The 72,089-nt window shown below is 36.6% G+C and overlaps 1 non-coding gene across 1 annotated transcript; it reads left to right on the forward strand.

Annotated features, from left to right (window-relative positions):
• Positions 1-38,140: 38,140 nt before the first annotated feature.
• Positions 38,141-38,233, forward strand: LOC111756056 (small nucleolar RNA SNORD46). The gene has a single exon (XR_002790558.1). It is a non-coding gene; the product is annotated as a small nucleolar RNA SNORD46 (small nucleolar RNA).
• The last annotated feature ends 33,856 nt before the right edge of the window (positions 38,234-72,089 follow it).

Raw genomic sequence — 72,089 nt, forward strand, 5'->3', positions numbered from 1 at the left:
CTACTTTGCAGTTCATAAAATTTATTTGAGGTTTGTGCGTTATGGAAAACTTTTTCAGATGCCCTACATTATAAAATAAAATTACTTGGAGGAAGAAGGCTAGAGTCAAAGTTACATTAGAAAACCAGAACATTTGTATTTCTCTCACTTGTATTTTTCAAATCAGATTAAAATGGGTACTAGTTTATTCTGTTATATCGTGAAGTCTAGGTTCAGAAGAAATTTTAGGGAGGAAAGCAAGGGAAAGTTTTTGACTTCTAAAACAATAATGCGGTTTACTAGAAGGCACACACTGACTAGAACTCGAGCAGTTGGGAAGAAAGCAAGACCAGACTTGGAAATCTATGTCCAGAAGATGTGGAGACCACGTTAGGAGTAACAGGTCACAAGGAACGATATTCCAGCATCTCGGAGCCCTTCTTTTCTCCTTGCACAACATCGAGGACAATCTCATGTGTTTCATATGATCTCAACATTCTTTTCTTCTACCGTTTATTTTATTTATACCTCTCCGTCTAATTTCTGGGTAAGTTTGGTGTCTCTACTCCAGTTTCTGAGTCCAAGAGATTCAGCTAAAGCCAAAAAGGCATAAACACTATCATCCATACTTTATTTAACAGACCAACAAGACACTATGTCTTTACAGAGGTAAAGTTATTTACTTTACACACCTCCATAAACAACCCATTGGCCACCAGCCATGTTCCAGATATCTGTGTACATCAACTGATGTGACCAATATCCAGTATCACTTGTCCTCTGAAGCCTTCTCTGTTTCATGAGATTCCTTCCAATACTGCAATTTGTGGCCATATATTTGTTTTCCTATCACACACTTAATTATCAATTGTGTGTCTTGCAGCCAGACGTGTAAGGCAATTCTCACAGCAATTGATTACCTGATTCTAGAGTACAGCTGCATTGTCATGTAAAACTCAGGACAGCACTTACTAAGTGTGGAGACATTTATTAAACATGTACTGTACCGTACTGTGATTAAGTACTGCATATGAAAAGTGACAAGACTTTTAAAGAGCTAATATTTTAGTAGGCATACCAGACTTATAAAGAAAGAAATTATTTTCTAATGATGTGATATCCTGGAGTATGGCTTATATATACCCAATGCCTAGGATGCACACAACAAATAAGATTTCTATGCTCAGTTTAAAAAGAACTGGTATCTAGACTCAATTGCAGATTAGCACTTTGGCTTTAGACTTGAAGAATAACAGGACATTTGTTGTATAATTTTAAGTAGAAAAGAAAAAGAAAAAAAAACACTTAGTGTATAACTGAAAACATATGCAATCTCAGTTATGATTCAAATCTAAAAGGTCTCCCTGAAGTCCCATGCACTCATAAGGGAGGTTTTCAGAAAGCAGTTGGGTTATGAGGGCACTAACCACATCACGTACTAATACACTGATGAGTTCCTTATAGAATGGGCTCTTAGAGGCTGGGGCTGCACTGGAGAAGGTAGACCACTGGAAGAATGCCTTTGACAGGTCCTAGGTGAGGAGTGAAAATCCTCAGCTCTTTTTGTCTCTTTGGCTTTTCCTTGCTTGCTCTGCTTTTGGGGACCAAAAGATGCACAGTTTTTCTCTGCCACACCTCTATGCCATTAAGTTTCTGACTTACAGCAAGTTGACCAGGGACTGTAACTTCTGAAACCTTGAGCTGGAATACATCTTTCCTCCTTTATATTATGTATGACAGGTACTTTGTTCCAGAGCTGGACAACTTACTGATGCAAACCTATTGTGTTTTGAAGGTATTGAGGCTTCTGAACTGCCAGAAGAGAATTGCAGAGAATGGCAGTTCTGGGGAGGGGGGAGGTAAAAACAAAACTAGGAGATAAAACTGAGTAAACAAGTCAGAGACACAATCGTGAAAGACTTGGAATGTCCTGCAAGGAGAAGCGTTAGGTTTTGTTTGCATCGCCATGATGAGGGCAGCAAGGATGGCGTTTAGCAGAGAGGAAGAGTGCAGCACTGGACACCGCATAGGTGGGACAGGAGGACCTTAGAAGCCCTGGGCCTGGAGCCACTTAGTATGCAGGCAGATGGATTCCCACTTCATGAAAGAGATTGAAATGCAAAGTGATGATCCAAGTAAGTCATCAAAGGAAGGAAAAATTATACATAATAACCCATCTTTGTAAAGTCAGGAGTGTGGAATGCAGTTTAGAATGACATCAAACATTGAATATTAGAAAAATATTTGGGGTGCTTACAGATGTGTCAATTTATGAACGTATGAATCCTCTTATTCTCCGACATGACTATGCAGGCACTACTATGGTTTATACCATCTTGTCATGTCTATATGGCTAGTTTCACATGTTAGAATTTAAGCTCACTTTTGACAAATAACTCTTCTCATAGCTCCCTATATCACTGAAGCTAAGCTGGAAATACTTGAGATATTTAATATTGTTTTGGTGATTTTCTTCCAGACATTTGGTACTGCCTATTACTTCTTTGTTGGATAATTTATATGATGTCTAAACTCAGTCACCAAAGTCTTCTATGGATTACCCTATAATGAAAAATTGTTAACTATTCTATTTTATAGAACACTTATTTTGTGGGAAGTTATCTGGGGGAAGATGACAGCAATAACGATTTAGGACCCAAAGAACTTCCAGATTTAATGCTGGCTATCACTCCCTGGGGGAGTGGCCTCAGTCGAAACACAATCTCCACAAGCCCCAGGTTTTCTTCATGTAAAAAGGTGATAGATATAGAGATGCTGAAAAACACGTAGAGATTATAGAGGTTGTTTTGATAAAGTACAGAGCATAGAGTCTACTACAAAGTAAGCACTCAATAAATAATAACTACTAACAATTTAAACCCACACTTAACATTAGGTTTTTAGCAACACATAAAGTGTACATAAAACATATGCAAATCCTTTTGAGAAAATACGGATAAAAGTGAAAGTGGATTCCTAAACTGGAAATCAGATAACACACATTGTATCCTTTTTGTCCCTGAAATTAGTACCGTGTCCTCTACCTTGCCCTGCATCGAAAGTCCTCCATACTACTCTGAAATAAGATAGCGTAGCATGCATTTTTATTTTGTTTGGAGTACCTTTAGATATTTAAATAGTAGAAGCCTGAAATAAAGAGAAAAAAGGAAAGATAGAAATGGCAGAATAACAAGTTAAAAAATATGAATGGAAACCGTGGAGAAGTAGGTATCTTAGAAAACAGAAGAGGCTGACAGGTATAAACGGGAAGGTACTGAGCTCATAACTATAGAAGCAGTTTTTACAGTGTGCATTCTCTAGTAACAAACTTATTATAACCATATTTAATATTTTTATTTTTAATTTTTACTACAGATTCAACATTTCATAAACTGGATCATTCTCTTGTTATAAATTTCCATTTTCCTGTAAAACACAAGGCACCGTTTGCAGGAAAGATTTGTCACTTTTTTTTTTTTTTTTTCATTTTTGCTGATCTCTGTAGTATAAACGCATTTGTATGTCTGCATTTCCAGAAGTGGAATTTTCTTGACGTTGATGATTAAGCAGTGGCAAAATGACACCTGGGCTTCTTTTTCCTGGTCAAAAAGAGCAAAGTACATATTAGTAGTGACTGCCGATTTTAAAATCCCCTTTTTCTTTGTCTGTTCAGCTGTCTGTAATCATCAGAGTGGAAAATAACTTTGAAAGCTTCAGCTCTGGGAGAAAAAGGGAGCTTTAGTGCCTCAATATGGCAAAAGGACTGTTAGTCAGGAGAACTGCTTTTCTGAAATATAAGTTTTTGCTCAGTGTAGTAAAGTTCTATAAAATATACAGCCACGCAGTTTGACTTGTGGCTTTTCGGGTAAATTTTGTCACATGTGTGCTAAAGAGAAGGTGGTTAGTTTGCAGGGAAAAAGCGAAAAAGGAAAGGAGAGAGGAAAGAAAGGAAGGAGGAGGAAGAGGGAGGGAGAGGAGGGAGGAGAAAGAGCAGAGGAAAGAAAATGAGAGCCAGAGGAAGGAGAGACTTCTGTAGCCTGAGAGTAAACACAGACGTGCTTCTGGCTTGGGCTGGATTCAATTTCATTAATGACCCCAGTGTGTTTGCCTCACAAATTGACCCTGTATGTTTTGTGCATGAAAGAACTGATCCTGCATATTTTCCCCAGCTTGCTTCTCTTCAGTTTTCTTTCATGGTGTTCCCTGTCATCGGTACCAGACACTGTGCAAATATCCTAACATTGTTCACTGGCTTTGAAGATTTTTTTTTATTATGTTGAATTTAATCTTTCCCAACTTCTTTTCTATTAAGCTTACATGGAGGTTTCTTTCTTTTCTCTAGATGCTGCATCTGTAGACTGCCTCTTGGCCTCTAAGATGTGATGTTAGTGGATTTGGGTAGGTAGAGTGAGAAAGACATAGCAGGCCAGGCAAGGTCGCTTGCTCTAAGCACCGCCCACTGGTGAACACTGACCACCCACAGCAGCGGATGGTCCGTGAGGGCTGACAGGGGCAGAATTCAGGAAAGAACATTCATTTCCTTTCCTCCAGGAGCCTGAATAAAGAGCAATCTTTTTGTTTGTTACAGTGATGGGTAATTTAGAGCATTTCCCTTTGCATGAAGAAATTTGCTATTCTAATCAAAATTTTGTCCCTTTCTACAAACCATTATGAGATACTTATGAAAATAGGCAGATTCAGATTTCCTGTTTGAATTTTTGTCAGCTTTCACTTTTATGCTCATTTGCAGAATCACATAACTATGAAAGGCCAATTAGCTCTAAGTCCCCAGAAAGTGACAGAATAAATTGCTTTCTTCCTAGCAATTCAAGAATAATATTGTGGGTGCAGTGCAAAAGTGTCCACCCAGAGATTTCAGAACATTTGATCAATCTGATAGAGTATTTTGGCCTGTCTTATATGACTCACACTTCCGGTATCCACTTTCTATCAGAGCTCTTATATAATAACCTTCTCTATTTCTGCATGAAGACAGGATAAATCTGTAAATGTGAGCAATGCACTGGTCAAGATGCTCAGAGTGGAATAGATATTTCACTCCAGTCAAAATTTATTACCTCAAATAAAGGAATTCATAGAATTCTCTTTACCAGAGTTGACTGTTGTCAAATTAATGTCCTTAATTTAGCATAGTGGGCACTTGAATATTTTTCTATAGAGGTTGGCTGGGATGATAACATTACTACTCATAATAAGTATGAAAATATGACTGGACACCACAGAACAATTGCAGTTTCTGAAACCAAGCGATTTGAAAGGATAGTGGATTATGGTTCTTTCAAAGGTATTGCTGTCTTGGATGTGCATAAGTGAAAGTTACTTCCTTTTGCTAGATATGTCTGTGTTATTCTTCTACATTTCTTATATACTTTGCACCCAGCTAGCCTGGAGCAACTGCACCATACCCAGGACTCTCAGAATGCCCCAAGGAAAGAAACACAATGTTTCCAGCTGTGAGACAACCACTGGTCCATAGCCACTGAAAGGAAGCCATGCTCAGCAGCAGCAGCTCTAGGACTCAAGGTAAGTGCTCTCCAAGGAGTAATGCATCCTAAGATTTTTCTCTAAAGGAATTGTGGCTGAGTGAGTGGTCCTCACTGCTGGAAATGTTATTCTTGGTGGTGGTGTAGGATGGAGGACAGAATAGCAAAGCATTTGATTTAGTGCCAAATTATTTCTTTTGCTTAGATCCATTAGCTCTGATTGAAACACAGTAAATTTCTAGTTATTTCTTGTTCACCTACAGCGCTACATTGTTTAAATAAATTGTATTCAACTCTATCAGTACTATTGGAATGAATTATTCCTGATTATCAAGTACTTAGGCTGCAACCAGAGTTTTGCTGTTTAGGAGAGTGGATACAAGATGTTTGAGGAGTTTTGTTCTGGATTCCCATGGAGTTGCATGCAACATTTATATAAATACCCAATGAGTCTGACATGATTAATGCCATTACAATGAATTTCAAAGGGATTAATAAGGATTTGGTACTTGTGGGGAACTGTCACTGTGCAGAAACTGCCACCAGACAACTCCAATTGGCCTCATTTTGTTGAAACTTTTGGATTAGAGACTCAATAAAGACATCTGTAAACTGTTATAAGATTTATGTCCTTCCCCTTGTTAGAGAGGACATTGCTAACTCCGCCACACTACTGGGCTCATTTTTCCTAGCAGTCACTTCAGCAAGCACTTCATAAAAAGCAATTATTGGATTAATGGTGGTTTTCTGGTCCAGTATTCATTTGTGATATTCCCCTCCACCTGTAAACTCTACTTCCAGTTACCTTGTAGAGGTAAAACCGAATATTTCATAGTGTATAAAATATATGTTCATTTGTTTTTATAAACTCCATAACAAGAAGTCCACTGGTAGAAAGTGTAGTGTTCAAGAGTCATTGTGCCTTGCTTCAGGGAAAACTAATCCTTGTCAGTTTAGCAATACATAAGCTTGTTCACACTCTTCCTAAGTTTCAGGTGTCCTTGTTTGCAAGACTCCTTCATACACCCTCTCACATCAACTCAAAAGTTTACTGAGTGTGTTCTTCTGTGAGAGATTCTTTTTTAACAGTAAGCCCAAAACAAAACAAAAACCTAGAAATTCTTCTCAAACTCGAGCATATTTATACATAAAAGTGTTTAATCTTTCTAAAGTCTCATACTATTTTTTGACTGGTAGATTTTGTCTGGATAGTATGAGTCATTTCTCAAAACTTTAGAAGGCTCAACTGGGCATCTCATTTCTAGAGTTTCTATTTAAACAATTTTCTAGGTTGTACACTGTGTTAGGTGAGAAAAGAGCCCCAAAGAAGAACTCATTGGTCAAGAGAGAAACTTGATAACTGAAGCATTTGAGACTACATGGAAACTTCAGCGATACATGAGTGAGGGCCTTTTTTTGACTTCTAGATGATGAGAAAGCCAGGGCAGCTAGGCACAGAACCTGGCAACTTCATATTTTAGGTGTAAATTTTCTTCTCTTACCTGCAGACCCACCGAGCAATCAAGCTCATTTTTGTAGCTGCAGTATAGTTAGCATTTATCCTACTTGCCTGATTAAACCTGGATTTTGTGAAAGAGTTGGTTACTTGTTTTGATAGCACGGGTTAAACTTAAAGCAACTGCTCCATTGTAGAGATCATGTCTGAGAGTATATCATGTATCTATATGCAAGTGTTGGGAGAACTTATGTGTAGACAAACCAAGAAACTCTAGGGATTATATAAAATTCCATCTGAATAGAATTGCATTTATATTTTGAAGAAGATATTGGAAGAAAGAAATTCAGTTGAGGTTAACCTTCCAGAAACAGATGGTCTAGTGGGCAGCAAATTCTAGGAAATGGTCTCACCAAAAATAAAAGAGCAGTGAGGAGATGCATCTCGCCAACAACAGCAGTTCTAGTCAGGATCTCTCAGCATTTTTCTGTATTATGGAAGGAAGCAAAGAATCTATAATGTGGCTGCATCACATGATTTCCAATGATGCATAATTTAAAATATAGCCCTAGTCAAACAGTTTTGTTTGTCTGTAATCCCAGCACTTCAGAGGCTGAGGCAGAAGGATCGTGCATTAGAGGCCAGCCTGGGCTACATAGTGAGACTGAGGCCAGTTTGTATTACATAGTGAGATCATTTTTCAACTGCCAGTCACTCTAAAAAACTCAACCAAATGACAACAGCATCCACAGCAATAACATGGAGGCATATGGGGATGATAGAGTTATTTGGTTGCTCCTGTGGTAGTAATTATGCCAAATTTTACATGTTGCACATACATATAAAAATGTAAGGTACAAAGACACAATTTTACTATACAAAATTAAAAATAATGAAACAAAGAATTATACAGCTTTGGATAGTTCCAGTGCACAAGAGAATAAGAAGAGAACATGGGCCGATGAGTTAACACATTAACGTAAAAGGTAAGAGTGAAAACTCATGTAATGGTACAGTGGAAATCACAATGGTATTATCAAAAGAAGATATCAGAGTAACTAAAAATTGTATGGGCAACATTGTTAGTAAAGATGTTCCGTCAATATATGAATGAAAGGTGATTCCTAAGCCAGCTGCTCAGACTATTTATGATATCTTCCAAATCACTTTTCAATACTGGGTTTTTTTTTTTTTTTCACTAGACAAGATATTTTATCCACAGTTTAGAAAGCTCAAAATTTTGAATACTGAACGCTTTTCTATATCTCATTTGGTTGGCAAAGTCTGATCTGAACTGACATGGTGCGTTTTTATGTATGTAACTTTGTGTGAATATTTACATGTTTGCTGCAGAAATACTACTGTGTTTGATTACTACGTGCTGCTTAGAGCCCTCCGGGTGTGTTTTAATATACAGCATGTGAACTGAATTCGCTTTCTGAAATCTGAAAACTCAGAATTTTAAAACATATCTGACTCTAAGATCTTTGGTAAAAAGTAAGGAGCTATGCTTTTGAAAGACCATTTCTGAATAAAACAGATGGTCCTATCTACTTTTCCTGACACGTATCATGTGTTTATGCTTTGACACCTTCATTAATATCACAACCTATGTTTGGAGGCAGAGTTCGCTCAACTCAGCCATGGGAAAGCCAAGTGTTGAGACCTTTTCCTCCATGAAGTCTTCTTTATAAACAACAGATGGGCTTACTAACTCATTCCTTTTGTTTTTAACTATTTTATGTCTTCTTCCAAATTTTATATCTCTTGGTAATTTCACAAGAGCACAGACTTCTCTGATTACCTGTGATTACGATGGGAATCAGAATATCTCTGCAGCAAAGATTATAATCATGGACACAAAGGCAAGGATAGAGGCTTAAAATCCTGGGTTAGAGCTACATATAAAACACTGATTGAGATTTTGGCAGGAATAATTTGGCATGAGCATAAGAACACGTAGAAACAGAAAGCTAGCTACCATGAGTTCTAGAGCCTGAGCAGATACTTCAGCACCATTGTGTCATTTGTCCCTCAGTTTTTTGAATGGTTCCTATTTCCACTGTAACTATAAGCGACTAATGCTTACAAAGGGAAAGTTGATGACAAGTACCACATACTTAGTAAAAAACAAAGCCAAAGGATTTGGACTAAACGTAATTTCCTGATCTTTGTTTATAACTACCTGATGATACTTGTTTTTCCATAGGAGTGAACACAGATGACAGTGAGGAATTACATATAAGTTAAATAGACCCTGGAGTTGTGAGTTCAGGACACTATGTAGTATAGTTTTCAGTGGATGACCTTTTGCCAGTGGTATTTATGACTACCTGCAATCTCCCATTAAGCAGCACTTGAGTTTCCTTTGGAAACTCTAATCTTCACATTTCTCTAAACTTCATAGTTGTCTTAGAGCAGGCTCCCATCCCTAACTGGTGCTACAAGTACATCTGGGACTCTTTAGGTGACATCACAGAAAGAGGAATGAGAGGTAGGAGGCCACATTTGGAAGAGCACATGGAGACAGAGTACTCCAGTTCTAGAGTTTTGTATGCATTGTGTTTTGGAGTTTAACTGCCTTTTGGGTTATCCACCCTAATGAGAGCCTTATCGTATTCATTCTTGTTCTCATGAGTCAGTAACATAGTATCTGGAATATAACAGGAAATAAGAAAATGTTTATTTTATGAATTCATGTTAGCAGAGATTAGTAGGCCTGGGCAGCTTACAAGAAGGTATTGTTTTTGACACATTTCATAGTATTAAGCAATTTCTTTGTTCTAAGCTTTGGGTATGACACAAAAAAGCTTAGGTATTAACAAATATTCAGAGAAGTAATAACCAATTTTATCTTTCTTCAGGTGGAAAATGTTAGAAATACATTAATTTCTCCCAATTTATGTTATAATTTCTGTAAATCAAAGAATTTTTTTTTGTTAAAATGAACCCAATGGGAGAATATCCCAATAGTGCCAATAAAAAACTGACATTGTACTTTCTGCTCAGTTTATCCTTCAGTCTGAATCTTATCCATGCAATCGGCAATTCTCACTCCAGGAAAGGACACTGTAGATGATTAATGAGAATAGAGTTAGCATAGGTCCCTCTCAACAATTTACAGCAAATAAATTAAAATCACCAGTTGATCCATCACATTCGTATTTATGACTCTTTGCTCAAACTCTTTATAATTTAAACTCAAAGGGATAAATAGGCATAAATAAAAATGCATTTCCCACCTCTTATTTTACAAAGAAAAAATATAGAAATACTTAAGAACTTTTCGTCTGCTGTTTTGCCTAGCTTCTATTGTTCTTGACACAGAGAAAAGTAAAATGTAAGTTAAGAGGCTATGAAACTCTCAATGCTTTTACTTTATAGTGTATACATATGTTTAAAATGGACCATCATTTTATTAATCAATGAAAACTATCAAAGGAAGTATTTTATTAGTCTACTGTTCATACATTCTATTCTGTTTAGGAAGTTGACTTTGTGTCTCCTCTGATTTCTACTTTGGGAGCCAGCTGGAAAAATCCTATATTCAACACATTGATATACCAGTAAGTGTAGCAAAGGCATTTTAGTGAGCTCTGAGAAGGGATGGGGACAGTTGATATCTCAGACTGTCTTGGAAACATTATTAGTTACACCGAAGCATCTCCATACTCTTGTGTATGAACAGATTTCTAGTCAATGATGTATTGCCTCAGGAATGAAAGATTCTTAAATTGGGACTTGGGCCAGACATTCCCAAATATATGCACTGAGTTAGACATGTTTCGTATTCTTTTTAAAAGTATAAAAGTATGTCACTGTATTTAAGTCAATCTATTTATAATTTAAGTCAATCTACTTATTTTTCATACATGTTTTCTAAATAAGTTTGATAAGTAGCTAACATTAGTAACCAATTGTCTGATTCATACCAAAACTATTTATGCTACAAATATTTACAAAGTCTCCATGGCTAATGATCCATTTATACATGGTTGGTCATCCAGTCTTCATAGTGCAAAGTGATCACCTGCCTGATACTCTACTTGTTCAAGAAAGTTTAGTATTTAATATTTTATTAGAATACATTCAAAGCCATATTTTGCACGTGTTGAGAAATCCAGTGTCTCCTACAATATTGTTAAGGGTGATGGAGAATTTCCATTTAATCAAGATTTCTATGCTCTAGTTTTCTGTTTTTATAATTTATACTCTGCATTTCCTTTCTCCTTTCCCCACATTATATGTTTATACATCATGTCACCCCAGAGAAGCTACTGTCCAAATATATCACTGCCCACTTATCACTGACAAATGCTTTTGATACAGTCACTCACTTCTTTTTACCCTGCAACATCCCACCTTTCTCAATTAAATTATTTTTACTTTGTTCATTGAGAAATTAAGTTCTCACATCTGACTTTTCCGAGGGCTATGGTTACAGATGTAGAAGTTGTGTGTTGCAAAACTCTCAGAGATGCCATTTGTACTCGTGTCCACATGAGTGGAAGGCCTTGGTGTTGAGCCATTGCTAACCTACTTTGCATACATGGAAACTCTAACTTTTAAGAATCTTCCCAATGCCCCCAGGCTAATTTGATTTCTCTAATTCTATGATTTTTAAAACTTAACCATACATTCCAGTTTGTCTATGTCCCAAGTAAAACTTCAGTTCTTCAGTTTATAGGAGACTTACTTGAATTTAATCTTTAGAGTCTTCTGTAATCATACTCCTGTCATCAACTTTACAATTTTGCTACAGTTCCTCTTTAGGTTCTGTTCTTTGCCTATATGGTTGATACTTTTTTCCTTTAGGACTGTATTCACTTCCATACCAGGATGTAATAATAACTATCTTTAAGAGAATATTCTAGAAATGGGCTCCCACACAGAATACGAATATCAGGGAGCACGATTTGGCAAGTGATCTGACATTATAAGGGTTTGTTCAGGGGCACAGAAGGCTATGAATGGACACAGCAGTGGATTATGGTTCAGCTTCACTGCCTTCTGCTGTGTAAGCCGTGTATTCCTGGGTGTCTGACTTGGCATCCTTAGCAAAAGAACTGGGGACAGGGTAGTGCTAGTTTAACAGGAAGGTTGCTATATTACTTCAGATGTTTAACCTGGGATTCCAGGTTCCTCTGTGTAAGGACAGGCTTGATTGTCCTTGAATGTCCAGAGACAATATGTGTGCTATTACTATGATAGCTACTTGCACTTTGAGGACTTGAAATGTAGGCAGTCTGAGTTGAGGTGTGATCTGTGTACAAAATACACAGTAGTTGTTTTTCAAAAATGTAAAATATTTCCTAAGAATTTTTATATTGATTATGTTAACCTAATATTTTAGGTTAAACCCAATTCTTACTCTTCATCTGTATTGAGCTATATAATTAATTAACTTATTTCTGTTTTCTTTTATTTTTTTCATTTCTATTTTTAATGTCACCATACTTCTACTGACAACAGCATTCTGTACTATGGAAGAGTGGACTCACAGGGCATCAGATGGGGTGTTCAATTTCCCTAAATCATTCTTTCAGTCTTTCTCTCTTCCATCCCAAAGTACGAGTGTGTGGAATGTGTTAGTCATCAATTGTATTCTAGATATTTTATAATATTACTTCAAATTTTCATCAAATGTTTCATGATAGGTAGTATACTCACTTTTCTGAGGAGAAAACTACTACCTATAACAGCACAAGAGTTACTATCTATGCAAGGCTTGGTATGTCAGAAATTCAATTTAACATCTAAAAATATTTATGTATTGTGCAAACTTTATACTGTTATACATTTTTAGAAAATGAGATTCAAAAGGCTCAAGCTATTTGTCCACGGTCACCCATTAAATATAACAGAACCAGTCTCCAACTCTGAGTACCTGGAGACCCAAATTTTTTTACAGTGAGCCACTCCATGATTTTTTCTGAACTATAAAGATTCCTTGGTGGAAGCAAATGAATTTATTGTGTTAAATATCTGGTTATCACCGGCTTGATATTGTCTGAGATGCAATTCATATTTTCTACTTCCACTACTCACAGTGTAGAATATTTGAGACCCAAAACAGTGTCTTGGTCTTAGCAGTTCCTTTGGTTGAATTAAATTTTGATGAAAGGCTTGTTCTCATCTGACCCTCACTTTTCACCCCAAAGCAGCTGTCGCAGGTGTTCAGCCTTGCTGGATCATGGTGCCACGCCATGGCGGGTAGCAGCAGCCATGAGAAAAATGCACCTATTGCTAATTTAGCAGCATGAACTAGCCTCCTCAGATCATGAGCAATCCAGGGCCAAATTCGTGGATGAATAATCTACTCTGGGGACCTCTGGGTAATGGAAGCAGGTTGTATGCCTAACATGGGGTAGAAGCATTGAAAAGCCTGGGTTCCTACTAATCTCAACAGGCCGGTCAAGGATTCATATAAAATTAAGCAGCAAAAGAAATGTCTTTATGATTAACCCAGTCTGGTATAGCAGGGAAATTTTATAGATAACTATTTCTCATTCTTCCTGCAGCCTTAAAATGAAAATTGTACCATATCTCAGGAAGCAAAGGCAAGTAGCATTTCTAGAATGAAGACACTGAGAGAGACTTAAAATGATGCTTGCAGCTTATTTGGCCTTGCAAACTTTTTGTTTGTTTGTTTTACAGGGCAATTAATCTTAGTAAAAAGAGAGAATTTGGAAAAGTAGCGATTTTAATGAATGTTTAATTGTTTTTACCTTCACTTTTGGAAGTGTAAGACATTGTTATAATTATCTGAAATTCAGAGTGCAAGCTACCTGAGTTGTTCTAAAGGTATTAATGAGACTCAAAGAAAATCTAGTTTATCTTTCCTATTGAAGTATGATATCTTTATTTTATGATTCTTAATTGTGTAAGAGGCAATAATAATCTCAGTTCTCTATTCCCACCCACCTTAGTCATTATGTCTGAAAGTGTATCCTACTAAAAGGATTTTGACTTGCATTAAGTTCTGAATTTTTATTTCTAAATAGAAGGAAGTTGGCAAGTAGAAGAAAAACTCAAGGACACTGTTTATAATAAAACAGATGTAAGAACTTATCTAATAACATTATAAAATAGCATCGATAGGAAACCAAATGATAAAATTGAAGACAGATTGGTTTGTTTCAAAATGTAAAGCTATTTAACATGTAGCTTTAAACTGAGCAATTTAAAAGTAGGTGAAACTCACAAGTGAGGAAATAGTGTGGTAAAATTACTTTTCAGAATCCAAAATAAGTCCTTTGCTAGACAGCTAAGCTTCAAAAGTGAAAATGGTAACATATGAAGAACAATGTGGGCATTATTATGTTATAATATATCATGAATTAAATTATTTCTAATGTGGTTGTATAATACCATAAAACTCACAGTTCCTAAGGGCTGGGAAACGTCATTAGCATCACACATATGGGCTATAATTTATTACAGAAGAGGAGCCTCAGAGCCGAGTTGTTAAAGTTTCTCATATTAGTTGATGTTGCATCAGTCAGATTTAAATCAAGTTCCTATTTGTCAGCACTGAGAAGACTGGTGTAGCAGCTAGAGAATGGGTTGGGAATCAGCTTGATTTGGGAGTCTGGTACTTTCCAGCTGTTTCATCAATGACAATGCAACTAATGACTGAATCTCAATTTTTAAAATAAAAATGGGTACATTGTATCTGATATATTACCATGAGGATTAAGTTAGATAACTGAAATGAAACTCCAGATGAATACAAACGTGAAAATAAAAGATTTATTTGGTTGATACCTTTAGTTAGGAAAATAAATTAAAATAGAAAGTAAATTAAAAGTTAATTAGTTTTGTAGTTCTCATAATGTGGAGATTGTTGAAAATATTATATATATATATATGAAGCATGAAGAGGACTAATTACCACTTTAAGTCTTTGTAAAAGATTTCTTGGAACTGGGTGCGGTGGTGCATGCCTGTAATGCCAGCACTCAAGAGACTAAGGCAGGAGATTGCTTATGAGTTCAAGGCCAGCCTGTGTCACAAACTGAAACCTTCTCAAAATGACAAAAAAAAAAAAAAAAATCTGTTGTAAAAATAATATTTAGATACACTTCCTGTCCTCACCAGTTAACTGTAATTTGTGTTTGTGTAAAATGCCTTACATTTCTCATTCTTGTTCTCTAATTAGTTATGTTTATATTGTCTGTCTAACTAAATTGTCAAATACTTGGAAGTCAGGTAGTTTCTTGTATAACATTTGCTTTAGTTCTTGATTTGCAAGGAAACTCATTAGTTGTCTACTAGAGCTGATCTGAAATGGTCCTGAAAGCTGCCTGTGTTTGGAAATTGGTCTCACCATGGGGCTGCTACAGCTGACTTGCTGTTAAGAGGCGAGTCTGGCAGGAGGTGGGTCACTGAGGCCTGACCTGGAAGGGTGTGTCCCCCTCTCTCTGCTCTCCTCACTCCCTGGGTACCACCCCACTCTTCCCCAGGAGCCCGTGACTGTGGACCGTAACCGTGAGCCAGATTAAACTCCTGCTTTACATTGTTGATGCCCCAGAAATGAGGAGACTGAAAAAGACATTATCTCCATAAGGAAAATAAAGGTATTCAGTTTGGTTATGTAAGTTTTTATGTAAGGTTTTACAAGAAAACCTGTGATTCCTATTTAATAAATCTCTACTGTCCATGACATTCAATCCAAACCAGGCTTAAGCCCTTCTGGCATGTAGTTCTCTAAGTGTCTTTTCATGCATCCTCTTCAGCAACTCTACAAATGTATTTGCTCACGGAAAGGACTGTGCACCTACTGAGTGTATACTACACTCCATCTTTAAATGCTTCGCTCAGAGTGTTACATTTTAGGAAGTATGTTATCCCATTTCTGTCTTTTGAGATCCTAGCTGCTTCTTCCATGTACAACCCAAATTTGGATGCTGGTTTTGTTTTAACTTCTCTTTTTAAATTTCATTGCACTTTAGTTTAATCTCTCCTATAAAACTCCCAAATCATATAAACATTTAATAGACTCATAATTATTTCTCAGCCTTTAATTATAGCCTATTGACTATATCAGAAAAGACAATCTATTTTGCCACTTATTTGACACATTACACTTTTTTTTTTTTTAATGGCTACCGGGTATCAAATTCACGACCACCTGCTTGCATGCAGGTGCTTATGCCGCTGAGCTAAATCCCCAGTCCCTACACACATTTCACTTAATTCTGAAATCAGGACTCTTCCAAGCTTGGCTCTGAATTATTCTCCACTTCTTCAAGCCTGAATATAGACATTTTAAACTGTCTGTAAAGGTGTCTGTTGCAAAACTAGTAGATGGCAATCTCCTTTGTAGTTTTTCCAGTGTTTCTAGTAGAGTCTCCTGGAAGCATTTTGTTCTTATACTAAAAGGGATTGAACCCAGGACTTTCATACTGAACTACACCTCCACACTTTAAAGAAATATAGATAGAAATAGATATAGGTATAGGTATAGGTGTAGGTATTGGTATAGGTATATGTGACACAGAATATCACTGTCACTAAGTTGCGCAGGATGTGCTTGAGTTTGTGACCCTTTGCCCTCGTCTCCTGAATTATGGGGTTACAGAAGTGAGCCAGCACACTGCTTACTTGGAGATCTCTTATTGCTTTGAATGTGTAACATTGTACAGTGCTCTACAAATACAATACATTGAGTAAAAGTCTGTGAAATAAATTAATGCATTGACAGTTGAATCACTCTCCAAATCAACTTCTCACCAAAAGGATCTTCAGTTTCTTTGCTGCGTTTTATTTCTCTTGAAGATACAAAAAAAAAAAAATTTAGTTAATTATCCTATTACCTATCTGTCTTTCTTACTGGTTTTACTTGTGTATCTGTGCATGGATGACAAAAGCAAGTGTTGGGTGAATGGAAAGGTAAGATTTAACTTTAACAGCATCGTGATCAAACAGTAAAATATTACCACACATGCCTAGAAAAATAAGGTGGAAGAATACTCTTTGAATTCTTGGAGTTCTAGTTTTTTTGTCTATAGAAATAAAACAATGTTGATGTGTATGTTCTAAATTTTATACAATAATAAGAATCTATTTTTATGGTAAGAACACACTCTCAATGCTTTGTTTTAGCTTAAGGATGATTGGTAGGAATAACTAAAAATTCACAGTGGACTGGATAACAGGAGACAATGCAGTACACAGAAGAATCTAAAGTGAATTTTAGTAATTGTTGTTTGACTAAGTAAAAATATAGATTTATTTTTTCCATATAGAATCAGCTCTGATATTTGAAATTAAGTTCATTATAAATTTTGTTTTTTGTCATTGTTTATTCTGATTTTATTAGCAATCACCATTTGGAGTCTGACAAACATTGTTATCAAAAATTCCAAATTTTTAGGCTTTATATTAGGCGTTGCATTTAATATAATTTCCTGGCTATCTAAGAAGAAATTCTTTTTGTATTTCTGGATAATATTTTATTAATATGAATAATTTTCTTTCCATGATAATCATTATAAGTTTAATATCATATAATAGGTATGTTGCTGTGTTAAAATATGAGCAAAATTATTTTAACTGAAGTGATTTCTGTCTTTAACTCTGGGAAGGAAAATATCAAGTAAATTGTAATATTAATAATCAACAGATATCCTCTTTGAGCAAATTAAGCTTTCTACTGAATGTAATTTGTACCAGAAGGAAATCTCAAGTGTTAGAAAATTAAATTCCATTTAGAATTACTTTATTTTCCTGATATAATTCATTATGAAAAGCAGATATTTCTTTCTACAATCAACTCAACTTTAATGGCTGAATTTTCTGTTTTGTGTCTTAGTATTGATCTGTTAATTTTTTCTTCTAGTAAATTTTCAGTTTATTCCTTGTGACTATTGTAGTTTCTTTTTCCTCTTCTCAATATCCATAAAATGTAAAGTTGTAAATTGTGAAATTTATCATAGAATTTCCACCAAGATTTGTTGAAGAATGTATCTGTTGTCATTTTGTCACATGATTGCTAGGGGAACTAGAAATTAAAGAAAAAGACAGTCCCTGATTTTTGAGAGAATATATAAAAATATGTGGTATGTCAGGTGGTGAAAAAGTGCTTCGGATAAATAGAAAATAAGATAAAGAGTGTGAGAAAAGCTGGTGTAGTTAGGGACTGGTGATTGTACAGAGAAGTCAAAAAGCAGTCTTAGTGATCAGGTGGCATCTGAGTAGAAACCTGAAAGCAATTAGAGTACGAGGCACATATTTATCTGGGGAAAGGAGTTTCAGGCTGAGGAATCAGCAAGAGCAAATGTCTTGAGGCAGAGCATGCTCAGTGTTCCTGTTCCGGGAATGAAGATAAGGCTACACGTCCAGGGCAAGGTGAGAGGGGAAGTCAGGGAGGGAGCTGGGCGGGCCATTCTTTCAAGGTGGCCTGAGGAAGGCCTTCTTGGTTTATAGGTTCTGAGTCTTCCTGAGAGATTTGAAGATAATGTGGGACTTTGAGGCAGAGAAGTGTGATGATCTGATTAGCATTTTAAATAGATTATTCTGATTTTTTTCAGAATAGATTTCTGAGGGACAATGTTAGAAATAACGAAGTCCTTAAAAAGCTATTTAAATAGCACAGGTGAGACGGAGAGGATGCTGGAGGCAGGAGCAGGGATGAGAGTGTATATTTTAAGGTAGAACCAAGAACTTGTGCGAAGAATGGCAAAAAGGAAACTTAGCCTTTTGGGCTCCAGCAGCTGGAATGATGAACTTCTCATTTACTGAGATGGAGAAATTTGTGGAAGAGAAAGTCCTCATTTGCTTGTTTACAGGATGGTGGTATATCAGGAGTTCATTTTTGAACATGTTAAGCATGAGATTCCAATTCGATTTCCAGTGAAAAATGTCAAGCATGCAATTGAATTTAACGGATTTGGGGGTCCAGGGGGGAATTCTGACTGAGAAATATAAATTTGGGAGGTACGAACATGTAGCTTGATTTAAAGTCATGAACTAGAGAATATCATTGAGGGAGTAAGCAATAGATAAAAAAGAGACATACAAGGATAAGAACTTAAACATGACTTTGCAATGTGTGGTGGGCACTTTAGGAGGACCAAATAAGAAGCTGTGTCTTAGTTACAGTTCTCATGACTGAGACTAAATACCCAACACCCAAGCTTTAAAGGGGAAAGGTTTATTTAGTTCACAATTTGTAGAAGTTTAGGTCTACAATTGCAGGCTCCAAGGCAGTGGGGCATTGTAGGCTGGGACGACAGAGAAGTAATTCATGGAGACCAAAGTAATGAGAGAAGCAACCCTAGCTCTGTCTGCCCCTTATATGTTACCCAGGGTACTCAGATGGGTACCACTCACACCCTTAACCCAAGTGCCTTTGATCCTGGCACTGCAGCATGAGTCAGTCCCAGAACTGCATACTATAGAACCAGCCACCTCTGAAAAAGCCCCTCCCATCACTGCATGAGGCTTTGGGGGGCCATCTAGACTTAACACATTACAGGGTGTCATTCTGGCAGTGAAAATGATTGCTTCAGTAATACTATAAGGAAGTATATCAAACTGCTAAATAAGCTAAAAACTGAGGTTTGACTATAGTTATAAGAATAGAAATTAAGTTTTTACTTGGGTGAGAACTGTATGTAGGATGATAAAATTATTGGGGTTTAAATGTGAATAGAAGAAATAGGACAACAGATAAGGAATATAAACAACTCTTCTAAACAAACTTCTGTATGGGAGTCATAAATGAAATTTTTAGTGAGCGTTATTTTGTGTTTGATGATAGAAACGATCATATAGAGGAAAGATTGACCCTGGAGTATAAAGTGTAAATAATTAGTGTCATTTAATTGAGAAAGCAAGAAGTTATGGTTCATATTTATATGAAAGAATAACTGGATGATTTATCCTTGAGTTGAAGGAAGATCATCCCAGGAACAAAGAGAAGCCTGGCTTTGTGAGGACAGAGGCTGTGTGAGTGGCTGATGTCATGGGGAAAGGTTTTAGAATTAGAAACAAAATTTGTTGTCTTCAAAAAGTAAGGCCTGGGAGGAAAATGTGGGAGATTAAGGAAGGTTCTGTTTTCTAAAAGAAGGGTGTTATGGTTTGTGTCAGGGTTTCCTCCCAAAGCCTTATGCAGTCATAGCTGTGGCTGAATCTAACATTTGTGATTGGAGCATTGTCCAGTGCTGGGATGGGCCGTGTGACAGCCGCACCCACCCGGGGCAGGTAGCTGGCACACCATATAAGGGCAGGAAGGAGACATGCTTTTCCCTTTTTGCCTTTTTGTCCTTTTCACTCTTGTTGATTGCGGTCGCCATGAACAGCTGCCCCTTAGCCACACCACCTTGCCTTGGAGCCAACTGAGTATGGATTGAAACCTCCAAAAACTGTAAGCTAATTAAACCTTTCTTTCCTTTATTTTGGGTATATTTTGTCTCAGCAGTGAAAGAAAAGTAACTTAAAAAAGGAGAAAACGAAATAAATTCAGACAAAGGAAATAAAATCAGATTTCTGACATCCATGAGTACCTACTTCTCTGTTTCAGAAATAATTGTCTACTACCAAAATCTACGTTATTTCCTTAATTCCTTTGCAGTGAAGTAGAGCCTGGTGACTAGAGGATGGGTGGACAGACTTCCAATTTTAGCCTGCACACACTTTCTATGAATACCCTTTCGTTCTAAGTTTTACTTTGGCCCAACACTGAAGACAGAAGGCCTTTCGCCTGGGATCCTAAATGACCCCATTCAGGAGAGCTGATCCATTGACCTATCTTTCTACATGGTATCATTGCCTGATGAAGAAATTAACTTTTATTGTGCTACTATGCATTATTTTAGGGGTCCGTTTATTTACCAGAGTAACTAGAGTTACTGTAACTACTGATCCTTCCATTTATTTGTACTCTTCCCATTTGCAAACGATATATCTTGCTCTTTTGTAATATAATATTTTATTTTGCTCTTTAATTTATTTATGTTTTGTAGGCTTCTCATATAAGAGAAGCCATGTGATATTTAAAGTCATTTGTCTGTTTTATTTTAATTATCATTATGATCCAAGGTGCATCAATTTTCCTACAAATGACTCACATTTACCTTCCTTTGTAGCAGAGAAATACTATGTTGTGTGTAAATACCACATTTTCTTTCCCCACTCATCTGTTGATGGGCATATAGGCTGCTTCCAAGATTTAGCTAATATAGCTGCTGTTATGAAGTGGGTATGCATGTATCACTAGAATATGATGACTTTAATTCTTTTGGGGAGACACCTAGAAGGGAAATAGTTGGGTGAAATTTCTATTCATAGTTTTTGAGTTATCTCCATATTTATTCCATTTTGACTGTACTAGTTTATGTTCATACAAACAAGGTAGAAGTGTTCCTTTTCCTGCATCCTCACCAGCATTTGTTACTATTTGGCTTCTTCAGAATAGCCATTCTTTCTGAAGTAAGGTAGAATATCGTTGCTGGGTTTTTTTTTTTTTTTTTTTTTTTTTTTGTCTTTTTTGTTTTTATCGGTACCAGGGATCGAACTCAGGACTGACTGCTTGCAAGCAGGTGCTTATGCCACTGAGCTAAATCCCCAGCCCCTATCATTGCTGTTTTAATTTGTATTTCTCTGATGACCAGTGATTTCATGTTTCCATATATTTATTTGTCATTTGTATTTTTCCAGGGATGTGTTTATTCATTTCAGGGGTCCATTTTCTGTTGGGTCTTTTCTTTTGAGGAATATAATTTTAGGTATCCTTTATGTATTCTAGATATTACTCCTCTGTCTGAGGTTTAGCTAAAAAATTTTTCCCATTCTATAGGTTGTGTCTTCACTTTGTTAGTTGTTTTCTTTGCTATGTAGATGTTTTAAAATTTGATATAATCCCACTGACTCATTTCTGATGCTTTTTCTTATGAAATTGGTGTCCTATTCAGAAACCCCTGTCTAAACTCATGTCTTCAAGAGTTTAATGTATTTTATTGCCAGCAAGTAATGTGTTCTGCTTTAATATTTAGATCTTTAATGCACTTCAACTTTAGTTTAGTGCACAGTAATAAATACGTTTCCTCCTGTGTTGTCAAAGATCAGACAGACAAATGTGCCTGGAGCTTTTTCTGCTTCCTTCCTTCAGTTCTGTTGATTCTCCTGTGTGTTTTTGTGCCAAAACCATGCTTTTAACACTGTAGCTTTTTAATATAACCTCAACCTTTGGGATTGTGGTATCTCCTGTTTTCCTCTTGTCTGAGATTATTTTGCTGTGCTATGTTTCTTGCAGTCCATTATGAATTCTAAGATTGTTTTCTTTAGTTCCGTGAATAATGCTATTGGTATTTTGTTTGGGACTGCATTGTCTATATACAAGTTTTGGAAGTATGACCATTTTGACAATCTTATGGTACCCTTTGATCTCGTTTTTCAAAGTACTAAGATTTTCATTATAGAAGACTTTAATTTCCTTAGTAAGGCTAATTCCTAGGTATTTAAAAAAAATTGGTGCTATTGTGAATGGTGTGGTTTCCTAATTTCTTGCTCAGTGACTTTATTATTGGTATACAGGAATGGTATTGATTTTTGTGAGCTAACTTTGTATCCTGCTACATTGCTGGATTTTGTTATTAATTCTAAGAATCTTTTGGTTGAATTTGTTTAGGTCTTCTATGTAAAGGATTGCATCACCTGCAAAAAATGATGATTTATTTTTTTCTTTTCCTGTACACATGCTTTTTTAAAGTTTTCTGATTGTTCTGGCTAATATTTCAAGCAGTGTATTGAATAGAAGTGATGAAAGTGAAGAACCTTGTTTTGTTCTTAATTTTAGAAGGAAACTTTTCAGCTTTTCCTCATTTAATACAATATTTGCAGTTGGTTTATCATTAAATGTCTTTTGTCAGAATGATATGTACTCCTTCTTTACCTAATTTCTTTAACATTGTTATCATGAATGGAGGCTGAATTTTGTCAAGGGTCTTTCTGCATCTTTTGAGATGACGATACGATTTTTTGTACTTAGTTCTGTTTATGTGATGTGTTGCATGTATTTATTTGTTTGGAATGAAACTTGGTCATATATTTGTTGCATTTTGTATTCTATTTGCCAGAATCTTTGAGGATTTTGTGTCTGTTTCACTAAGGAGATTGGCCTATAATTTTCCACTTTAGTTGGATCCTTGTCTGGTTTTGGAATCATGGTAATGCTAGATGCCAGGAATAATTTTGAGAACATTTATTCCATTTAAATATCATCAAAAACTTTGAGAAACATTGATGCTATATCTTCCTTGAAGTTCTTGTAGATCCAGTAGGGAATCCATTGGTTCTGGTCTTTTCTCAATTGGTAGTTTTTTTTTTTTTTTTTTTTTTTTTTTTCTACTCCATCAATTTCATTACCTGTTATTGAGTTGTTCAGGGTTTTCATCTTTTTGTTTCAGTTCTGATAATTCATACATGTCTAGAAATCTACTTTTCTGTATTTTCTAATTTATTAGAGTACATATTTTCAAAATGTCTTTGTTACTTTTTTCTTATTGCTGAAACAAAAGACCTGACACAAAAATTAAGGAAGGAAAACTTTATGTACCTTAACAGTTTGTGAAGGTTTCAGTCCATAATCAGCTGGTTGCAAGGCAAGTGGCCTGGCACAGGCACCTCTTCAAAGTGTCAGAAGGCAGCAAAAGCAACAGGAGTCCTACAGCAGGGAGCACAAGCCTCCTTTTCCTCGTATATAGTGTATGCAGGCCAGCTGCGCCTAGGGTGAGTCATTTATACTCATCCCCTTAGCATGCCCTTCTCTTGCACAGGTTAAAAATGTTTACAAAATGAAAACCCTGGTGCCCTGCTGAATCACTTAGTTTACTTCTAAACTTCTTAAGTTGACACACTGAATCAAATTTACACCATCCTGGAGTTTTGACAGCCTCCTTAAGGCATGTCCTTTCCACCCCAGTCTGTGGAACTGTTGAATTACTTAGGTAAGCTTCCAACCTTCTCAAGTTGACACCATGTGTCAACCATTACCCCAACTAATTACTAATCCTTTTCTGGATTTTGATGGTGTCTGTTTTGATTTCACCTTTTTCATCTCTAATTGCCTTGATTTGTTTTTGTAAAATTATCTAAAATCTTTCTTGTTTTGTTTATTATTTCAAGGAACCAGATTTTTACTTCTTGATTCTTTGTATTTTTAAAAATTATTTTTAGTTTCAATTTCCTTACTTTCTGCTCTTATGTTTATGATTTCCTAACTTGTAATAGCTTTTGATTTGGATCCTTTTCAGTGTCTTTAAAATTCTTACTGACAAGTTAACATTTAAAGTTATCCATAAATTTATTTTAAAAATAGAAATCTTGTAAAAGGTTTTATAAATGAAAACTAATATAAAACTTAATACTCATATTATATATTTATATTTTATGTGTATCTATTCTTTATACACCTTATTCATATTTAGAGCTGCCACAATGAAGTACCATAAACAGGTGGTTTAAACAACAGAAATTTATTCTCTTAGAGTTCTGGTTGCTGGAATTTTGAGAGCACGGTAATGAAGAAACTCTAAGTACAGAAGAAAAGGACCCGTGAGGCATGTGTCAGAGGGAGTACTGTTGGGAGCACCAGCTGAACATGGATTCATTCCTGGTGATAGTCTCCACTCCTCGACTGAGCTATTGCTCAGGGTGGGTGGCCTCACACACACTCAGAGAATCCTGTGGGTAGGATGGGCTGTCTTGCCCTCAAATTCCATTCCTATAGAAGGAGCAAATATTAAGTAAAGAAAAAAAAAAAAAAGCCAGGTATATAGCTCAGCAGCACAGCTCCTGCCTGGCAAGCATGAGGTTGTGAGTTCAATTCCGGGTACCAAACAATTTTCCAATGTGACAGTGAAGGTCCTGAACAAGGACCCTTCCTCCCAGAAGGTTTGGTGATTACTTCTTAGAGAAGTGAGGAAGAATGTGTTCTAGCCCTTTCTGTTTTCACGGGTTTTCTGGCAGTGTCTAAAGTTCCTTGGCTCATAGATACATCACCTCAATCTGCCTTTTTACATAATATTTTTCTTGTTTTTCCCCACACTGAATGAACATGTGTAATGAATTATAGGCCATGCTAACGTTGTCATCTTAGTTTGATTGCCTCCATAGAGATCCTCTCTTCAAAGAAGGTCACATTCTGAGGTATGGAGGGTACGAGTCTTCCTCGGGGAAACATAATTCTATACAGTACAAATTGTACTAGGCTGCCTCAGAGGAGAAGGAATGGAATGTGTGCTCCTGAATCAAAGAGGATTAGGTTGCAATCCTTGGTTTGCCATGTACTATTCCTGTGACAAAGTTTCATTCCTTTAAAATTCATGAGTCACAACTACTTCTTTGCAAAATAGAAGTTTGGGGACACAAATCTCATGTGGCTTTTTAAAGGTTAAATTAAATATCAAATATATATTAAGCACTCACCAATTGGTATCTATTGCTTACATAATCAAGATGTTAAGTAATTAATTGCTTTGACTCAAGTGTGCATTTCAATATTCTACTGTTGTTATAGAAATAGTATTGTGTTAAGAACTGATCTTATATTTGTCACTGGAAAAAATCCAAGTAGCCTAAACTGTCTTAATTTAATACTATTGATGTTATTATTTTAATGTAATCTTGACTATGTGGCTTACACTCTTTATTCATCTTTTATTAATTGACACATGTACTTGAATAATTGTCCTTCGCTGTGATTTATTTGATACAAAATGATAGATATGTCATGGGATTAGCAACTGACTTCAAAGTCGCATTCTTTTGTGATTTGTGTGTTGAAATGAATCACTTATTTGCCACTGAAAAGGTATGGACTACTCACAGGACTGAAAATCCCTTCCAGATTTTCTAATTCAAATGTGCCCATCCATTTGAGAATACAACCTGTTTCCAGGGTGTCACATTTGTCCTTGAAATGGATCCCTAGCAGATCTTACTGTAAAAATGGATGATTACTGGATATTCAACCATTCTCTATTCACTTCCCGAACCAAACAGTAGCTCGAAAGCATGCTCATCTCAGTCTTTATTTCCTTTTGTGTTTTTTAAAACTTGTAACATGTATTAGTTCTCTCACCACGATGTAGTATCTGAGACAGCTGCTAAGCTAACAGCAAGAACAGCTGTCTGTGCTATTATTTCTGTGCCTTCATCTACGTGAGTCACGTAGATCCTTAGATACAAATGCTAAAACTGAAATTGATCACCAGGAAAGCAAAATAAATAATTTTAAAAATACTCTTAAATTGAGAATAAATATGAGTTAAGTGAAAAGAAATAGTGATACATGGAAAGCAGTTATAATATGAAGTGAATTGGCATGTGATTATCAGCAGAAGCAAAAATAGAAGTGCGCAAGCCATGAAAGGTAAATGGGTACATTCTCAGATATTTTACACTGTTTTTGGCCCAAGTGAATTAACACCTTGGCACACTGCAGCCCCTGGCAGCGTTTTTCCACTTACATTTTTCACCTGTCAGTATACAATTTGTTTCAGACTTAGTTTTTAGAATTAGCTTAAAATGGATTCTGGGGCTTCCAGCGGAGGAGACGGAAAGAGGAAAAAAGCTGACATGAAAGTTACCACAAATCATTCATGGCTCTAACTGTGCTACCCGTGTCCTGTTTTCTATTTACCAAGCTGAGTGTTAAATACATCTATATTCACTCTACATTTTCTTTATAAGGGCTATAAAACGCTTGTTGAGCTATTAGCGCTCACTACAACTAGGCTTTCATTAAGGAGAAGAGACACAGGACCTGGAGACGTCAGTCATAAAACTCCATTCAGAGCATGAGCAGTCCTTAAAGGAGGCAGAGGGACAGCCACACAGAGAAGATGGTGTCTGGCCGTTAGGCTAGGGCTGGAGAGGGAGAAGCCGAAAGGAACTGAAGCAGAAAATTAAATGGTCTGATACTGACTTTGAATAATAGCTCTGGGTGACCCTGAATCTTAGTACTGGAAGTGTGCACATATTAAAATCCCCGGTTGTGATCAATTTTCTGTGTGCTAGCTGTTTCCCCAGCTCTGTATTTTGGGTGAGTGGTAAGAAGCCAGTCATTTAAAACTTCTTGGAGGTTCTGTATCCATTTTATACATCTTTTGTGAAATCTGGCAATTTCTGCTTCTTTCATTAACTTCTCCAGAAACATTGGCCCTCATGTGGGCCCCTCACTCATCGGAATCTAATTATTGCCATCCATTTTGGTTTGGCTGCCCAGGCCCAGTGCTCAGCGATCACCACAAGGGAAATCAAGGCTGTGGAGGTATTTGTTAGCACTGCCAGATACATCTCCGCGGGGAGGTCATTTCCCCTCATTTTTATTAACTCTTCCTTTGTTTTATAACTGCCGACCCTTCTCCATCTTCAATTATTTTCACCAGTGATTTACCACAAAGTGAACCTCCTCCTAAAGGGCTAAACTTCAGTGCTTAGATACTGATGCATTAATTCCACTAATGATAATATTAACAATAAGATAGTCCACGGCACTCTGACCTTCCAATGTTGACATATAGGCATTACTTGGTTTTCTTTTTAAAAAGAAATGTGTTTTTCCCCTAAAATATTTCCTCTGTAAGATAATTGATAAAGAAATAATTTAGAATATTCCAAAGAAAGTGAAACATTCCAGAGAAACAGAGGGAAAAAGATCTTGATTTGACTCTTTACTTTTCAGTTTATTGGATGACATGATCCAAGATTGGATAGTTGACATCCAGACAAAGTTATTTCCAAGGAGACAGAAAACAAAGGTTAGAAATCTAGCATTCCTGAATACATAAAGGATAGATCACAAACAGAAACAGGAACAATCACCTTTAAATATTATTTTAATACTTTTCCAGTATTCATCCATTTCTCTTTGTTTACACACAATGAAAATAAGATGACACTTCCAGAGTGTTAGATTTTTACTTAAATAAGGAAAGACCAACTATGCTATTAAAGGGAGCTCTTGTAATGCTCTTTGAACTCCCAAAAGGTCTCACTCAAGTTGTTCCACTTCTATTTTCTTCTCTCCACTAAGTCTAGAAGCATCAACTACATGCCTTGTTTCCTGTACAAGCAGAATGCAGTGCATGGGATTTGTGAACAAACCCATGAAACCCCTTTCTACATGGTGACTCTGGCTTACGGGTTTTTTGTCACTGTTTTTGATATTTTTGGTCCCTGAGTTAGTTAAGTTTAAAAACTTCATTTTGTCTCCTATGGATGCTGTTGCAAGTTACTACAATATCTTCATGACTTAAAACCACACAAATACTAATTTTTTTTTTTCAGTTTTGAGGGTTAAAAATCCGAAACAGACGTCCAGATCTTACTGGACTGAAGTCGAAGTACCCACAGGGGTGCATTCTTGCTGAAGAAGGCTGTGGCTTAGAATGTTTCTTTAGCTGTTTAACCTTCTGGAGGTGACCCACTTTCCGTGGCTTAATAATCCCTTTTATCTTCAGAGCCAGCATTAGCCCATCTAGTCTTTATCTCTTTCTCTTCTGCTTCCTTTTCCTCTCTCAAGCCACTGTGTTTACACTGGGCACAACCACATAAAATGGAAAATTTTCTGATTAGCAAATGTAACGCCATCAGCAGCTTCAATTCTCCCTTGCCATGTAACGTATTCTCAACTAGGATTTGGAAGACCATTATTTTTTCTCCCTCATTCAAGGCTTAAAGTCAGATAGAATGCAATTAATTCGAGATTACTCTGGAAATTTCAAATTATATGAATGTGAAAACTATATTATTTGAGGTTAACTGTACTTAAAAATTATAGTAAAAGCAATTTAAATTTATAACTTCTCTAATTTCTTATTTTTAACATGTCAAAACTTGGGATTTTGTAAGTCATTGTGATGTAAAAGGAAACAATAACTTTTGAGATAGAAAGGCCAGCATGTTCATTTCAGTTTAAAGACCCATTGAGCTTTGGTTTCCTTATCTTTGTAATGAGAACATAGCTCTATATTTTGAGGGCCGTGGTGAGAACAAAATTATTCACACAGATTTATACAAATAGACATAGATAACTAAACTCCTGTGAAAAGTAAGGACAGGTGTTTGGTCAATATTATTGTTTCCTTTAGTGCTCAATGTGTGATAGTGAATTCAGCTCCACCACATTCTGGAAGCCAAGCCCCACATGGGACTTTCTGACCTCACAAAATGCATATTTTGGTTCTAGTTCCCCACAAAAGTTGGGAGGTGAATTCCTGTTTTTAGCTATAGTTTGTTTTGGTGAGATTATCTAGGAGCTCTTGTTTCAATTGCATGACAAAATTGTGATATGTCCCAAATTACCTAATACTTGGTTTAATTCCTAGAAGTGATTTTACTACAGGGTCATCTAGCTCCTGGAACTGAAAATTTACTACTTCTTACTAGTTCTTTTTCTCATATCTTCTTTTATAATACTATTCTAAAACAAAGCATTAAAAAACATTGTTTTGATACCATAAAATACAAGTGTAGTGTTTTATAATTTAAATTCATAGATTATACATAATGCATAGAATATATAATCCTATATAGGACAGGTGATATATAAAGGGTATATTAGATCTAGGGTGATAATACTCTACTGTAAATGACTCTACTGTAAATAACTACATATTGTGTGGTAGGCAGAACAATAGCCCCCAAGATGTCCACATTCTAATCTCCATGAATATTAATTTACATGAAAGAAGCAAATTAAGGTTGCAGATGCAATTAAAATTGAACACCTCTGATCTTGAGAGATTGTAATTACCCTGCATTATCTGAGTGAGCCCAGTCTAATCACAAGGCTTCTGGTGAGCTGAGAGAGACTGGAGCCAGGGTTGCTGACTTTGGACATGAACGTTCCATGAGCCTAATGAAGCAAGCAGTTTCTAGACGTTGGAAAGACAATGAAATGGAATCTCTCCTACGTCTTCTATAAAGGATGGTAACCCCACCAAGTACCTCATTCTTAGTCTAAAGGGAACTATGGATTAACCTGTAGAACTGTAATGTAAAAATGTGTAATTTTTTAAGCCATTAAATTTGTAATCCATTATCACAGAAGCTATAGAATATCATATATATTTTATATCTACATTACAGTGATAACATATAGGTTAAGTAGCTTAAATTATTACATGACAGCAAGTCTAAAATATATTTTCTCTTAAATTTCCATTAAATGCAATTCTGCAATTATTTTAATTAATAGATTTCTTATAAATTTATATGCTTCATACATAATGCTTTCATAAAATCATACATACTGCTAACTTTGTGTGCAGTGAGGTTGTGATAGAAAGCTTGAAAGGAGATTTTGATGAAAACGTATTAAAGAACATGGTGTTGAAATTTTATAATTTCATGCAAAGAACTTTATTTCAGACCTGTGTGGCAAATAAAAAGTGACAACCACATTTGACCAAGACAAATGATTTTCGTGTTTTGCAGATGTGAGCTAAAAGTCATTTCTTCTTAATAGTCAGTTGCCATTTGTGTCTGTCATACCTATATTCTAAATTACTAATTTTTAAGTTTAAAAACTCTGTGTCATGAAAATCTAAGATATTAAATATCTTGTTGTTGTGATGTAGAAAGACAGTGTTTTTAAGCTAATTATTCTGGCATATCTGCTGAGTACATAGCAAGCATTTTTAGGAATTCAGTGCATCCCTACTCCCCATCCAAAAGGGAAACTGAGACAGAATCAAGCCTGTGTCAGGTCACAGAAGACACCTGGGGAGGATGAAAAATGGACCTGTGAATGAGAACTCAGAGGCTCACATTTTCCGCTGTGCCTAGCTGCAGTGTCTTCGGTGAAATGTGGTTTTTTTCTAAGCAGTCATGTAATAGTCACACTGTTGTCCATTCCCTTTTATTTCCACTTCAAAATAGACAAATAAGGGCACAGAGGGAACATAAGTGAGAAATACTTCAAAGTCAGTTTTCTGCTTGTCATAGCCTAAATGTTTCTCTCCACTGTTGAGAGAGACTTGCTGGAAGACTGAGTTTGACTTGAACACTTAAGAATGTTCCGAAGTGTGCTCCCAGCAACGCCCCTGAAGAAAAGGAACGCTTGCTCCATGAGCTGCCGAGAAGCCAGGGGCCTGCACGGAGAGGCATCATTCATCTTCTGGCTCCAGGGGCCGTGCCCACCTGCCTGTTTGACATAGAATTTCCACCTCACTTGGTGGTAAAGCTGCCTGCTCCTTCCTTTATGTAGGGAAAAGTGGATAGAGTTTTAAACAGGTGAAGCAGTTACATCTGTAAAAAATAAAACAGAAAATAGTTCGGGAAGGGACATAAGAAAGAGACAAATGAAGCTTAGAATAAATGAAAGATGGAAAAGAACTGACTGAGAATCATTGGTGATTTTATAGATTTTAAAGATGTTTAAAGGTAGGGCTGCATTGCAGCCATCAGGATGCTACAGAAACATTCCTGCTTCTTTTCACTTGTGCTACACAGGACTCCCGGCTTCAGGCCGGCTTGAGGTGCTTTCCTAAAGGCATTTATATTTGGGACAATTATTGTCATCATCAAAACAATGAACACAGGCTGAAATGGAAGACACTGACTGCTTTTGAGCAGTGATGATGTAATTAAAAATTCTTCCTCTAGAACAACTTTAAATGTCCCCTTCCTCTTCTCTGATGACAACCTGTAAAGCGGGACGTTTACATGCTTATGAAGGAAGGTTGGCTTTTATCATTATGGTTTGTCTCTATTTTGATATATTTCTGTACATATTCTGCATTATATATTTCTATCTTGACATATACAAAATTGCCTATCACACTCCCCAGACTTAGATGCTTTCTAAATGTTACTTTTATGCTGTCCTTTCCTCCCTGCCTGGCTGGTACCCTCCCTCTCCCAACTCCTTTTTGTCATCTCTGAGTTTTTATCTTCCCCATTTGTAACTTGCTTTCTACAGATCCTGACAAGCTATAACTGATGGGCTTACTGTGTGACACTCTGCAGAGCTGCTGTATTTGTGGATGACTCACTTGCGAATCGTCAGCACAACGGACATCATCATAGTTCTAAACATAGGTTACCACTGAGATCACAGAAGCCTTCGCTTGTCTGTCTTGATTTGTGTGCAATTGCCTGAAATAGAAAAGCAATAATATAGAAAGAGAAAGTTCTATTACTGTGTCTCTGAAAGGGCTTGGTGCTATAGAATGCACAGCCATGGAGTGACATCAACATTGTTATATTTAAGTTCCAACAATGGCAACTGTTGTAACTCAGGATTGTAGAACCATTCAGCTTTCAAGTTAAATAACGAATACTTAGTGCTTGGATCACTGAAAATTCCTAAAAATTGCTAACAAATGCTAAAAGTTGAAAATTTGATGGTGACTGAGGAGAAGTGATCATTAAAACAAGCCTAAATAGTAATGAAATTGCTATCATAATTCTATTTTAGATTTTTTGAGAAATAATGGTACTGTGAAAATCATTCCCATTCAAATTATTCATCAAAAAATAAAACCTTTTAAGACTGTGTAACTGGGATACAACTACTAAAATGATTAGAAAGTTTGCACAAAAGCAGATGAGAGGCACTTTTCACAATAAACTATTAATAACAGTAAGAAAACATAACAGTGTCACAATGCCACAGTCAAAAATCCCAACTGAATTTTAAAAAATGCGCAAAGAACTTGAATATATGCTATTACAAATATATATATATATATATATATATATATATATATATATGAATGTTTAAAAAGCACATGAGCTAAATTTTTTGATGAATTGTTTGGTTAAAACAATACTCGGCCTTTGATAGGCTGTGTCTGTATTATGCAAATGGTCACAGAGGTCACGTCACCTCTTCCAGATAAGAACCTTCAGACCTAGTTTCATGCTTAGTTTTCCATAAAGACAGAAGTCCACTGGGAATGATTTTCCCAAGAGTATGCATTGTGTTCCCCAAAAAGTGAAGTTTCAAGATGTTCTGCATATGGATTTTTAAAACTTCAATCTACTGACAGATTTTTAAAAAGACAAAGAATACATTGTAAACATAACGCATTTAGGGCACCTCATCATTTGTTAATGACGAATCTTGTTTAGATGTATCAGTAACACTACTTTAGTTTTCTATTTTGTGATATGTTGACTCAAAAAACCCAAGTTTTCAATACATCCCAGAGCATACTTCAGGCATATGAATGCCTTATGTATTCTAAGACATCGTTCTACCTTGTATAAATATACTTGATGCTACTGTCTTGCTCATAGCAAAATAAAATGTTAATAATTTGGTGAGTACCTGCAATTTTACTATGCATTTCTTTCTAGCTCTATGTAACATTTAGTGAGCACTAGACTCTAAAAAACTAAGGCAATTCTGTTTGAATAACCACTAAAAAGTACATAAACTTACTCAAAATAACTGAGCCCCGTGATTCTGCAAAATGAATTTGAACAATTCCCAAAGAACAGATTGTTGTGAACTAGGAGACTGCAAACTGACTTTATTTATATCTAAGATATTTTTCTCAGAAAATTACATTCACCTGCTGATTTCTTTACATAAATATTTTCTATTTTTAAGAAATGGGAGACACCCATTGAAGGTCACTTCAGTGCTGCTGTACTGAAATTCTGTGGGCTTAACTTTATAAAGTACATTTTATCATAAAATCTCGATCTACACGTCTCTTCTCCATGCATATAACGCTAAGCTAAATATTTAAGGTAATTATTAAATATGTGTACATAATATATGATAGCTCAATTATTTACTTGTAAGTACTCAATACAAATTATTACATATTCTATAATAATGCATGGTCATCATGTAACATACTTTTGCATAAAAGATTTTCTGAATGTATGGGTTTCTGAGCATTGTTTTAGGTGTGGTACTAGTAGACTTTCATCAATAATCAATAAGATATATCTGTTCTCTGTCCTCAGGGAGATTATGGTTTATTGGAAAAGAAAGTATACATAAGTTAAAAAGCAAACAGGGAAAATGAAACACAAATATATTTTGGTAAGTATCATGAAGAAACAGTATGCTGATGTGGAGAATAATGCAGCTACAGAGAAAAGATAGTGAGAAAGTGACTCTTGGCATAAGCAGAGATGTGAAAGTTGAGATGACGTATTGTAATTTATGTCAAGCATCTTCCTGTTCTTACAGCATCTTACACCCCTCTGTGAGAGGGAATTGGTTAGGCAGTTGGACCTAGTATTTCAGAGCAAAAGCAAAAGCACACAGAGTCTAAGATAAGAAAGGACTGAAGATAATGCAAACACAGAAGGAAAATACGACATGATAGTGGTCAGAGAGGCAGCTGACACGTGAAACACAAAAGGCATAGACTATGCTACATAGATTATGGTCGGGATTTCAAATTTTATTTGATATTCAATAAATTTCTGAGATTCCACTTCAACCCTCAGTTCTGCCACCAAAGCAGCCTTCATCCTTGTCTCTGGTGGCCCCAGATATTAGTGTGTGTGTATCTCCCTCACTCTCTTCCATGGCCAATATTGGATGCTCATTAGACAAAATCGAGAGCAGGTGGAATGGGGAGGCTGAATAAGAAGCAGCTTTACCAAGTGGCGACCTGTAACTGAAGGACAGGTGTGAGATTCCACTGTTCTAGAATTTTCTCTCATATGAAGCAGGAATCTACTGAGGAAAAGGCAAGAAACTCTTCAGGAAACTTCCTTGAAAACATTATTACTTTTAAAGAAATAAGGTAAAGCTGTCTGCCCATGAAGATGGAGGAGCTCCACTCAAGCCTGGAGCCTGGCACAGGTAGAGAGCATCGTCCTCCTGCAGCTGGCAGAAGAGCAAGGAAGTAATTTGTGCTGAGGATCCTCTTCAATTAAAAACGATTTCCTCTGAGATGCTAAATAGAGGAGAGTGAGAGCATGCAGAGGGCGGCGAGCCTAGTAAATTTAGAAAGCAAAAGAATACTGTAAAGACAGAAAACAAACTCAACTCTAGCTCAGTCTAACGCCAAGGCAGCTACTGTCCACAGGGGAAAAAAATTAACATCAAAGGTGCACTAAATGTAACCAGAGCAAAATAAAACCCAAACCTGTCATCACTACCTACTACTTTGATTCCAATCCTCTTCCCACCCCTAACACACACGTACACACTTAACAATCCGATGGAAGAAAAACACATTCTGAATATAAATTTGGTTTCCCTCAGTCAGTGGTGTCCTTTTGTACAGCATTCAGTCAGAACTTGTGAGGCATGTAGAAAAGAAAGAAAAAGAAATGAGTCATTGTCAAGAAATAAAGCAGTGAACAGAACCAGAGCCCGAGATGGCTCACATATTGGAATGCTCAGACAGAGGCTTTAAAATAATTGTGATTAATATTTTAACATGTTTGGTGGAGAAACATATGCATGAAAAGATAGGAAATTTTGGCAGACAGATGCAAAGTATAATTAAGTGTCAAGTACCAATGCTAGAAATGAAAAATGTGCTGTCAGAGATGAAGAATTCCTTCAATGGGCTTATCAACAGACTGAACACAGAAAAGGAAAAAATTGGTAAACTTTAAAATACATCAATAAAAATTATACAAACTGAAACAGAAATAAAAAATGACTATGAAGAAAGCATTCAAAAGCCGTTGAAAAGAATATGATTATCTAATATATAAAAGCAACCAAAGTCACAAAAGTCAGGGCAGAATAACTTCTCAATTTATGAAGGGCAATGACTCAAAGATCTAAGAAGTTTAGAGGAAACATATCTTTACACAATCTCACCAGATTGCTTGTTATAAGCTATATTTTATCATCCACAACAGAATGTATTGAGGTCCTAACCTCCAGAAACTCATGATGAAACCATGGTGGATGTAAGGTCTTTACAGAGATTATTAAATTAAATGAAGTCATAAGAATGGTCATTAAGTCAAGTGTGCTCAGTGCCCTAACGAGAAGAGTGTATTTGAACATAATAACACAGAGGGAAGATGATGTGAAGACATATGGAAGAATGGCCATCTAAAACCAGGGACACAGGCCTGAAACCAGTCCTTCCATGAAGGCTGGCAGAAGGACCCATAGCTGCTGACACTTTGATCTCTTAATTTTAGCCTCCAGAACTGTAAAAATCTGAACTTTTGTGGTTCAGGTCTCCAAGCTGATTGTACTTCAATGTGGCACTTACCACCCATTGTCCAGCTGTCTTAATTCCCTTCTCATTGGGAGAAGGAGCCCAGTGAGTGAGATAAAAATAGGACACTAAAGACACTAAAGACTCCTCACACACTAAAGAAACTAACTGCCAGAGAATTAGGGATCAGTGACCGAGTTAGGACTGGAGGGCCATTGGGAACTAAAGGAACAAGATATGATCCCAGTTAGGGACATGGAATTAGATCTTGGGTCAGTAAGTTGCAAGGATGAGTAGTCGTTACAAGAGATGGGTAAAATCTTGGGGAGAAAAGACACTTAATGCTAGAGTAAGCCTTCTCCCATCACTCCCACAGATACCAATGAGCTCTGCACCCATGGGGTATCTTGTCCATTGGTTATCCTACAAATGTTGCAGAGTCAGGGTCTACACAGGAGCACTCTCAGCTAAAATCTGCTCATCTCTATGAGGTCTAAATACCATTGAATTTTCAGGTTGGATATAGATTCTTTGGGTGGTATGGACAGTGAATTTGATGCAGGCAGGAAAGATGGAGAAGAACAGTGATGCCAGAAGTGCTTACATAGCATGCTAACTAGAGTGGCATAGAAAGGAAATGCATAAGAAGAATTAGGGGTTACCACAGAGGAAAGGGCAGAGCTGGAGAAGGCTCCTATGGAAATCAGCAGATGATGAGGCATTTGACATAGTACTCCTCCTAACAGAGGAATCTCTCCATGAGATAAGGCAGAACACCTCTGGTGAGGCACATTCATAAGTTGGATAATTGCCTAAAGAAGGAACAGAAAATATGCTCAGAGATTTGTATAGAAACCCAACCTCCTTTACTCACTCGCAAAAGAGAAACCAAATTGTAGGAGAGAAAGCAGTTTAAGCACCAGTACTTTGATCCAGTCTGTTGGACTCAATCACAGAAGACAGGAACTCAAATTTCCACAAGGGCCACCAGTGAATATTGCTTCATAGAAGGAAGAGCACCCAGTCAAATTTGACTTCGTTATAAATTACATTGAGAGGAAAGAATCCATCTAACTAGGAGAGTAGGCACAGGGGGAAAAATATGAAACTAAGCAATGAAACAATAATGACAGTAAATATCTTAGTAAATATCTTTTTGTAATAACTCTAAATGTGAATGGCCTTAATTGCACAGTCAAATGACAGAGATTAGCACACTGAATCCAAAAGTAAAACTCAGTGATATATGTCTAGAATAGACACTTTATTCACAAAGCACTCATGGAATGAAAGAGAAATATGGAGAATTATATTCCAAAAAAACCCAGGAACCTGAAAGAAAGCAGAGTAGCTATCCTAGTTTCAGACAATGTGACCTTCAATCCAAGACTGAACAGAGAAGACAAAGAAGACCACTGCTGTGTTCAGGAAATGTTTTAAACACAGAACACACCCTCCCTACTATCCTTTTATATTGAGAGAACAGCTCAATCTCTGCATTTTACATTAAAAATTTTGTTTCCTTAATGTTTGACCATAATGCCACGTTTTAATAGATGCATGAGTGTGATAATTATATTACTCCTTATGTGGGTTTCTTTTAGGGCAAAATACAGCAGACTTCTATCAAACAAACAAACAAACAAACAAACAAAAAAAATATATATATATATATATATATGAAAAGTAGTTAAAAGTAAAGTTTATATCTGGCTAAGCTGTTTGTAAATTAAAGTTACCCCAGAAATGATGAAATTGAATGAAATCTAAAGCTATATTGATGAAAGCCAATATAATACTACTCTTTTTACTTTGAAAAGTCCATTAAGTTTAAAAGGTAATGAATTCAGCAACAGTTTATGCTGTCACATTTTTCAAATTGTTCTCAAAACACTCTTATTTCCAAATCATCAGGCATGGTATCTTTAGGAATTTAAAGCTAAACAAAGAAAACACTGGCAAATGTTTACTCATTTTTTGTAAGTCTTATTCCATAATGTTGTAATTATATCTTTAATTATCTCGAAGCTTTTCAGTTAAAAATACAGGTTCACATGAAACGTGTTCAAGGTCTAATTTAAAGTATCTCTAGGTGAAAGTATCTCTAGGCGTGGTTGTGGCCACTAGCTATTTGTGCGCCACTAGCCATTTCAAGAAGTTGTTATAGTTAGGAGGATCCACTGCCTGCATCTCGCCCAGGTTCCCCTCTGCATGTGACCCGTGGTACTTGATAGCCAAGTTCCTGTGCTTCCCAGATGGCCTCCGCCAAATACACTCAGTCCAAGTTCAAGGAGACAGTAAGAAGTACCAAGCCCTGAGGCTGGATATGGGAAACTTCTCCCGGGGCTCTGAGTCTTGTATTTGAAGAACAAGGACCACTGACGCGGCTTACACTACATTTAATAATGAGCTGGTCCACACCAAGCCCCTGAAGAACTGCACTGTGCTTGTTGACCGCACACCCTGCACTGTTCCTGCCTGACTCCTGAAGAGGAAACGATTTTAAAGAAAAAATGATCAAAGAAAATCCAAAAGAAGTATGATGAAAGGAAAAAGAATGCCAAACTCAGCAGTCTTCTGGAGGAGCCGTTCCAGCAGGGCAAGCTTCTTACCTGCATTGCGTCAAGGCCAGGCCGGTGCAACCAAGCAGACGGCTTTGTCTGGAGGACAAAGGGCCGGAGTTCTCTCTGTGGAAAACCAAGGTCCAGAAAGGCAAATAAACCTTCCCTCCTGGCTTAGTGCATCTAATAAAGGTGTTTATTGTTCTAAAAAATAAAATAAATAAATAAAAGTAAGTCATCCTCATTCCAGATTGAACACGAGAAAAAAAATTGACACTTTTTCTAAATATTAATCATCAACTTCAAAATTTTTTTTATTGAAAATTGTTCTTTCAAAAATTCAATTCAATAAATATTTACTGGAAACCCATCTTATGCCAGAAATTATTCTAGAGATTTGAGACACATCCATGGGAAGCTTATACTGTAGCAGGAAAGGAGAGAAAATTATTTCTAAGATAATTAAACTAAAGCATACACACAAGGCCAGGAGATACTGCTATGGCAAGTGAAGTTAGAGAGTGAAGTTAGAGGTGTGAAGCAAATTGGTTGCACCTTTAATAAGAGCATGGAGTACTGTACCTAGAAGGGGCGGGCCGTAGCCATGGCCATGTCTGATGAAGATCGGTCCAGGCAGAGTAACATCCTGTGCAAATGTCTTGAGGCAGGATCTGTGGGCTATCCATTATGGGTGAGCAGAGTGAACAGAAAGAAAAGTGGCAGCGAGGAGATGATGGGAAGGGGACGGAGGGGGGGAGAGGACAGGACAGGGGGATGATAACGGGCTTCTTAGGATACTGTAAGGTCTACAGTATTGTCTTTCAGTGAAATAAGAATTAATAATTCTTCCCTTTTACATTAAAAAATGCTAGGAATGAGCAGAGAACAGGCCCTTTGTAACTGTTTCCTAGAAACCTGTCTACCCATCTGCATAAGGAGGCCTCTTCAGTGATGCCTGGCCTCCTCTGAACTCTCAGGGTCACTTGATTTACTGAACATGCACTGAGATTCTATTAAGTATTAATCTTAATCTGTGTGTGCTTAGAATGTCTCTCAACAATGTTATGTTTTCAGAGTGGAGGTTTTGAAAAGCAGTTGGATAGAGGAGGATGACCCTCGTCACTGGATTTATTCATGAAGAAGTTCACACCTACATGTGCAGTGGGGAGCCGGGGCTGGCTGTGTCGCTGGGGCCTTGCCTCTGCAGTGTAAATCTCCCTCCCGAGCTCCTCCCTTGTCTTCTGTTTTCTATCTGTTTCCTTCTGGCATACCCTTTGCCATGCTGTGTTTTCCATGGAACCACCGACAATAGGGTGAATCCCTCAAAACCTGGCACCAAATTAAACTGTCTTCCTTAAATTAGGTATTGTGTCCCAGCAATTGCTAACATACGTATATATATATTATTACTCCTGAAGAGGTTATGTTTGTTGTCTATCTTAATATAGTTACAGCTTATGCAAAGAACTCAATGAATTTTTTAAATGAATAATGTCTCCTAATACGAATGTCACTTTCTACATGGGAAGAAATATCTAGAAAAAACAACAAATGTGCCATCATCTCGAAATATGTGCCTAATAGACAGTGATGCTACATTTTTACTTTCTTCTGTGTTTAACCAAGTATTTTCTGCTGTTTTTACTTATTGAACTTTTGTGCAATGAAACTTCTTTGCTAGCCGTGGTCCCTTTAATCATATTACTTAATAGGCTTTTAAATCTCACATTCCATACTGGTCCTGGTTCTTCCTTTGAATACAATACTTGCTTTATAAATGACCATGTTTTAGTTAAAATAGAATGTAATATTCTGACACTGTATCTGTTTTATCTTCCATATGAAGTTCTGTATGTTTGACTGCACCATTTTTCTCAATCGTGCGTTCTTTCATCAAGCTTAATATATTTTACTTTAATGAGAAATTGGTGAAAATCAAGTTACCAGCATGATTTGTTGTTTTACTGTGGTTGCATCATACAGGAGAATTCAATGATATGTCAGTTCTATATCTTCATCATTTTTTTATACAACATCCTATATTTGCAGAGTTATTCATGGCCCATTGGGAAAGGTTAGAACTATAATTAGACCTTTTCTCCAGACACTTGAGCAATGGAATGCATGAAGGTTAGTAACAGCTCCCCATTAATTGCTCTCTTGTGGTGTTACAGTAAAGCCGTTAACTTATGTACTAGGGCCGTTACCCACAGCATCCTTGCGCTGACATTTGAAGCAGTGATTAGAATGTCATTGCCTTCCAATACTTCATTGGTATTCAGGGGACACAATGAAAATCTTTCCCCTCTACTGCAGGGATCACAAATGCAGGCACCAAAAAATATCATCTCTGTTTCTTTATCATCAGAATATGCCTTTTAAAAGGGAGTTTGTTCTGCAAGCAGCAGGCGTGCTGGACTCTGTTCGGCACGGTGTCACTATCTTGTCTTTCAAACTAATGGAAACAAAGCAGAATCATTCTTTATGTGCAAAGTGGTGCACCCTAAGGGCAAAACATCTATCAGTATGAAAAATAGTCAAGAAACAACCAAGAAATTGTGTTTTGTGGAAGCTCATGGATTTGATTGCATGTTTGAGCCAGCACACTGCCATGTTAGTTTTCTCAAATCTTTGAACTTAATAGTTTCTTGTTCAGATGTCTTTGTTATCATTTAGATGGCCTGGATTCAGCTGTTCAGGTTTTGCTGTCAGTATGTGCCTGTAACTCAACTAAGACTGAGATTTACTTGCCGAGAGAGCACAATTATCCTTCTGTCTGAAAAATAAATTAAAACTGCAAAGCCGTGCACTTTCTTCATCCTACAAATTCTTCACATAAATAGTATCAGCATTTCTTGATGACGAATGCAGGTAGCACCCTCTCTTTTTTCCTGTTTTATATTTTTTATCATATGTGTAATATGTGTAAGTGCATGTGAATACATTTATACAGATATATGATTTATTTCATCTAACAAACCCATGTTAGAAATTTCATACCAAAAAGTGCACTTATATTATTTCAGTTCTTAATGGCAAGGCCATTTCAGACATTGTTATTAACTAAAAGAAAAGAGTGAGTTTTAATGTTTGGTACACCTTAAAGCAGATATCTGATATATTACAGTTTTATGAAAAAATTACATTCCTGCTACCAGATATTGCTGAAGCATAGTTTCAAAATTGAAATACTCATGATGAAACTCTGTAATGTGGGGTCAAGGAAGTTAAGGGGATTATTAAACAGCTGGAAAATGGTACCAGAGGGGAAAGGTCCTGGTAAGTGAGATTACTGGGGCACAGAAGAGAAGTGGAATAGAGTACATTTGGGTGTCTGAAAGTTAAATTCTAGTTTGTAAAAAGGTCACAGACCGCACTGGCTACACGATAAGCTAAAACGAGCAAAAAGTTTTATGACTGATACACTATTCTTTCTGGATTAGTCCCTAAAGATGTAACACATATTTCTACTGAAAGAAAGTAGAAGGAAGAGTCACAGCTCCAAATTCTTCAGGTTTCCTTTCCAGATTTGTAGATAGAGAGGTTTTGATTACTACAAATTTAAATTTAGGATTGGGTATGTTATACTATATTAAAATATTTTAATAATAATTATTCTTCATAGACAACTTTCTATCTCAACATTTTTCTCTAGTCATGATTTCCAGACTCAAATATATACAGATGTAATTTTCTTTATTGTATGTAACTGGATTTGATTTGCTGTTGAATTGCATTTTAAATTATACTTCCTGATAGTTGGAGAAAATACAAACTTTTAAAAAAATCTTGCAACATTGCAGCTTCATTCTTTGCTATAAGAATTTGAATTCAGTTTTCCTCTTCTCTCTCCGCAGGGGCAGGTAGGCTGACCTGTTCCCCACCGCGTGTCCTCTGCTGGTGCAGGTTTAACTGGAGGCCAGCTTTCTTTTCATAGCGCCTACTCATGGAGGCTACTCATTAGCTCTCTCCTAGGCCACACTTTCATGATGCACTTCCAAGTTAAGGAGCAGCTGGGGGGGAACCGCCTCTGGTTCTGGAATTTGAGTCCTATTCTCCACTCCAGTGACCTCCTAGGATTTCAAATGAAAGATGAAGTAGGGAGAGGTCCTTCACACCCATCACAGATCACAGTCCTCCTGCTTTCTTTCTTTCTTTCCTTCTTCCCCCACTGCCTACTTCACACCCTCCCTCCAGCCCCAATAGGGAAAGGGATTTTCTTTAGCCTTTTCATGGTATAGATGAAGTAACAAATACTTGCACTGGGTATATAAACCTCTGTTGGTTATCAGACTCTTGTGTTTGATATTTAAAAGCTAATGTCTAGAATTCATCTTTTGAGAGTAAAAGCTTTGTATAGCACATCTATTCCAACTGAAATCATTTTTAACGCTTGTTTTTCAGCTCCACCTTGAAGTTAGCTACTGGATGCTTCGACTTCAGTGTGTGGTGTGTGGCGATCTGTGAAGCAGCAGGATAATTCATGACTAGTCCTCCACAGCACACATGTTTAGCCAAATGTTTTATGAGTTGTCATCACTGAACAACCAACATGTGCCCAACTGAAATTTATTTATAATTGATGCAAGGCAATTCACCTTACATTTAATCTAAGACGTTTGCTATTTCTGCAGAAATATGATGTCATATTATCACTTTGTTTTTCTAAGTCACTCTGAAGTGGAACACCTGAGAGGAAGTAGCTCTATTTTGCACTTAAATTCTGAATGAGGACAGATAATATCGTCTTGTCTTCCTTTCGTTAAATTGCTGACTGTTCTGTATACCAGCATTGCAAAATACATTTTTATTGTCAAATCAACAAGCTGGGAAACAAGTGTCAACAAGGGAAATAGACAGAAAAATTAGCATGGAATTCAATTTAAAAACTGGAATTTTACAAAACTCTTCTTCATAGAACTAGTTTTATCATTTTAAAATAGTAATAAAATATTAGTTTTATTAGCTATTTGTAAGATATTTGAAAGCTCCTTATGAATAATTTATTATGCAACTGTACATTGCTATTATTAATAATGAAAATAATGAGAAGGAAAACTAATACCTAAAAAATCAGGTGGCAATTTGTTAATTCTAACCTGAGAACTACTCATGGTATCCTTAGAAACTGTCAGCTTTGCCAAGGACTTCGCCCCCTCCCCTTAGAGAATCTCTAAGCCTGTGGTACTCAGTGGCACTTTTTAAAAGGGACACCATAAAGCGTTATGCTTCCTTTCAGGATGGACAGACAGGGTCCATAGTAACTAAAAAAGAAGCATGAGCAATGTTTATATCCTAGTACAGAACAAAGTATTGCTTTTTTTAGCTACAGTTATACAAACTGTGTATTGATGAATAAACAAATTCAGGTAATACTGGTTACTTTAAAATTACTTTCATGAAAATATGACAACTTTAATGACATGTTACCTATCTAGTATTTAAATAGTTTTTGTCTAAAGTAAATTGGAAAAAAAGGTACAAAAAATTATGTTACATATTTCTTGGCTCAATTAAACTGAATAGGCACGCATCAGAACAGTGTGAAAAATTAAGTAAAAGCAGGGTGTGATGATTCAACTCAACTCTAGCCTTGCTTTCAAATGAAAAGGTTGCTATAATACTGTGCACGGCTTTATAGCTTTTTCTACTTTTTGTATTACAGAATTTCCGAATGACCTTTAATTTGAAAGTTAGATAGTGGGTTTAGAAAGTGCTGTTTTATGTAAAATAATTTTAGGCATAACACATGTGCCCGATTTAAAAATAGTTACATTCTACTGAGGTATGGAATGAAAGCCAAAAGTTTATTTCCATCTCAGCTCTTCTCATGTTATCATTATTTAGCTTTCTGGTTGAATACAAAAATAGTTCTGAAGTGCTTGTTTATATTTCGTGATTAATAGTTTCTAGACAGTCTACCGCCTAGCTCTCCACTAGAGTCTCACAGATTTCTTAATTATCCTATTGTGGTCGGTGTTATCCAGAGACAGAGAACAGACAATAGACAGATGGATACTGATCAACAATAAGGAATTAACTCACAAGTTTATGGACTCACAGAAGTTACAGATCTGTCACTGGGGACCCAGGAGAATTAACTGTGTAGCTTCAGCCCAAATGTCAGTAACTGTGTAGTGTCCACTGGGAGTGTAGAGAGCTAGGGGTCTCACACAACCATGACCTTCAGTTTCTCTGCATCTGTGCCCTCACCCAGGCAAAGAAAAGAGAATTGGGATGAGGTTGACACCTCCAGTGAAAAATGGAGAAGTCAGGTCCTGCAGAGAATGAAGGCATCAGAAATGAAAGTGATGCTAAGCAAAGGTTTATTCATGATGTCATGTATGCAGAGAAAACATACCAGAAAGCAGAAAATGCTACAAGTTAGGGGGAATCAACTGAGTTTTCTGAGGGTCAGGGAACCTGTGTACTTACACTTACAGGGGCTGGGTTCTAAAAATAACTGTTTCACTGATTGTCTTGGTTATTGTTCTCTCACTGCTGAGACAAAATACATGACACCTAAAATGAAGGAAGAAATGTTTATTTAGCTTACAGTTTTTGAAAGTTTCAGTCCATAATCAGCTGGTTCTAACACAGAGTGGCGTGGCTGAGGGGCAACCACTCATGGTGGCTCTGGCAGATTCCAAAAGTGGAAAAAAAAAAAGGGCAAAAGGAAGAAAGCACACCTCCTTTCCATTCTTATATTGTATGCTGACTACCCACCCCTGGGTGGGTGCAAACCCAGGACTAGAGAAGAACCAATCACCAGCACTATATGAAGCCACACTAGAAAGGCCCACCTGCCATGACCACAGAAGGTTTTGCGGGGTCATTTAAACAATCCTCAACACTGATCGATGTCAATCAAAACCACTCAGGGTCTTAGCCTTTGTTTCTGGGTTGAGGAAAAGGCCAGGGGACCAGGGACATTTGGTGGACTGATAACTGACAATCAACTTGTAACAACCAGCTGAACTGAATCTGCATAGTGCTGCATGTGGATGCCCACCTGAGGATTGTTGTTAGCATAAAAAATAGAACTGGAGAGGAAGTAGTGTTGCTGGTTCTTCTGTTGCCACTGGTTCTCCTGAAGGAGCTTATGGAGCCACGTTCCTGACATGAACTTGGTTGTTCTCATTGTCAGAGAAGCTTGGGACCTTCTTGTCGCTGAGATGATTGTGGTTCACATTGAGGGAGCAGTCGGCCTTACTTTGAGCATCACTTCCTGGCTCCAGAGGGGAAGATGATGTAGTGTTCAACCTCCAGGAGAAGCTTGGTTTGCTGGCTTACTGGTCTGAACTCAGCTATTCTCATCCTTGGAGCTCATGGCCTCTTGGTCATTGAGGGTGGCTGTGGCAATTTTGGGGATAGCCTTGGTCCTTAGTTTGGGAGTGGCTTCCTGTGCAGAACCCTCAGTCTATTGGCACAGATACATTATTCCACTGGCACAGACTTTCTAGCTTTCATTGCTGACCTTGGAACCTTCCCAGTGCAGATCAGTGAAACAGACTTGTATAAGACAGTGTCGTGGGCTCTAGGCCTCCAGTGGGACTCATGAGAGGCATCTTCATGGGCTCCAGATCTTCAGCTGGATTCATGCAGGCATTGCTATGGTGTCCAGGTCCTTAGCTGGGTTCTTTGGGTCTTACTGTGTGGACAGATCTGTACTCTTTCTTTTGTGTTTGACTCTTGGGTGACTGTTACAAAATAACACTGTAAGTTATGTGTCCTGCATTAAATTGTTTTCCTTACAAACCCTGACTACAACAGGACATATAGTGAATGCATGTAATAATTTCACCAGTACAATAAGCTTGTGGGAAATACACCACTGTCAGCCACCCACGTCATGCCCTGATTCCGTGTCTACACCCCTCTCTAACCATCCCTACAAGTGTAAAACCCAGGAGGAACTAATGTTTCAGTTTTAGTTCAAAGGTAGGAAAAGACAAGCTCAGAACAGTGAAGTTCCCTCATTCAAGCCTTCAACAGATCATCAACATTAGGAGGGCAATCAGCTTTCCTCAGTCTACCAATAAAGATGTCACTTTGATTCAGAATCCCCTTAGAGAAACACCCACATCTCATGACCAAATATCTATGTACCCCACTGCTTGGTTAACTGATATATTTAATAAACCATCACACCTATTTTTTGTTGTTATTTAAATACCTCTGGTGATTGTACTGTGTATCTAAATTAAAAATCACATTACTCACTCTCACAAGTTAAATTGTTTTACGCCTAAACTTACTATTCTGCTCATCACTAACTTTTACTTCCTATACGTGCATCTATCTACTCTGCCATTGCTTTTTTTGCCTTATCAAGTTTTGTAAATTTTATATTTTTCCTATACCTATAGGCGCATCTTCTATGATATTGCAGGAGTTCTGCATCTTAGTTGCATGTTAATTACCTGGGGATGCTAGAAAAATAATTCCAAGCTTCACTTCAGACAAATTAAACTGAGAATTCAATTGTGAATTAGTCTTTCTTATAAGACATTTTAGTAATTTTATCAGTCACTTTCCTTTTGCTTGGAAAAAATTTCTGACACACACAACTTAAACAAAGATAGGTTTAATTCAGTGCATAGTTTTAGATGAGTCAGTCTAGGGTGATCTGGCTCCAGTGCAGAAATAGCACAATGCAAACACATAACAGAGGAGAGCTGCTCACCTCATGGCAGCGGGGGACAAGGGAAGAGGAGGGGGAGTCCCACCTCCTCAGATGCAGCACCACGACATGCCTCTTTCAAGGGGGCCTCACTTTCTAACAGCACGGTTAGCTGTAAACTCACCAGCAGATCCACCCGCAAAGTGTGTGACACCTCTGTGAGCTACTTACCTTCCACAACCTACACATCTGAAGAATGAGACCTTTGGATGACTTCTAGAGATAAACCCTACATGATGCTAATGGTCCATCAATATTGTTTATATATATTGCATATACATTCATTGACACTAAAAAATGAAAACCAGTAGCATTTGCACTGTTATAAAAATGTTATTACCTACATTAGTAAATAATATGTGTGTGTAACTACCCTAAAGCAACAAATGCATTCTTATTTTACTAATCCTATGTGGTGCAAATGAGGCTTATATTGTGTCAAGTTTATGGCCTCATCTATTTCATCAATTAAGGAAAGCTCCAGTTATAATATATTTAGAGGTATATTTATCTTATAGCTTATTGCTTCTCTTCACTTTCAGAGTAGTTTATTTTTCTCTTTCTATGGTTTGAAAAGTCATATGTTTTTATTATAGTTTGAAAATGTTGCCAATTTCCAAGCTTACAATTTTTGCCATATAATCTACCTATTTCTTAGATTTATTATTTTAAAAAGGAAAAATGCTACATAAATCCTCAATTTTAAGAATTTTATTTTTGTTCTTGCAATTGGTTGGCTGTTTCCATAGATTTCTTCATTTGACTCATTTCCCTTAAGAACTTTTTATTAATTTATTCTTATTAAATATCACCATTTATCCTGCTTGATCTCCAAGTGGTCAAATGCTGAGTCTACTGCAGTCCAGTTCTGATAGTACTATCCAGAGTTAGTGCACACCCTATGGGCTAGAAACCAAGTCCTGCACAAGATTTCCCTCACCTTACACAGCAGCCACAGGTCACTCACACTTCCCACCTAACAGTAACAAACTTGGTATTCTAATGGCACATCAGGCACTGTAATTTACTAGAGAGACTATTAGAACTCAGGAAAGTTATATTTATGATTTCAGTTTTGTTGCAAAAGGTACATCTAGGGTGTGATCTGGGAAGAAACGTAGCTTTTCTGAGCTTTCTCCCCATGGGAAAAAGAATGGTCACTGTCCTAGCACACTGCTGTGTTCACCAAGTAGGAAGCCCTCTGAGTTTCCTGGCTCAGGGTTTGTCTGAGGGTTTCATTCACAGGCCTGGCTGATTACACCACCAGCTCCCTGACTGAACTCCATCTCCTACCTGTCTGTCCTCCTTAGAAGTCAGGTTGCTAAATTATTCCAGTCTTTTGATTATATAATCCCTCTCTTGCCAACCAGTTCCCATCCTGAAGCTATCTGGAGCCCTACATGACTAACCTCATTATCATAACAAAGGGTCTTCTATCAGAATATTTCAAAGGTTTTTGAGCTTTGTGCCAGGAATCCTGTGCAGAAACCAGAAAAATTCGTTACGGTATCACACCATTTACGATGGCGTGCAGGTAGAGAGGAAAAAGAGCATGCTGCGTGATTTTTGTTCCACTGGAAAGTGCAGTGGCCAGGTCCCCATGTCACTGTGTATTCCGCTAAAGTAGTTTATTTGTATGAAGAAACATAAAATATTTGATGTCCATTATCTTTCATCTTTCTATCATCTTTTTTTTTCCAATGGTTCCTATAGCTAAGCATGCAATAAGATACAAAGTAAGCTTTATAGTTCCTTAGGTTTTAGCATCTGTTAAATAGGCTTTGAAGGCCCTCCCACCTGACCAGTTATCTCAGGATGGTAAGGCTGATCTGGACCAAAGTCCCCTCCTCTTGCCCTGCCTTGACTGTGACTAATGAGATTCCTATGTTCCAGGAAAGCCCAGGTGACTTTGGCCTTTGTATTTCACTCTGACTGTTAAGGCTCTTCTTCAGATGTTTATTCTCCTTCCTTCTGCTTTGTCTCTGTCTCTGTCTCTCTCTCTGTCTCTGTGTCTCTCTTTTCCTCCCTCTCCTTCCTCCCTTCTCTCCCCTCTCGTTTGCTTAACTGAGTTGAATTCTCCGGAGCTCCTTCCACGTGAGCCCTGTGTGCTGTGCTCTCTTACTGTAGCTCTTGTTTCTAGGACCTTTAAGTACAGCAAGCCTTTTGGTTTATATGCTCTGTGCTGTGGAACTTCTTTGGCCATACTTGAAGGATCCATAAACATCCCAGAAGAACTTTTACCCCATTTACAACACAGCTGACCTTGTTCAGAAATGCCACTCTTTCCAAGACTACACCTTAGAATTAACTGGCTAGTCCTGACTTTAGTAAATTTTCTGTTTTTAGTACATATAATACACAAAATAAAAAGAATGTGCTTTGCACAAATCAACCAGTTAGCGATCTTAAAAACCATACCTAGAGCTGGTGATTTAGCTTGGCAGCATAAGCGCCTGCCTTGCAAGCACACGGTCATGAGTTCGATCCCTGCTACCAAAACCAAAACCAAACAAAACAACAACAACAACAACAACAAAAAAGCTATACCTAATATTTATTTGGGGCTTCCTACATTTCTTGATGTGCTCTATAATTTACTTGAAGTATGTCATTTACCTTTCATGGGCACCAAAGCCCTAACATATTACTTACATTAGTGTCTATGCGTCCCCTCACTCACATAATATATCATATCACTATACCAGAATTTGAGCTGAGTCATATACCACTTTAAAGTCTGTCTTAGCTGTAACAACATATTGGTTGCAGCCTGTTTGTGTCTGAACTACTCGACAAAGTGAGGGTTACTGATAATAATGCACCCTGAAGACACGTGGAAGAATAGGCCCTAATGAAGTGTTTTAGAATACAACATTTCAGAGGTTGGCATTGTGCTATTATTGTCTGGAAACAACCTTAACACATAGCCATTTAGTCATTTAATCTCATATTTTAAAGAAAAATCCCCTCTATATCTTTTTGTTGTTGTTGTTTATGCTGAAGAGCTGTAGATTTTTCTTGAAGAAACCTCCATGCTGACTTGGAGACACTTTAAGTTGCTATGTTTAAAATGTAGAATCCTCATATCCTACAATTTTAAACATTCTGAGTCACAGAAATAGAGAAAGTCTCTACCTAGTCAGAATGATTATTTCATGCTGGAGGCCATATATATATATATATATATATATATATATATATATATAGAGAGAGAGAGAGAGAGAGAGAGAGCTGTTATCATAAAGCACTTTGCTGAATTTGAAAATGTTAGGGAGTTTGGGGGGATTATCACACGCGATTTCTTGATCCCCTTGAGGTCAGGTAATTTGTATTCATACAGAACAAGAAATTGATGGAGGTAAAACGGTTTTGTGTGCTTGCGGTTCTCAATGGTGGACAGTTGATTTATTCAGTCTTTATACTTTTATTTAGTAGTGAGGGGGGTATGAGATCAGAGTGATGCCAACTGCCTGTATTTTAGAGAGGTTAGAGTTTCATCTAGGTCACATTTTCTATATCTTTTATAATCTACCCAGCTTCTGAGAAATTATTGTCATTTTCTACTTCCTATAATCAAAATGTCAGTGCCTCCTTCCAAATAGGTTTTGCTCCTTGACTATGAACATCAGACTCATAAAAAAGCTCATGTGAAGCAAATTTATAGGGATAGATCAGTGGCCTTATTTTACATAAGCTATTTTTTAACAGCTAGAAAATAACCCTTTTCAAAGAAAAGATAAGCATGTTTCACTCCATAAACAGGCTTTTACTGCCATTTTGGTGAGAGAGGGATAACTGTGAAACGTAGGAAAATGTTTCTCTTTGTAATAAGGAGAACAAAGTCTTTACAATGGGTGCAAATCCCTCCCAGCCCTGATAAGAATGATCATCCATCCCAAGTGCCGCTTTGCTTATTCTTTCCATAAACACATCTCTGGAACCGTGGGTTCCAGGACTGTCTTTCCCCATGAAGGAGGCTGAAACTGGTTGATGGAGACAGAGCCCCGCTACATTTCCCACTGTCAGGCTGTGCAGATGCTCAGCTTGGATAAATCTCCCAGAAAGAGGCAGGGCTTGGAAGTACCTTGGCCACTAGAAGCAAAAGGATTTTGAGAAACTGGAAGCCACTCCTCAAATATATTTAGGGCACTTGGAACCCAATTAGAGTAATTGAAGTTAAGCAATTTAATGAAAAGATTGGATTCAGTCTGCTTGCTTTTCCAGTCATTAAATTTTAGTGAGCCTTGTACGCACTCCAGTTCTAAGACTGTGTTTTTCTTTCTTTCCTCCAGAAGATAAATGGCCTCTTCTTTTCCTATCACTGCCCACGAGATGTTCAGAATGCCAGAAATGAAGTCATTTCTGGATTTGATAAGAGGACATGAACATGCCTAACCAGATGGCAGAACTGATAATCTTATCAAGATTCTTGTCTACTGACATTACTGTGTTCTGGGAAAAATAGTTAAAATGCTTTTATATTTTCCCATCGGAAAGTCACATGCAAAGCAAGTTTTAAAATAGTAGTGACCACAGCATATTTCTTTCATTTATGATGTTTTTCATTTGAAAATAATTAGATATTTAAGTTGAATCCTATTCTTCTTTATCTCATGTATTAATCTTCAGGTGTTTTATGATATTAATGTCACTTATTATGCCTACGATGAATTTATTGCTCTAATGTTTCAGCTTTTCATAACATAAATTAAAGGGTGACACCTTGAAGAGCTAACAGATGTATGCAAAAGTGGAAAGGACAATCATGGTACCTCTAAGAATGAGAATTTTGACTACAAAGATCAAGGAAAAAATTTAAAAATTAACAAATCCTCAGAAATTGCTTTCAGTGAAGATGCTTCTCCAATGGCAGAGGTTAGTGTAGTTCTTCTCTTGCATGAGGTATGTTGTAGTCAGGGATTGTACACAGAGAACAATTAGGTTCAGGTCATGGAGTTTATAATTTTTTATAATGGTCACTGGGAATTAACACAGGAAAATGTAGGAAATCTATCCACAACACCAAAGACATAAATTATTTAGTCAAGGGCCTAAACCCCACAGCAATGTCCCACATGAATCCAGATAAAAACCCAGAGCTCAGGACAATGCCTCCCACAAGTCCAACTGGAGGCCCAGGCCCCACAAGAAGGACTTACACCAGTCTCTTTTACATATCCGTGCCAGGAAGACCCAAGGGTCATCGGTGGAAGCCAGAAAGTCTATGCCAGCAGGATAAAGGTGCTGCTCTAGTGGGATGAGGGTTCTACTCTAGAGCCGAGAAGTCACACTCACAACAAAGACCAGGGCTGTCCTGAAAGGCACCACAGCCGTCCTCAGCGACACAGAGGCCCTGAGCTCCTTTGACAACAAGCACAGATGGGTACATGCCAGGAAGCAGCTTGACTAGCTCATCCTGAAGACCAAGTGGCTTCCCCTGCGGAGCCAGGAAGCAATGCTTGCTGTGAGGACCAAAGCTCCTCCAGGAGAACCAACATCTCAGACAGCAACTCTAGGAGAATGCACAATGCCTCCTTAACGCCTCAACCCTCAATACCTCCCTTGTTCTCCACCTATTTATCCTGGCAACTTTCCTCAGGTGGAGCATCTTCACTTAATGCATGCTGATGTAATCCAGCTGGTGATAAATTGACCACCAATTCTTAATCCATAACAAGGTGGCAGCGTCACCCCCACTCCTGGCGACACTTGGGTGCAGAGGGGATGCACTCTCCAGGCTGGGGGTGAACTTACTGATGGAATGCCCGAGTCCCCAACCCTCCCTCTTCCTTCCACTTCCATAAACACTGCCAGGACACTGTGGGCTGGTTAAAACAAATGAAACAACAACAACAACAAAACAATTTGCAAATTAATGAATTAGTCCATGTTTAAACTTGCTGCTAATAAGGAAATCGTTTGTCTAACAAGCTGTAATTTGATTACAGGTCATTATTGCCGTTAAAAAATGAAACTGTGTTTGCATAGGCAAACTAGGTTTGCATTGCATGTTCCATCCCACATGGAGGAAGTACTTCTTTAAAGCTAAGCAGTCTCATTACCACAGAAAATAGGATTTATAAAAAAAACCTAAAACTTATCACTAAGGGTTTATTTAAAAAACATCTTTCTTTTAAATGTTGATCTGGTGTAAGAAATGATACAATGAAATAATAAAGTATTAGATCCGAATGTTTGTCTTAGTCCTGCCACTTACCTTGAGTGACTGGGCAAGCTGACTTATCCGAGCTACACAAACTGTGCTGAGAACTAACAATACCAAGATTTCGGGGACAGTTTAAAAAACCGTAGACTCCCTCATGACAAAGATATCAACTTACAATAGTAATAAGGATGAAGTAAAAACACTAAAGAAAAATAGTAAACATTCAATACAATTATATCAAATTTATTAGTAAATAAATGAATACGTCGATAAAGTAGACAAGCATTATATCGTTTATAAAAATTTTAATTCACAATTTGAGTTTACTTGTTACATGTACACATCCACGACAAAATAGTTACTTGAAAAAATCGAGGTAGAAGGTTTGTCTGCTAGTACGTGTTTGGGTTATGTTCAAGATTATTCACAGGGTTTGCTAAAAGTATAGAATCACGATCCCAGTGAAGATCATAGGGACCTGTTTTTAGTAAATGACCCAGCTGATTTTTATACAGTAATATTGGTGTAAAGGCAAGCATTCTGGACTACTCTTTTTCTTGCATCCCGTACAACATTTATAAAATAGTAATAAATACATGCATGGTGCTTATTATGGGTCAAGCACTGGTGCAGTGCTTTGGAAATGTTAACTCGTGAAACTTCTGAGTAACACTGTGGTGAAGCACGTGGCATTATCCCCACCCTAATTCTACAAATGAGAACACTATGACACTGGAGAAGGACTCACAATGCCTGCTGTAGCTGAAGTGGAAAGACGACCCAGCCAGCGCTCCAACCTGGGAAGTTTGACTCCAGAGTCTGTTCTCAGCCGTCAGCTATGCTACTTCCCAAGTGTTACAGTCTTCTTGAATAGTTTGTAGAAATCTTTTGATTAACTCAAATGAATTTAAAATAAACCATTTTGAATTTTACAACTGCTGCTGAGTTCTGCCAGGTATTAGACTAACTGAAGTCTGTGGAAAGGTCAAATAGGACTGTATCTTCTTGCTGAGGATTTTGCAAGTGGATGCAGCTGTTAGACACGGGAGCCATTGCTGCTGGTGACCTAGGACTACGGTATTCTTGCTTGCTTATACCAGGAATCAGAAATCAAAACAAAGCATCTCATGTAAGGAATTTATTTTTGGCAGTAACCTAAGAGTATGGTGGGAATCCTGGAAGGATATTAATAGAGAAGGAGGCACAGGCAAAATAAGGGTACCCTACTGAACTGCTCAGCACTGCGAGCAATTGGGGCTTCGCCGCTTGGAATGCTCTCAGAAGCCACATGGAGAACAACAACCCTGATGGTGACCCAAGAGAACTTAATGTATTGCTCCATCTTCTTTGGTTAAGGGCTGCCCAGAAGGGAGTAAGCTCCCTTAGGTTTCCAGGTTGGTGGTGGAGGAGAAAGGTTGCAGGATTCCACAAGTGCATAGGTAGCAGCGCCTAGGAAGTCTAGAAGTGTCAGAGCTTAAACAAAAGGCTTGCTACTGCTCTGTGGAGCTGAGTGCCTCAGCAACTAGAGGAAAGCAGTGCATCCCAGACTGGCTGCTCGGTTCGTGGCACAGTCTGGCAGGATCACCACGGAGTTTGTAGAAATGCAAAATCTCAACACCACCTCACAGACAACAGACTGCTTTTTAACTAGATCTCTAGTTGATTTATTTGTACACAAAAGCATTGGCCCAAATGCTATAAATGGGAACTCCAGAGGTTTCTGATATTTGAGCTTAAAAAGCCACTAATAATCTAATGTAGTCTGCTCCAGACTTCTATCTTGCCCTGTTCTCCTTGCACTGAGTTCCAGCCACATGAACCTTCCTTTGGTCATATAGCCTGTCAATTTCTTAGCCTGCTCAAGGTCTTTACTAATGCTGTGGCACATCCAACTCTTTCCCAGCCTTTGAGACTCGCCTTATATAATACTTTTCCTGCGCAAGTTAAATAAAATAGGCATTCTTACTCTCTAGCTTTAATTTTTGCCTACATAGGACAATTTATAATGTTTTTATTTTTTCTTTTACCTGTTTATATGCATATTTCACACTAGGTTATACATTTTCTCAAAGATCAAGCACATGAGGCTTGATCCCTGCACACCTGGAGTCTAACCCAATGTTTAACAGATAGATGGCTGGACATAGTATGTATTTGTTGAATGAATGAAGAAAAACAAAAAGAAAGAAGCTTTTAACTAAACAATTGTATTAAATTTGGGGTTCTGTTAGTAACTTGGGCCCTCCACACTAATTTCTTATTTCAGGTTTTCCTATCTGCAACTGGAGATTACACACGCTCCGTGGAATGATTGTCTGAATGTCTTTTAGAACTCTGCTCTTCCTGGTGATGTCTTTGTTTGGAAAATCTTAGACTATTTTAGGGACTATTTACCAGCAAATAGTACTAAGCAATATAGTACTCAGGCAAATTTCAAATAATTTTGATGATGAATTATATTGGCTAAAGTGATTTCACATCAACACATTATCCAAAATCTATTCTCATGTCAGGCTTCTGTTCTTTCTTTGATATGAGAAACCTGAACTATAAATAAAGAACAAAATAATTGATAGATACTAGGAAATATGGAGTTAGAACTTTTGAAGATGAGATAGGACCAAGTGATGGAGGAAGAGATGAGGAGAGGCGGGAAATGAAATTGTAAGTAGGAAGTCTCACTTACACGTACCATCTTCTCAAGAAAAGCATGATCATTACGTATCGCAAGCATGTACTAATAAAAAACGGAAAAAATCTCACATAGTATATACTATTATAAAAGCCAGTGTTATAATGGGAAACAAAAGGGACCTATGAATATAAAATTTGCATCCGACTCAGAAGCCTCATCTGGTGAGCCTGCCTTTTCATTGACTTCTTGTATGTTTTGGTAAATCACATTTGCATGGAGAGAGTCTGTAATTCCAGCTGCTGGTGTCTTGGCACCAGAGAAACATCCTAGAGCCATGTTTTTCTTTCATGTTTAGCATCAGTTTATTAGATTTTTATCTTGCAAAGGTGAGATATTTCTGCTGCAATTATTTAACACAATTCACAAAGAAAGGGTTTAGATTCCGTGAGACACCATGTGCATGCCCAGACAATTAGAAATATGTGTGTGTGTGTGTGTGTGTGTGTGTGTGTGTGTGTATATATATATATATATATATATATATATATATGCAAATCTGCATACATTTTTTTGATGTAGGGAAGGAAAGCAAAGAGGAGGAGGAGGAAAAAAGATAGAAATAAATGTACAGGTTAAAGTAAACTTTGCTTTTACTTTGTTTTCTGAATTATATTGTATGTAGTGTCCTTTATATCCAGTGATGTTGTATTTTTCTTTCAATGACTGACTCATGAAAGGTGGAAAAATAATTTACAATATTACTGCGTAGATCAGTAAAAACATGTTTGGTGAAAAGTAGGAAGTTCAATGAGTGCACAAAGAAAGGAAAAGAATATCAAAGAGCTTGGGGAAGAGGACATGCAGAAGTTGACGTTAAAAGACTATTAAGAGTCTGGCAGTTGGAGAAGAAATTGAAAACATTTTCCACTGAAGAAACAGCAAAGTGACGTGGGCAGGTGTCTTATTCAGGAGTGATTTCAATTTACATGTCCATCAAGCAACTGTCAGAATAAAAGTAAAACAAAGTATGTCTAAAAACAAAGTATGTCTAAAGAGCCCTACTTCTGTCTTGGCAGGGCACAAAGTCCCAAGAGGTGGCTGTAGAGCTATTTACTTCTGTGTCAGTTTGATAGTTTTCCTGAAATCAATTGGTGTGTTTATGTGTGTGTGTGATGTGTGAGTGTGATGTGTGTGAGGTGTGTGTGTGATGTGTGTGTGTGATATGTGTGATGTGTGTGTGTGTGTGTGTGTGTGTGTGTGTGTGTGTAGCAAAGATGGTGGTATACAGAGACTGGAAACACATGGAGACTGAAAATTAGGACATCAGTAAAAATCTTCTTATGGTGACCTAGGTTGAAATTTGGTTTTCTGTTCTTTTTCCTTTTTCTCTCTTGTTTATGAGACATTATCAGTCAATCTCAACTGTTGTTTGAGAGAAAAAATTTTTTAACAATTGACTATATCTTCTACTTGTTCTTTCTTGAAAAGAAATGGAGAAAAGCATGTAAAATATAATAATATACATGTACATACACACACAGAGGAAATGCCAAAGGATGTAAACAACATTCACACATTCCTGGGTGAAATTAATAATTCTGTATCAACTTTCATGACAGTAACGTTTAAATATTAATTGAAATATTAACAAATTAACTAAAAACTAGTATATAGCAGAGAGTTCATGCTTACAAAAAACTGATTCAACTTTAAAAAGCATCTTCAGTAAACAAATACATAAACTAGTGGATGTTTTTTATTTTCAATTTTCCTCTGGTTGGTTGAGTTATGCTCTCACATAGCTGTCTAGAATATGCCAGATGAAAGCACAACGTAATTGTAAAATATTCCCTGAAATGTTAATGTAATTTACACTTAACTACACTGAATTTAGAGTTATTAATCTCATTATCATTTTTAAGCTAATATTTTATCACAGATTCAGACAGTGGGGGGGATAGGAGTACAGGAATAGCCACACATTCCTATGTGAAATTAATAATTCTATATCAACAATTTTGAAGTTGTTCACAATTAAATATTAATACATCATTTTAGAACAAAAAATCCAAATTCCTGTCTATACATCTGCTATATATAAAATTTAATTAAAATAACACTGATGTGTAAGCATATGAATATAAAATGCGGGCTCTAAGTCTAAAGTTCTTCTTATGTATTACTTTGACCTTTTAGTTTAAGATCATTAATGACTATCACTTTCTCTCTAAACTGATAATGCTAGAAATATTAGAGGTTTGGGGAAAAATCATATACGTAATCAAAGGCAAGTAAAAACATTTTAAAATACTTTTCTGTAGGATCTAATACTTCAACATTTAGAGTTAATAGTAAATCAATCAAAAAGGTATTCTTCACCAACATGACTTTAGCTATGAATCTATAAGAAAAATAAATGTATGTTTAACCTCTTAACATTATTTAGAGAGATTTTTTTTTCTGTTTATTTCACACCATATGCTCAGCAAAGGATAGTAGTATTAATTTTTAATCTCAGGTTAAGAAAACATAGTAATGTAAGAACTTTTTGGTACAATGTAGCAGACCTGACTCCAAGAAAATGTAACAGTATAACCGAATTGCATGAATGAGCAATGTTGTAATTTGACTTACAGCCATGAGCATGTGATGCCTGATGATCTGTATCTGTATCTCTGTAAATTACTTCAGACTTCACTTTGATTCATCTGAAATCTTTCAAGGAAAGATGCCAATAAGATAATGTGCAATACAAATAAAATTCTACTCACTTGTCAATGAAACTTATTTTTGTTTTTTATGATTTTTCATTTAAATAATTTCTCAGCAAATAGAAATCTAATTCTAATATATTTCTTATCTTGTTTGTTCCATTCATAGATTTTCTCATTCAAGTACTTTCACAGTATTGAATTAAAATCATCTATTAAAATAGTGGAATATTTTGTTTTTATTATTTAGCTGAATAGTGTGTGTGAGTATATTTCCTAGTGTGTGTCCTATTGTTGCTCAATCATTTTTTTATTATTGTTTTCTAATGTATATTTTTATTAATGAATACTAATTTTACCAAATATTGAGTTGCACAGTGGCATTTCCATGCATGCATATAACATACTTTAAGTGTATAAATTAATCACTTTTTAAAACAATGTTTTGTTTCCTTCATGCTGCTTTCTATAACTGAATGAATACGCTATGCTTCTCCTGAGTTAAAAGAAGGCAAGATCTTTACTGTTTCAATACATTATTTCATAACTTCTTGTTTTTTTTTCTTCCAGAAGACAGCATAACTTCTTTATATTTACTTTCTGTCCTACCTGATTGTCATAAACACATTTTCACAGTCCCATTTATTAATACTACACTCAGTCCAAAGACAAAGCAAAACTGTGTAGTTGGATAACTTTTCAGTGTTTATATTTACACAATATTTTTGCCTAACCATGAGTGAAAAGAATATACAGTAGTAGTTGCAAAGATGCTATTTTTTATTTCAATAAACACTGAATGAATTTTTAACTTGTGATTAATATGCACTATTTGCTAAGTTTCAGGAAAGTTGAAGTCAGCCTTTCAGAGCTTGTAGATCATCAAATTTATTGTTTTGGAAATCACTTAAGATGCTCAACTGTGCAATAGAGCAGAATTAATTCAGCTGAAAACAGATAGAAACTGAGCAGTGTTGCAGATAATCTCATGATTTCCATAGGCAGAGTGTTAAACATGACCCTGAAGAGATTTACACTAGGTCTCATTATAGTTTGGGAAGATGTTTGCATTCATACAGATGAGATATTTAGAGCTGCAATAATCACACCCTGCAGATAGATTCACTATTTGTAACTTTTAAGTTTATATCTTAGTTTTTAGATCTTAACCCAAAACTCCTGTGTGGACAGGAAACAATTTATATTCACTATTTTCTTCTAATAAGATTAGAAGACTACATTTATTAGTTTGTAATATCAGTGATTTGTTTTCAAAATGATAGGTCATTAAAATATGTATGACTATTCAGATACCAGAGGTGATGATTTATTTGAAATATTACCTCTGATTATACATTATTACAATGAAAAATTATATTCATAGGAAGTTTAAATTTCTCTGGAAAATATTTGAACTTTAGTCTTTAATGACCTTAAAGGTATTTAATTACCTTTAAATTAGTTTTCTCATTGTTAAAATGAATAGCCTTTTAATTCTTAAAAACAAAGTCACAGTTTCTTAAATCAGCATTTAAACTTGAGTTGGGGATGTGGTTCCCAAAACTATATGGGATTGGATGCATTTAGGTGGTTTTAGGATTTAGGGCACAGTAATTCATTAACTGTTTTCTCCAGAAATTTGCAGAGATGTTTGCAAACAGTGATCTTTGTGCAACTTGAAAGTGATTATGAATTTTGACTGTTTAATATTAGTTGTCTCTAAAAATACAAACCCATGATTTAATAATCTTTCCCATGATTTACTTTCTCTAATTATTTGACAATTTCTCCTGGTCAAAATTACTGCTATGACCGGATTATGCTTTGCATTAGTCTGCTTTTTCATATTATAACAGAATACCACTTGAGGCTGGGTAATTTATTTTTATGTAGCTCAAGATTCCGGATACTGAAAGTCTAAGACCAGGTAACCATGTGTGGTAAAAGCTTCCTGTTATGTCATAGCAAGATAGAAAGGCATAAAGGCAAAGAGGCACATGAGAAAGAGTTTAAAAATGAGCATTAATTGTGCTTTATAACCACGCACTCTCTTGGTAACTAATCAGCTTCCACTAGAATTAACCCACTCCTTGGAGAAAGGAATTAATCTCTCTTAACAATGTAATCACTTCTTAAAAGTTCCACCCTTTGCAGACTCTCACATTGGGAATTAATTTTCCACACATTAACTCTGTGACACATATTCGAACCATACTTTGCATCTACTTGACTATGAATAGCAGCCCTATTCTGCACAGAAGTCCTTTCTTCTTAGTTCAGTCCTCTTTCTGCTTTCTGCCCACTACGGTAGCTTCTGGTGACGTCAGCTATGGCAGGTCCACGGGAGTTTAGTTTACTTCTTGTACCCTACACTCGCTCCTGTCCTATCTGTTGTATAATCAGCCTGGTTTTCCTGTATTCCAGAGCTCTATCTGTTATACAAGGGTAAGTAGTTTAATTGTTTATTATGTTATTGTGCTTCACAGATTTTTGTGTAATTTTGAAGGCCTATGGAACTCTGTATCAAGCAAGTCTATCAACACCATTTCTCCAACACATCAAATGATAATTAGCCTGTTTTAGCAATAAAATATTTAAATTAAAGTAGGTACATTCTTACAATAAGATTTGATAGTATTGCATTCTTGATAGACTATAGCATAGTGTGAACATAACTTTTAAATGTACAGGCAACATAGAAAACTTACGTGATTCATCTTTATCAAAACATTTGCTTTACTGCGCTGGTCTGGAATAGAACCCAAAATATCTCTGTACTAGCATTAGAGAATCTCTACTCATCTCTTTCCATGTTCCCATCTTTTTGTCTTCTTAATGATATGCCCAGAATCTGCTCTTCTTCCTTTCTAGTTGGCACAATTAGTAGAGATGTTACACCACGCCAATGACATGTCACTCAGCCTATGAGAAAGGCTGGCAAAATAAGAGATGTAGAGAAAATGTATGAACAGTTGTTAAAAAACACACAATAGCAGCAAGTCCATAGCAGTTTCCTAATATAAACTGGGACAAAACAAAGAGGAGCCAAGAGAACTGGCTGCAGATCCCAGCTCTGACATTTTGATAGTGGTAGGAGTCCAGACACATTACCTAACCATTTCTGAGATTTAATTTCTTAGCTATAAAACAGGCTCAGCATTTCTTATCTTTAAATGTTATTAGAATTAATAAGGTTATCTCAATGTATAACCTGTAGTTAGATTAAGGGAAATATACTTTCTAGATAAAATATTATTCATTCTGAGCAAACTATACCCAAATGAGCACATTAGTTATTGTGATTGAAGTGGAGGAAGCAATGACTCACAGCATGACCCATGTGAGGTCCTGGTGAAAACAGATGTCACTGAAGTCACGGGACAGACTTTCCTAAATAAGAGTCATATTTTCATTGGAAGGAAGAGTGCACATTTAAATCATGCAATCAAATTTCCAGAGGCTTCTTAATTGTCTACCACTCATTTATACTTCTTTTTCTCAATTGACAAAAATAAATAAATAAAAATAAAATAAAAACCTACTGGAAGCAATTATTGTTCTTTCTTTTTGTACCAAGGATCTAAAATGATGTTGCATTTACCAGGCAGGCACTTGTATCACTGAGCTAAACACATAGCAATTGTTATTCTTATAATAATTATAATATAAATTATGTTATAATTGAAAAATATAAATGAAAAGTAATTTTTATAACAATTGTTATTCTTATAATCTGACTGCTTTCTCTGTCTTCCCAGCCTGTGGTAGACACAGGATTCTTTCACTCAGTTTCATTCCTACTCTTTGCAACATAATTTTATGCAGCCTGAAGGCTATATAAAGCAAGATCTCTTTATAGCTTAGCTTCTGAACGCTGAGTTTTCACTAGAGGACCTGGGTAAAACATAGACGGGAATATCAAAGATCTGAGGCAGTGGCCCAGCTTCTACTGTTTCTGTCGTTTCTGCTGACAGGTACCTGTGTGTGTGTGTGTGTGTGTGTGTGTGTGTGTGTGTGTGTGTGTGTGTGTGTAAGGGGGGAGTGGAGTGAAATCAACCTTAGAAGAGGTCCAGATGCCCTTCCTCTAATCCTGTAGGTGTCGACAGCAGGGGCCTGGGCATTTATGCTGCTGGCCTAGAGCACACAGGAGCTACAGTGGGCATTTCTTACAGGTTCCCTGGTGCTCAGATCATTTAAAGAAATAGTAGTTCCTCTGTATATCTGTTGTGGCTATACTAACAGGAGCTCTTTGAAGCTCAGTTCAGAATGTACTTTTCCAACTCCTTTGTAACTGTACTCTGAATAATAGTCCATTTAAAATCAGAATCATTAAAGGGTGGTTGCCTTTTTCCTCTAAAAATTTTTGTAAATGTTTAAATATATTAGAAATTATATAATCAACTGTTTCCATAAATATTTATTTTGAGTAAGAAATTATTATTTTCAGCATAATATTTCCTTTTATTCCAAACACGCTTCTATCACTTCAAGAAGACATCCAATGTGGATGTGAGTGTTTATAGATCAGCTATCCATAGAGGAGATCTGGTCTGCAAACTCAACATTGATACTGGCAAGATGGTCATTGAATAGTTCCCTTTTGTATGTTTCTCTTTTGATAAAGTTCTAAGATACATCACAAAGATAGAATATTGTAAAGGAACAATTTTTTCTTATGAAAAATTTAATTTTTATAAATAGAGTAGGCATTTCTCTATCCTTTAGTCATTGTAGTGTTTATTTTAGTAAAGTTAAAATAGGTTAAATAACCTCTCAGAGACTAATACCTATGTAAAAGACAAGTATTAGCAAAGTATACTAATTGAGTCAAAAAGTATGAAACTACACCAAGGGCATGGACAGGGTCTCTTTGGAGATGTAAAAGTGGTCAAAATATGTGCCTGCACAAAGCACCCAAAATGAAATGCATTGATTTATATAAGCAATAAGAAAAGAAGGAAAAAACAACAAGCCAGAACTGTTTTGGCATGAGCCAAAAGCCTGCACAGTGAACTGCATCCAACTGTGCAACCTCGGCACCTTGCTTGGAATCTGGTAGGGCCCCAACTAGCCTCAGTCAGCTGTAGAATGTTGGTGCACCTTGTGGCATGAGCTGAAGGCTTGCACGGCATGCTCCATCTAGCTGCTCAGCTTTGGTACACCACTCAGAACCTGGAGAGTCCTGCTTAGCAACCTCAAGCAGGTGGAAGCTTCTCAGAACCACATGGGGTGCGCTGGAGGCTTGCCCAGCATACTACCCACATTTGAGAAGCCATTAGGAACCTGATAAGGCCTGACTAATGACCTCCACTCAACTGGGAAACTCTGTGAAGTACTGACAGACATCTTCAACCAGGAAACAACGGAGACCTTGCATTTGGGTGCTCCAGGGGAATTCAGAAAAATGACAAAATGAAAGAGCAAAATGCAACCTCAAGCCTCCAGCCCATCCCAAACAAGCCTAGAACAAATGGATATAGAAGAAAATATAGGCTACACACCTGAAATATCTGAAATGATAGCAACTGAAATAAAGAAGCAACCCCATGAAGCTGTATAGGAACTCAGATCAGAAATAATCACCCAGGTAAAAGAAGAAATGATAAATGTAATAAAAGAAATCATAAACATTCTGAAGAAGACATAGATTTAAAAAATTGAGCAGCACTGCAAAAAGATGGAAATCTTGAATGAGAAAGATAAGAAAGAAATAAAATGCATGAAACAGATTTAAAGAGATATCCAGGAAATCAAAAATTCCATCCAAATCTGGCAAAGCCACCACAATGAAACTGAAAATGCTTTCAGACCTCAAAAACAAGACTGCAGCTAGTGAACAGGAAAGGAAAGGTCTTTGAAAAATAACAACGAATCAGGAAATAACAATTCAAAAGTTGCAACATGTTGCAGGGAAAACAGTATAAGATTAATAGGTGTTTAACAAAAAAGAAGATGAGAACACAAATGATATCAAAAGACTATTTACAGAGGTAATAGCCCAAAATTTTCCATACATGGGAAAAGAAACTGACATATAGATAATGGAAGCTTATAGAACTCCAATTAGCCTTAAGCAAAATAAACCTTCACCCATATATATGATAATTAACTCCTCAGAAATTAAAAAAAAAAAACGTTAAAGAGACAGATCACCTATAATGGAAAGCCCATCAGTGTCACTGCAGACTTCTCAGTACAAACAATGAAGTCAAGAAGAACATGGAGTCAAGAATCTCAAATCCTAAAGGATAATGATTTCCAACCCAGATTGATGTACTCTGCAAAACTATCCTTCAAAATGGATGGAGAAATAAGATACTTCCATGAAAAAGAACAGCTAAAGAACTTCATGACCACCGAAGCAACCCTGCAAAAATACTGAAAGATATTTTATATAGACATAAAAATAACTACAACTTCAAGAACACTAACAGAAAAAAATCACTAAGCAAGGAAAACATTAAACAGAGGGAGAAGGTAAAGAACCAAACAACAAAAAGATAAGATGACCAAATAAGCCAATATATATCAGTTATAATCATTAATGTAAATGACCTCAATTCACCAATTAAAATACACAAACTGGAAAAATGGATCAAGAAACAACATCCAAACATATGCTGTCTACAAGAAACCCATATAATCCAAAAGGAAATTCATAGACTGAAAGTCAAAGGATGGAAAACAATACTTCATGCAACAGGAACCAGAAAAAAGCAGTGCTAGGTATTCTGTTTGCAGACAATATAAACTTCAAGACGGTGTGAATTTCAAACCAAGAATGATCAAAAGAGATAAAGAAGCTCACTATATACCAGTTAGGGGAAAACTTCAAAAGGAAGAGATAACAATTTTAAATATATATGCACCAAATATGGGAGCACCCAGCTATACAAAATAAATATTAACACAAATGAAAAATCAAATAAGCAATAACACAATTACAATGGGAGACCTTGGGGCTGGGGATTTAGCTCAGCGGCATAAGCGCCTGCCTTGCAAGCAGGCAGTCATGAGTTCGATCCCCAGTACTGATAAAAATGAAAAAGACCAAAAAAAAAAAAAAAAAAAAACCCCACACCAAAAACAATACAATGGGAGACCTTAACATCCCATTGACAGAAAGAGACAGATCAACTAGACAGAAAATTAGCAAAGAAATAACAGAACTAAATCACACCTGTGAATAAATTGAATTAGTAGTGTGTACAGTGTTCCACCAAACAACATCAGAATATACATTCTTCTCAGCTGCACATAGGACATTCTCAAAATATACCTTATACTAGCCCATAGAACATGCTTAAGTAAATGCAAAAGAATTGAAATTATCTCACGCTTGTTATCAGTTCACAGTGTCATGAAACTAAAAATTAATGACAAAAGAAACTGTAAAAACTCTATAAATAGCATGGAAATGAAATAATACATTCCTGAACAATCAATGAGTCACAGATAAATGAAAGAAGAAATTAAACAATACTTACAAGCAAATAAGAAGGCAAATACAACTTTTCGGAACCTATGGAATGCAATCAAAGCAGGCTTCAGAGAGAAATTTATTGTAGTGAATTCCCACATCAGGAAAACAGAACAAACACAAATAAACCCCTGAAACCAAACCTCAAAAATCTAGAAAAAAAAGAGCAACTCAAGCCAAGAGAGAAAATTATAAAGATCAGAGTAGAAATTAATGCAATAGAGACTAAGAAAACAATATAAAGGATTAACGAATCAGAGTTGAAATCATTCCTAAAATTCATATGGAAAGAGAAGAGACCTAGAATAGCAAAGGCAATTCTGGTCAACAAAGGCAAGACAGAAGACATCACAATCCCTGACTTGAAGCTATACTACAAAGCTACTGTAATAAAATCAATATGGTACTGGAATAAAAACAGACATGAAGATCAATGGAATAGATTAGAAGAAACAACTACAACTACAAACATACTCAACCACTTAATCTTTGATAAAGGGGCCAAACACGTCTACTGGAAGAAAGATAGTCTAATAAATGGTGCTGGAAAAATTGGCTCTCCAGGTGGCACAAACGAAAACTATACTCATGCCTATTAGCATGTACTAAACCAAAGTCTAAATGGATCAAAGATCTAAAAATTAAAACAGAAACACTAAATCTGTTGGAAGACAAAGTAGGTAAAAATCTTGAAGACAAAGGGGAGGTAGAGAATTCATGAACAAGAATCAAACCACATGGGAAATACTTCTCAAAATCAATAACTGGGATCACATCTTATTAAAGGGTTTCTGCATGTTGAATGAAATCTCCAGCCTAGTAAATAGAAAATCCACAAATTGGGAAAAAAAAATCTTAGTGAACTGTCCCTCAGACAAAGAACTTCTGTCCAGAATGTATAAAGAATTTTTTAAAAAATCAGACCCCCAAAAGTCAAAGACCCAATCCAATATGGGCATCTGAGATGAATACACACTTCTCAGATGAAGAAATACAAATGGCAAATAAATACATGAAAAAATGTTCATCATCATTGGTCATTAGAGAAATGTAAATTAAAACCACACTGAGATCCATCTCACTCCTGAGAGAATGACCAGGATGAAGAAAGCTACCAACAACAAATGCTGGAGAGGCTGTGGGGAAAAAGGAACTCTCCTGCACTGTTGGTGGGAGTGTAGACTGGTGCAACCACTGTGGAAGTCAGTCTGGAGATTTCTCAAAAAGCTGGGATTGGAAGTTCCATTTGTTCCTGCTATTCCTCTTCTAGGCATATTCCCAGAAGAACTGAAAACACCACAGTGCACCCATGTTGATAGCAGCATATTTGTAATAGGCATATCTTGGAAACAACCTAAGTGTCCATCAACTGAGGAATGGATAAAAAAGATGTGGTATTTTTATACAATGGACTACTACTCAGCTATAAAGAATGATCACATTGAGATATTTATTAATAAATGAATGCAATTTGAGACCATACTCATAAGTGAAATAAATCAGACTCACGGGTATAAATACATATATTTCCCTAGTGTAAGAAATGGTAAGAGTATATAAGATTTTATGGTAATCATGGTTCCCCATTTATATTGCTTTGAAGTCTTATAATAATTTTTCATTCATTGGTTGGAATGTTTTTATTCTGTTTTATTTGATTTTATTATGTGTGATGGTATAAACAGCTACTTTGAAGAAGACATTTTGTTAGCCTTTGCCGATTTAATATCACCTTGCTCTGAAGTCCTACTACGCTTTTGTTCTTCTATTTCCATTGGTTCTATCATGTTGTGTTTTATTTGTTATTAACATATGTGATAGTATAAAAACCTTTTTAAGGAAAATGAGATACTATAGTAGCCATTGTTCATTATCAGTCATTTGGTTTTGAATGTCCTGTAATACTTCATTCTCTTGAATGGTTTTATACTATTTTGTTATGTTTAATATTTTTGTATGTAAAGGTATGCTCAACTATTTCAAAGACAAGAGACATTATGGTAGCTACTATTGATATCCAGTTGTCTTTTCATGAAGTGCTGTGTTGCTTGCATTGTTTTGTTCTGATTTGATTTGTTCTGTTGTCTTTTGTTTTATTCTCTTTAACATAAAAAAATAAAAATAATTGTCTCATAAATTCTAATGCTAGAGTTTAATATATTGTACAATTTTAATTTTCTTTCTCAAGAGCTTGCAGAATGAGCCAAGAAAGCACAGTTGACATCTGTTCCTCTTCAACTCATCCTCCCCACTGCTGTTTTGGTCCCTTGAAGATCAGTGGGTTAAATGAAGAAGGGTGTGATGGAGGTAAATGCCTGACTGCTGAGCAGACACATGTCTGCAGAGCCCCACGAGCATCACAGGAACAGCTGCTCTTCCTCTCCAAGCCATTGCTGAATGCTCTGGGTGCCTTAGAGGCAGACCCAAACATGGCTACTGGAGCAGTCAACATGGCCTTACGCTGGTCCCAGAGCCCATGGGCTCCAAAAGAGAAGTTGCCTGTAGCTTTGTCCCTTCACCACTGCTTCACTTCTATTCTGTGGGTCTCCATAGAGATGGCTGTGGCTGTCTTCCTCTGATGGTTGCACATCTGTTCTTGGAGATTCTCTCTCTCTCTCTCTCTCTCTCTCTCTCTCTCTCTCTCTCTCTCTCTCTCTCTCCCTGTCTCTCTCTCTTTCTCTCTCCTTTCCTCCCTTCCTCCTCCATCAACATAAGGTGCCCCCAGATTTAAAGAGTAACTAATCTCTGTATGTCTCCAACTTCCAGGAAACATAACACAAACTTTCCAGATGAGTCACTTTAAATACTCTTTTGGGTGAGAACAGATACGGTCTCCAGACCTCCTCCCTAAATGGCTGCAAAGGGGAAAGACCATTGCATTGAAACAGCTAGAGCATTCGGTCTTTCTGTATTACCTGAGACAGACTACAAAATAATGGCAAACAACAACAAACTTAAGTAGCTCAAAAATTAAATATATGGCTTCCATAGCAGTCTTAGGGTGACCTTTCTCCTGGAGTCCATTTAAGGACTCTTTCCAGTTCCAGCTGCACAAGCCCCTCATCATTATCTGTATTCAGTCAAAAGCAAAAGAGGACACAACCTATCTCTTGAAAACTCTAACGTGGAAGAAGCTTGGATCTCTTCTGCCCATCTTCCCTTGGTCATATGCACTACATAAAAGCCTGAAAAATGTCATTCAGTGATGTGCTCAGCTACAATTCTTTCTATGAAAGGAAAGAACAAAGTTTGTTTGATACAAACAAAGTGATCTCTGCCATAACCTGCAATGTATCTAATCTTCCCATGAATTTTGCCTTCATTAATACAGTCTGAGAGAAAAATAATGATGGCATGAGGCTAGGAAAAGTAGAAATAGTTCCTGACAGCCTGCCATGAAGAGGGACGGTGCTTTATTTAGGATATAGGGAAACCTGTGCCTATGCTGTTTGTTGTTTGCTTGTTGGTTTTACTATTGTCTATACTGTTTTTTAGTCTACTAAGATTGAGCCTAGCACAGCCTTAAAACATTGCATCATTGCCTCATTCATTTAATATATACACTGTGCACTTTATATATACCATCTCATTTATTCTTTTTATTTTTTTACTTTAAAGAGAATAAAGCAGAAAAAAACACAGAACAAAACAAAAACAATGCAACAACACAGAATTTCAAAACAAGACAACGGGAAATCAACAGTGGCTACCATAATGTCTCTTATTTTCTTCAAAATAGTTGTCTATATCTTCACACACAATGAATTCAAACAAGACAAAATTGTATAAAACTGGTCAAAATAAAACAATGAAAGCATAACAAGCCTTCAAAACCAGATGATAGAAAAATAAACAATGGCTACCATAATGTGTCTTGTTACCTTAAAAATCCATTCCTTCACATATATTGAAATTAAATAATACAAAATGGTCTTCAACCAATCAAAATAAAGAATAAAACCATTACTGGACTTCACAGCAAGATACTGGGAAATCAGCAAACCTACCATTATGTCTCATCTTCTTCAAAGTAGCTATTCATACCATCACATGTAATAAAATTGATTCTTATAATTCTGTTAAGGCATGTGTAATCCTATACATGTACATCTATACTTGCTTTATTAGAGAGAAAAATAAAACATAAGAAATTATGAGAAAAGACACAAAAGAGAAAAATAAATAACAATAACAAAGAGCCCCAAACAATGACAATATAGATTTTCAAAACAAGGTGGTAGGAACATAACTAAGGTTGTTATTTTGCATAGTTCTCTTGAAAAGATTTACTCAGATTACCAGATATAATCGTGCAAAATTGACCTAATTCTATAAATGTTAACTGTTTTGTTCAAAGAACTAATAGAATTAGTAGCACAATCATCTTAGCTGGCTTAAGTGTGTATATAAAAATTTATATCTTTTGTCTTTTCTCTTCCTTTTTTTCTCCTTTTTCCCTGCATTATTTTTCCCCTTTGAGCAGTTTATTACTCTTTCAAAATATTTATTAAAGATTTTGTATCTTATTTGCTCCTTCAGTTTCTTAAAATTAGAGGGACAATATGGTATGTACACATGTGAGTCTCAATTATTTCTTTATGAGTATGGTCTCAAGTCACATCCATTTACCTAAAAAGTCTCAATGTGATCCTTCTTTATACCTGAGTAGTACTCCATTGTATAAAAATACCACATCTTTTTAGCCATTCCTCAGTTCATAGGAAATTAGTTCTCTTCCAGATTTGGCTACTACAAACTTGCTGCTATAAACATGGGTGCACATATATCACTGTGGTATGATGTTTCCAGTTTTTCTGGGAATATGCCCAGAAGTGGAATAGCTGGGTCAAATGGGCCTTCCAATCCCAACTTTCTGAGTAACTATAAAACTGATTTCTACAGTACCCGCACCAGTCTACACCTCCACAAACAGTGGAAAAGAGTTCCTTTTTCCACACAGGCTTTCCAGCATTTGTTGTTGGTAGTTGTCTTGATCCTGGCCATTCTTTTTGGAGTGAGAAGGAATCCCAGTGTGGTTTTAATTTGCATTTCTCTAATGATCAATGATGATGAACATTTTTTCATGTAGTTATTTGTCATTCATATTTCTTCAGCTGAGAAGTGTGTGTTATCTCAGATGCCCATTTTTGGATTGGGTCTTTGAATTTTGGGGGTCTGATTTTTTAAAATTCTTTATACATTCTGGACAGAAGTTCTTTGTCTGAGTGACAGTTCACTAAGATTTTTTCCCAATTTGTGGATTTTCTTTTCACTGTGCTGGAGATTTCATTCGACATGCAAAAACTCTTTAATAAGATGTGATCCCAGTTATTGATTCTGGGAAGTATTTCCCGTGTGGTTTGATTCTTGTTCATGAATTCTCTACCTACCTCTATGCCTTCAAGATTTTTACCTACTTTGTCTTCCAACAGATTTAGTGTTTCTGCTTTAATTTTTAGATCTTTGATCCATTTAGACTTTGGTTTGGTACATGGTGATAGATCTGGGTCTAATTTTAGTTATGTCACCTGGAGAGCCAATCTTTCCATCACCATTTATTGAAAAGACTATCTTTTTCTAGTAGATGTATTTGGCACCTGTATCAAAGATACGGTGGTTGAGTGTATTTCTAGTTGTGGTTGTATCTTCTAATCTATTCCATTGATCTTCATGTCTGTTTTTATTCCAGTACCATGCTGATTTTATTACAGCAGCTTTGTAGCATCACTTCAAATCAGGGATTGTGATGCCTCCTGCCTTGTGTTTGTTGCCCAGAATTGCCTTTGCAATTCTAGGT

This window comes from Cavia porcellus, unplaced genomic scaffold, assembly GCF_034190915.1.
Source record: "Cavia porcellus strain 051 isolate PalLab524CR breed Dunkin Hartley unplaced genomic scaffold, mCavPor4.1 scaffold_22, whole genome shotgun sequence".
Lineage (NCBI taxonomy): Eukaryota > Metazoa > Chordata > Mammalia > Rodentia > Caviidae > Cavia > Cavia porcellus.